The 72089-nt window shown below is 41.7% G+C and overlaps 2 protein-coding genes across 2 annotated transcripts; both read left to right on the plus strand.

Annotated features, from left to right (window-relative positions):
• Positions 1-5524: 5524 nt before the first annotated feature.
• Positions 5525-19500, plus strand: LOC132486582 (zinc finger protein 709-like). Its single transcript, XM_060093977.1, is given in 5 exon segments — positions 5525-5623; positions 12206-12332; positions 12537-12597; positions 13007-15713; positions 16648-19500. Coding segments are annotated over 4 exon segments (2244 nt in total). The 5' UTR covers positions 5525-5620; the 3' UTR covers positions 15060-15713; positions 16648-19500.
• Positions 19501-31866: 12366 nt separating this feature from the next.
• Positions 31867-56653, plus strand: LOC132486928 (zinc finger protein 627-like). Its single transcript, XM_060094467.1, is given in 11 exon segments — positions 31867-31956; positions 41408-41503; positions 42547-42740; positions 53413-53469; positions 54059-54136; positions 54138-54184; positions 54392-54446; positions 54935-55218; positions 55221-55378; positions 55380-56073; positions 56430-56653. Coding segments are annotated over 11 exon segments (1977 nt in total).
• Positions 56654-72089: the final 15436 nt, after the last annotated feature.

Here is a 72089-nt window from a genome sequence, read left to right on the forward strand (position 1 = left end):
ACCACTAATGAAATATCACTTCATAGCCACTAGGATGGCTAGAATCAAAAAAGCTAGAATCATAAGAAATGTTGTTGAGGATATATGGAGAAACTGGAACCCTCATAACTGAGTGGTGCAAATAAAAAATGGTGCAGTCACTTTGGAAAACAGTCTGGCAGTTCCTCAAATATTAAACCTAGAATTACCATATAATCCATCAATTTCTCTCTACCTATATGCCCAAGTGAAATAACAACACATGTTCAAACAAAAACTTGTACATGAATTTTTTTAACATCTTTATTGGAGTATAATTGCTTTACAATGTTGTGTTAGTTTCTGCTGAATAACAAACTGAATCAGCTATACGTATACATATATCCCCATATCCCCTCCCTCTTGCGTCTCCCATGAATTTTATTTATTTATTTTTTTAAATAAATTTATTTATTTATTTTTGGCTGTGTTGGGTCTTCATTGCTGTGCACGGGCTTTCTCTAGTTGTGGTGAGTGAGGGGCTACTCTTCTTTGCGGTGTCCAGGCTTCTCATTGCAGTGGCTTCTCTTGTTGCGTAGCATGGGCTGTAGGCGCGTGGGCTTCAGTAGTTGTGGCTCGTGGGCTGTAGGAGTGCAGGCTCAGTAGTTGTGGCACACGGGCTTAGTTGCTCTGTGGCATGTGGGATCTTCCTGGACCAGGGCTGGAACCCGTGTCCCCTGCATTGGCAGGCGGATTCTTAACCACTGCACCACCAGGGAAGACCCTGTACATGAATTGTATAGCAGCATTATTCATAGTAGCCAAAGATAGAAAAATTCCAAATGTACATTAATGGATGAAAAGATAAATGCAATGGGTTTTATTCATCCACTGGAATATTCTTTGGCCATAAACACAAATGAAGTGTTGATACATGCTACAACATGGGAGTACCTTGAAAAAATCATGCTAAGTGAGTGAAGTCAATCGCAAAGACCATATGTTATATAATTCCATTCATTTGAAAGCCTTGAGTAGGGAAATCTATATAGATACAAAGATTAGTGGTTGTCTAGGCATGGGGACTGGAGGAAGAAATTGGGAACATTGGGAGTGATAGCTAAAGAGCAGAGGAGGTTTTTTTAATCTTTTTATTATCTTGTTTTTTTTTTTTTTTTTTTTTTTTTTTTTGCGGTACGCGGGCCTCTCACTGCCGTGGCCCCTCCCGTTGTGGAGCACAGGCTCCAGACACGCAGGCTCAGTGGCCATGGCTCACGGGCCCAGCCGCTCCACGGCATGTGGGATCTTCCCGGACTGGGGTACGAACCTGTGTCCCCTGCATCGGCAGGCGGACTCTCAACCACTGCGCCACCAGGGAAGCCCCTATTATCTTGTTTTTAATAACAAGGTGTTGGAGCTACAAGATTATGTTTTGTCAACATAGGAATATTTTGTGCATCATTGAGAGTAAAGCAACTCTCTGTAAAGTCTGTGGGCACCACAGATGTTAGCAGGTGAATTTTTAATGGTTTTTTGTTTTGTTTTGTTTGTTTGTTTGCTAAACAACACACAAAAAATGAGTGCCTCATTAGCATTTATTGTTTCTTCAAGGTCAAAAGGAGAACAGTCAACTCTAATTATAGCTATTGTGGACTAGAAGTAATGTGTTACCAAGGAACTAGTGTTCTCAATTACATTTTCATAGTTTTATTGGAAATTTTTAAAATACACATATCTCCAAAAGTATCAGATTTATAAAAATTTGAATGCAACCTTTAAAGAAAGATTCATTCACTTTAAAGAAAAGGTTTCATTCATTTAAAAAAATGAGAATACTTTTGTTTGTCATCAAAATGATTTTTACTGTGATTATTGTTCATGTTACTATTGAATTAGATTAAAATATTTTGTAGTAGATTTCAGGGAACTCATTCTTTCTCATGAGAGTTTTTTGTGTGTCAGGAACTGGAAATCCACTTTTTAAATGTTTGGGAAATATGTGGTTTAGTGTAGTTACGTATAGGGGTCTCTTAGAGAATTCCTTAGAGATCCAAGAAGATAAACAACCAATGATTATAAGGACAAGAACTAAAAGATCTCTAGAGATGAGTTAATCCTATACTCTTCTTTACTCTTTCCTCTCCTTTTCCTCATTCCCATCAATTCCTTTTTCCTTTTCCTTCATATTCTCTTATCTCTTTTCTTGTCTTCCTCCCGCCTCTCTCCTTCTTCACAGAGGTTTGTTTTTTTTTTAATTTATTTATTTAATTTATTTATTTTTGGCTGTATTGGGTCTTCATTGCTGTGCACGAACTTTCTCTAGTTGTGGTGAGTGGGGGCTACTCTTCGTTGTGGTGCGCAGGCTTCTCATTGCGGTGGCTTCTCTTGTTGGGAAGCACAGGCTGTAGGTGTGCGGGCTTTAGTGGTTGTGGCTTGCGGGCTCTAGAACACAGGCTCAGTAGTTGTGGCGCACGGGCTTAGTTGCTCCACAGCATGTGGGATCTTCCCGGACCAGGGCTCAAACCCGTGTCCCCTGCATTGGCAGATGGATTCTTAACCACTGCGCCACCAGGGAAGCGCTCTCTCTCCTTCTTAACTTCTATAATTCATACAAACACAATCTCTTAACCCCAATCTGAATTCCCATAGCTTCATTTTGCACATGATCTATAGTAGCTCCAGTCTGCATTCAGCTAACACTTTTTTGCACACTTGTCACTATTGAAGGGTTTAGTATAAATCAATGAAGCAAGAATAGATTTCTTTATTCATGCATCTTATATTCCAATGAAGAGAGACAGGCAATAAACAATAAACAATGAAGAATAAATTACACACTACATAAGGAAATCGTGAGCATTATGAAAAATACTAGAGAAGACTAGGGTGAATCAGAAATGGGTTTGGCAGTGAGTTGCAATTTTAAGTCAAGTGATCAGGGAAATTATATCTCATTGTCAACTTTTTTTGTGTGTCCCTTGAGCCCAGTTTCCAGAGTGAAAATGTGATTGATTTAACTCAGGTTACTATAAATTTCCATTTTACACTCAGTTGAGTAGTTTATGTGGCATTTTCTAAGTAGTCATGCTCTTCTATAAATCTGTGATTATGATTTATTTACCATAAAAATACTAAACCAGAAATGTCCTAATAAAAGTATTCTTGGGCTTCCCTGGTGGCGCAGTGGTTGAGAGTCCGCCTGCCGATGCAGGGGACAACGGGTTCGTGCCCCGGTCCGGGAAGATCCCACATGCTGCGGAGCAGCTGGGCCCGTGACCCATGGCCGCTGAGCCTGCGCGTCTGGAGCCTGTGCTCCGCAACGGGAGAGGCCACAACAGTAAGACGCCCGCATACCGCAAAAAAAAAAAAAAAAAAAAAAAAGTATTCTTTTGGTGAGGACTCTTCTCTATCAAAGGTTATTAGTCTATTTACCAAGAGCTCAGTTTTCAGTATATTTACAAGGAGATTACACTTGGTCACCTGCATTCTTTTTTCCCCAGAGACCCTTCCTGTATATAAATCACTGGATAGATAGCTGTTGAATTTGTTCCCACTAGGGAATAGAAGAGAGCAGAGGAGTTTCTTTTTAAGGTGAGGAAAATGTTCAGAAATTGGCTGTAGTGGTGATTATTGAATCTACCTGTGAATATACTGATGCTATGAACAAGGGCTCATGTGCCCACAGCGCAGAAAGCTCCGACAGTGGGTGTTTGCAGCAAAGTAAGGGTTTATTTGCAGGGTGCCAAGCAAGGGAGTGGGAGACAAGTCTCAGATCCACTCCAGCTTGGTCTTTGAGTTAAGGGTTTTTTTAAGGGGAAGAACAAAGAGGCTGGGATTAATCATCATCTTGTGACACTTCTGTGACATTTCTTAATGATAGTTTCAGGAGTCAGGATGTCTCTCGTTTATGATTCCCAGCCCAGGTGGTCCATGGCTTGGAGGTCTGTTAGCTTATCTTGCCCTGGAGAAACAACCTCTGTACGTTAATGATGATATCTGTAATAGCAATTTCAGTACATTAATGATGTTATCTACAACAGCAATTTGACTCTAGTTGATTAGGTCAGAGGGGACAAGAAAGGGAATAAAGTTTTGGATAAAGAGATTAATCATAAACTCAGTAAGGGAACTTTGTTTTAGGGGAATTCGGTTTCACTGAAAACCAGTGAGTTTTAGACATTAAAGGGTCCATTGTATAGTATGTGTGTTGTATCTCAATAAAGCGTTCATATAAGTGGATAGATGCATTAAGAGTTTTGCAATGCAAGCAATTCAGGCTCTTAGACATCTAAGAGTTTCCAGGTTATTTAACACATCCATCACCTCAAATTGTTATCGTGTGTGTGTGTGTGTGTGTGTGTGTGTGTGTGTTGAGAACTCTTAAGATCCACCCTTTTCGCAAATTTCATTTATACAATACAGTATAAGTATCTCAAATCATCGTATTGTCATCCTCAAATTAGACCATTTTATTAGTCAGTTGTACCTCAAAGTAGAGCTTGGAGGGGTAAAAAGAGTTTCCAGGTGCATCTCACATTTACGTTACGGTTTGTTATTGTTGTTTTTGTTATTTTAGTGAAAATAGGAATTCAATTGCCTTAGGGATCTTATAGCTTTTTACATTTCAAAATTCTCTAGGGACACAAGCTAACATTGATCTAAAATAAATTTCCTTCCAGTGTTAAGTGTGAATTTAATGAAACCTGATAGTTTAATGACACATCTCACACCCTCTGCTTAGAGAAGAGTCCCTTCCCCCACCCAGCTAGGACTGTGGGGTTCAAACTCCCCACCAGAGCCAAGCGCTCTGGGATTCTTCTCAAATGAGTGAGAGTGGGGAAGAGATGGGTAGAAGGCTCAAGGCTGTCAAATTTCAAAGATTAAAACGGAGCCTGAGGACTTCCCTGGTGGCGCAGTGGTTGAGAGTCCGCCTGCCGATGCAGGGGATATGGGTTCGTGCCCCGGTCTGGGAAGATCCCACATGCCGCAGAGCGGCTGGGCCCGTGAGCCATGGCTGCTGAGCCTGCGCGTCCGGAGCCTGTGCTCCGCAGCGGGAGAGGCCACAACAGTGAGAGGTCCCCGTACCGAAAAAAAAACAAAAAAACGGAGCGTGACTCTTTATTACAGATAGTGATGTCACACTGAAGTGGCTACGTTTCTAAACAAGGGTCACAGTTCCAGTTACACCAAGCCCTCTTGTTGCAGTTTGTCCTGGTCTGGGCGCCCTCTTGTCTATACTTGCTTCATCTTCAAACTGAATGAGGAATTCCCTGTACCTCGCGTCCCGACCAAGCTGCGGGAAGACTACAGAGTCAGCCTTAGGACAGGAATAAGCTCTGTTTAAATTCAAATATTCCCGCGGGGACAGGTTACCACCATCGGCTGAAGCCGGTTCGCCTGAGCCAAGCGTCCTCCCGCCCCGCTGTCACTCAGGCACGAGGGGGCGCGGCCTTTGGAACTGCCCAATCAGGGAGATCGCTGGGGCCTGTGGGTGGGGTGACGCCCCTCAACGGAAGGGCCGTAGCTAATCGCTCTGGCTTTGCTCCAAATTCTTATCTTCGCCTAGTGGTGTTTTTCTTCCGCCGCAGGCTCTGTTGTGTTGTGATCTATACGGGTCGTGGGAGTCGTAGGAAAGATTCAGGGAGACCCAGGAAACCTAGAAATGGTGAGTGTGCTTCCCTGAGTGTGGAGACGGAGAGGAGGGGCTGGTGGGAACCGGCCGGAAGCGGCCGTGGCGGGACCCGGGCCTCCCCGCGGTCAACTTCGGAGTCCGCTAGCCCGAGTCCACCCGGGGCGCCGCTCGGACCTCAGTCCGCTCCGGCTCGCAGCGTGGGGGCGGGGCGGGGCCGGCAGCCGGGACCCCGGGCGTCCTGTCCCGTCCCTTGGTGCGCGGCGACGTCGGTCCTGACCCCGGAGCCTCTCTGCGCAGCTCTGCGCCCGCAACCCCGCGTCTCCCCCAGGTTGTGCGGTGACCGCGGGAGGGTCGTTAGACTCGGGGTCTGGGCTTTATGCGTGGGAGGAGCTGTGGTGTGTGAGGTCCCCATTCCCTCCTTTCTCCCCAGCGCGACACGTTTTCTCTTGAGTTTTTCAAATTTGGGGGGAGCGGGGTCTCAAATCCACAACCCCGTTTTACCAGCGTAGCTCTTCCTAGGGTTGGCGATAAATCCCTAAATTTACAAATCCCTTTCGCATTCCCAAACGCCAGCTTCCTCTCTCTGATTCACAGCATATTCTACTGTTTGTCCGCCGTGGTACATTTCAAATAGCCTCAATATTTTAATTGTTTATCCTTCTTAAGTAGAGCCACGGATGGGCTGTTTTTGAAAGCTTTATTTTTTTGTATGTATTTTACATGAGAGGAAAGCCGAGAATGACCGCCTGGAGTTATGTTGTATGAAATCCTTGTGCCTCTCGTCCCAGGATCTTTCCTGGGCCCAGACATCCTACGGAAAATCCTTTGGTTGGAGGTTCCTTTTTGAAACTTTCCTGGGAGATCTGTTCTGTCAGCCTTGTCCCTCCCTGCTTTTTTTTTTTTTTTTTTTTTTTTTTTGCGGTACGAGGGCCTCTCACTGTTGTGGCCCCTCCCGTTGCGGAGCACAGGCTCCAGCCGCGCAGGCTCAGCGGCCACGGCCCACGGGCCCAGCCGCTCCGCGGCATGTGGGATCCTCCCGGACCGGGGCACGAACCCGTGTCCCCCGCATCGGCAGGCGGACTCTCAACCACTGCGCCACCAGGGAAGCCCCCTCCCTGCTTTTGTTGACCTGAAAAGATTTATTGCTTTATTTAAGTGTCCATTTTCAGTAGGAGTAAATACATTTTTATTTAATCAGTAGGCTCGAAAGATAGCATAAAACATTTCCAAAGAGGCAAAAAAAAGAGGTGAATTTCAGGGGTGAAAAGAAAGTTTCCAGTATTGCATTTCACTTAAGATACTGGTTTCACTCCCTCTTACCCTGACTATAGTTGTTTCAGGGGGCTGTTCATTACTTTTGGATGATTTCGAATGAAATTCCAGGGTTTAGACTTGCAGACCAGAAGTGTTCAAGTATGATTAATTAATTACAAAACAAGTCTTGCCATGAAATAATAATTAACTGACATCTTCTTTGCTGAAAGGAATATATATTGGGGATTTTCTGGTTGAACTAGTAAAGTGCGTTCCAGTTTTCTTTCCTCCTTTCCACATAAACACTGAGTCTGAGTGAATTTGCTGGATTGGTCAGTGTGTTTGTGTCATTAAAATGTAACAGTGGTGTCAAGTAACTCCAGTGTTGAGTATGGCCTGTGGTGGGTGAGCCAAACCAAGGCCCTCTCTGAGCGTGCACAGAGAAGTGGAAGTGAAGACCAATTGGTTCTTCCTGGGGAACCTCTCCTTGTAGGTTTTCTCACCTGCTCACACCCACTACAGAAGGAGTCTTTAGGTACAGAGCCCTGGAAAGATGGGGGTTCAGGTGCACCTGGGGAGGTGGAGGAGATTCGGTGATTTCTTTCTGCAGTTGTAATAGTGGTTTTTCCAGGTGCAGATGTATGCCTAAGTGTTGCATCCATAATGTTGGCGCATTCAGTGTAATTTGTGCACAGGAAAGTCTATGGAGGTTGGTGTTCTGTCTCCTTGACAAAGGGTTTATGAAGTTGGGAGTTCATTTGGGTTGGAACCTGCTGAGAAATTCCTCACTTGTGAGGATGGAAGCCTGGGGGAGGAAAGGCTCGCACGTGGCCAGGCAAGAGAAGAGTATGTGCAGCTGCCAGAGTTTATTTTGGGTCCCTACCCTTCTTCACCAGGGACTGACTCATTTCTAGGGGTTCTATCTCAGTTGGGAATGTCTGGACCACAATTTTAAGAATGTATTTAACTTTCTGAATGTGGATTTTCATTTTGAACGGTAGGGAAGCAATGTGCTTATCTCAGCTGATTCAAATATTTGCTTTTCTTTCCTTTGGATTCTTTATCTCTTGAATATTGTGGTCCTGTAATTCTTTTCCTTAGTAGTTCCCACATAACCCCTCTGCATCCACACAGTTTGCACTGTTTTATACATCTTGTATTACCACAATACATTTATAACAATTACTGAACCAATAGTGATGCATTAAAGTCCACAGTTTTTATTATCAATGACTCTTTGTGTTATAGGATCTATGGGGTTTGGTAAATGTTTATTGAAAAGTATCCATCATTTCTCTATCCTATAGAGTAGTTTCAGTTCCCTCAAAGTCCCTTATGCTTCATCTATTCATTCATCTCTCCCTTCAACCCCCAAATCCTTCAGAACCAAAGATCTTTTTCTGGCTCATAATAATGTCTTTTCCAGAATGTCATATACTTGGAATCTTGTGTTGCCTTGTCAGATTGGCTTCTTTCACTTAGCAATGTACTTTTAAGATTCCTTCATGTGTTTCCATGGCTTGATACCTCATTTCATTTTTTCACTGAACAATATTTCATCTTATTACAGTGGGAATGACACTGATTGTTTATCCATTCGACTCTTGAAGGACATCATGCTTAACTCTAACTCTTGCCCATTATGAATAAAACACCTAGAAACATTCATGTGTAGGCTTTTGTGTGTACTTAAGGTTTCCACTAATTTAGGTCTCTACCAAGGAATGTGATTGCTGGATCTTACTATATGTATAAGAGTATATTAAGTATTGATGGAAAATTCTTATCTTCCAATGTAGGCATACCAAATTTCATTCCCACCACCAAGGAATGAGGATTACCAGCAGCTTCACATCTTCACTAATATCTGGTGTTCTGAGTGTTTTGAATTTAGCCATTTAATAAGTGTGTAGTGACATATCATTGTTTTTTTTTGTAATTTCCCAAAGACATTCGTTGAGCATGTTTTCATATTGCTTATTTCCCATCTGTATATCTTGTTCAGTGTGGTGTCTGTTCAGATCTTTTTCCAATTTTTAATTGAGTTGTTTGTCTTCTTACTGTTGAGTTTTAAGAATTATATATATTTTTTGTTTTGGGGTTTTTAAAAAATTATTTATTTGGTTGCACTGGGTCTTAGTTGCAGCTTGTGGGCTCCTTAGTTGCGGCACATGGGCTACTTAGTTGTGGCTCCAGGGCTTCTTAGTTGTGGCTCCAGGGCTCCTTAGTTGCAGTACATGGGCTCCTTAGTTGTGGCATGTGAACTCTTAGTTGTGGCATGCATTTGGGATCTAGTGCCCTGACCAGGGATTGAACTCGGGCCCCCTGCATTGGGAGCACAGAGTCTTATCCACTGCACCACTAGGGAAGTCCCCAAGAATTCTATGTATATTCTGGATACCAAGTCATTTAGCAGATATGTGTGTTACAAAGACATTCTCCTAGTCTGTGACTTGTCTTTTCATTCACTTAACACTTTCCTAGCACAGGAATTTCCCTTTTAATAAAGTGAGACTTATCATTTTTTCCTTTCATGGTTTGTTTGTTTTTTTGTTTTTGGTGTTGTATCTAAGTATGATGTTAGCTGCAGTTGTCCTGTAGATATTTTTCTCAAGAACAGAGAGTTCCATTCTATTATTAGTTTGTTACCATAAATGGATGTTGAATTGTATCACATCTTTTTATGTTCATTTCCCCCCTCCTTTCATTTATTTAAATATTTCACTCTACTCTCTTCCTGCTTGCATGGTTTCTGAAAAGAAGTCTGATTTAATTCTAATCTTTTTTCTCTATAAGTAAGGTGGGTTCCCCCTCTGGCTTTTTTTCACTATATTCTCTTTCTCTTTGATTTTTCTCTAGTTAGAATATGATATACTTGGTATGTATTTTTCACATTTAGTGTTCTTTAAGCTTTTTGGATCTACAGAATGCCATTTATGATTAATTTTAGGAAAATCTGAATGATTATTACTTCATTTTTTCTGTTCCTTTCTGTGTATCTTTTTTTTTTTTTTAGATATTCCCATTTTGTGTATTTTAAACCTGTCATTGCTGTACAGTTCATGGATATTGTGTTCTGTCTTGTTTGTTTTGTTTTTGTTTTTTTGGCTTTGTGTTAGCCTCTGGTGAAATGTATTGTTTTCAGTACAGGCCTTGTTAAGAACAGAGTATTTGGTGTTTTTTATTATTATTATTACTTTTTTTTGATGTGGACATTTTTTAAAGTCTTTATTGAATTTTGTTACGATATTATTTCTGTTTTTATGTTTTGGTTTTTTGGCCGCTAGGCATATGGGATCTTAGCTCCCCAACTAGGGATCAAACCTGCACCCCCTACATTGGAAGGCAAAGTCTTAACCACTGGACCACCAGGGAAGTCCCTGGTGCTTATTTTTACATGCCATCTTTATTTCTTCTTTCCCAGTTTTAGAGAGAGTGTTTTGCCTGTGACCTCATGCTCTGATGGGTCTAAGAAGACTTGTTCAAGTTTTTTTCATTTTTTTTCTTTGAGGCCAGGAATGGTGACTTCTAAGTTCCTTAAATGCCAGATTAGAACCTGTAAGTCTCTGTCTTCAGTTTTTGATTATTGATTGCTGACTGCTTTAAAACCTTATTCATCCTCTTTATACTTTTACCCACATCTATACAAAGTGATCAGAAAGCCTTAGTCCTTCTTCCATTGGCAGTGGCAAGAGATTCAATCCTCTTAAGATCCTGCTCTTGTGTGTGAACCCTCATCCTAACCCAGCCCCTAACTTCAGTTTTTAAAAAGTCCAATTACCTTTCCTTGCTTGTGAAGGCATTCCTTGAAAGCTCTGGAGAGGCCTGCCTTACTTTCCTCAGATACCTCAATTATTTAGGTAATAAAACCTTTCATACACTATTGGCAATGTGTGCTGTCATCAGTAAAGGGATTCCTATCCCCAGGGGGTCAAGCTGTCATGTTCCTGTAAACCTTGTGGGAACTTGGAAATTAGAGAAGTCGGTAGGGCAGCCTCTAGAGTGGCTGGTCAGGAAATAACTTCCTCTGCAATTTGAAAATGGAGATTTTATGTTCTTTAGGAGGAAACCACTGTTGAATCCTTTGTGTATTTCATACTTATGGGCAGATTCACCATCAAACCCTTGTGATTTTCAGTGAATGCACTTGCAATCTACATCTCTTAATCTGTTCCTCAAGGTTAGAAAGACACAGGGCACTGTGTTCTAGATCTGCCATAAAGAGCTCCTCTGGCATATTGTCTCACTCTGTGTGCCTATGTATGCCTCTAAGCAGCCCTGAGGCACATGAGTATAGGAATTTTGTGGTCTGTGTTTTCATGCTATCTTCCTACTGTCTGCGCCAATTAACTGTAAGCGCCAATTAACTTTCTAGTGCATCAGATCAAACAAAGAGAAAGGAAAAACTGAATCTGTGGTAAATATTACACAAATTAACAGCACTATTTCCCCACAAGAATATTCTTTTTCTGTCATCTACATCTGACTACTTATAAAGGCCTGGATTACTTTATGGCCAAATTGGCCAGCTGGATCCTATTAAAAGTTTTACAGTTTTCTTAGACTCTTGTTCGGTGATTGGAATAGAAGAAAAAGCTTCCAGTTCAGCACTATGTTCTTATTCATAAAAGTTTGTGCAGATTTGACCCTCTGCCTCATAAGTGCTATAAATGGTATGTGAAAAGGAAGGAGATGAAAGAGTTTTTCCTCACAAGGTATTGATGGTCTTAAAATGGTAACATTCATTTCATTTATATATCATGTCTGTCATTTCCCAACATGTTCTGGACCCCGCTGTTAGTGAGAAATGAGATGTAATGTGATCAGAGTAAATATTTCCATGTTCATTATGCTGCTAAATTTGTGAGAAAGTAGAGACAGAGTAAGTTCCTGATGATCAAGTCATAGAATAAATGTTTGGATACAACAGAATAATACATAACCTTCATATAAATAGTGTATAGGGCTTCCCTGATGGCACAGCAGTTAAGAAACTGCCTGCCAATGCAGGGGACATGGGTTCAATCACTGGCCCAGGAAGATCCCACGTGCCACGGAGCAACTAAGCCCCTGTGCCACAACTACTGAGCCTGCGCTCTAGATCCCGCGTGCCACAACTACTGAAGCCCACGAGCCTAGAGCCTGTGCTCTGCAACAAGAGAAGCCACCACAATGGGAAGCCTGCGTGCTGCAATGAAGAGTAGCCCCTGCTTGCTGCAACTAGAGAAAGCTCACGCGCAGCAACGAAGACCCAACGCAGCCAAAAATAAACACAAAACAAAACAAAACAAAAATGGTGTATAGATGTCTAGTCCTGTCAGTGTCATGCATCCTGCTATACACATATTTGGGGTATTTTAGGACTCAGTAGCCATTGAAGATGTGGCTGTGAATTTCACCCTGGAGGAGTGGGCTTTACTGAATCCTTCACAGAAGAAACTCTACAGAGATGTGATGCGGGAAACCTTCAGAAACCTGGCCTCAATAGGTAAGGGTGACAGCTTTCCTTTACTTTGTCAATTAGGGAACAAATATTTCTTGCTCATTGATGGTCTTCCAAGATGTCCTATGTGGAAGGGAGGATGTTGGTATATAAACTAGGCCTGGTCACAACCAACAATGAATATAGAATCTAATAATTGTTCTATAATTTCTAATATTTTGGAATCGTTTTTCTGCATCTGCAATTTAGGGAAAAAATGGGAGGATCATGACATTGAAGATCAGCACAAAAACCAGGGGAGAAAGCTAAGGTAAGTCACACTCACAACAGAAAGTAGTGCCTTATATGAGGGTCCTGGTATGTGATGAAATTTTAAAAGAAGGGACCTAAACACATAATGCCTTTTCACATTTATTTATTCTCAGAAAAAGTTTCCCCCAAATACTTTCTAATATGTGACATAGATATTTAGTGTTTGGAAAATAGTTCTCTTGGAAACAGTATTAACATGCCCTATATGTGAATATCAGTGTTTTGATAATTCCAAGAGTGAAGTCTTCTTGCAGGGCATTTCTTATATTCAATCAAAAACAATTCAGACAAGGGAGATAACCTACACTTTTGCTATAGATCATAAAAATGTAGTTCAAATATCCTACTAATAAATATTAAATTGTTGGTAAAGAAATCATTACTAACATGATTCTCATTTTTTACAGAAGTCATGTTGTAGAGAGACTCTGTGAAAGTATAGAGGGTAGTCAATGTGCAGGAAACTTCAGCCTTATTCCAAAACTCAGTCTGAACAAGAAAACTACTGGAGTGAAACTACATGAATGCAGTGCATGTGGAAAAGTCTTTATGCATCATTCATCCCTTAATAGGCATATCAACTGTCATAGTGGGCACAAACTGTATGAGTGTCAGAAATATGAAGAGAAGCCATATAAATGTAAGGAATGTGGTAAATCCTTCAGTTATCTTCAGTGTTTTGAAAAACATGAAAGAAAACACAGTGGACAGGAGAACTATAAATGTAAGGAATGTGGGAAAGCTTTTCGTCTTCGCACATCCTTTCAAACACATAAAAGGATTCATACAGGAGAAAAGCCCTATGAATGTAAAGAATGTGGGAAATCCTTTATGTGGCTCACAACCTTTCAAAAACACATGATAATGCACACTGGAGATACTCCTTATAAATGTAAGGAATGTGGGAAACCCTTTAAGTGGCTCACAACCTTTCGGAGACACATGATAACACACACTGGAGATGCTCCCTATAAATGTAAGGAATGTGGGAAAGTTTTTACTTTTTTAAGTGCACTACAAATACATGAAAAAACCCACATGGGAGAGAAACCCTATCAATGTAAACAATGTGGAAAAGCCTTTAGATATCGTCGAACTTTTCAAACACATGAAAGGACTCACACAGGAGAGAAACCCTATGAATGTAAGCAATGTGGTAAGGCTTTTATTTCCCGTGTAGGATTACAAAACCATGAAAGAAATCACAATGGAAAGAAATTCTATGAATGTAAAAAATGTAGTAAAGCATTCAGTTATTCCAGTTCTCTTCGAAAACATGAAAGAAATCATAATGGAGAGAAACCCTATGAATGTAAGGAATGTGGAAAAGGTTTTATTTTTCTCTCAAGCCTTCGGGCACACATGGTAAGTCACTCTGGAGACGGACCTTATAAATGTAAGGAATGTGAGAAAGCATTCATTACTCCCAGTTCATTTCAAATACATGTAAGGACTCACACAGGAGAGAAGCCTTATAAATGTAAACAATGTGGGAAAACTTTCAGTTGGCCCACTTCCATTCGCAGACATGAAAAAATTCATAGTGGAGAGAAACCCTATGAGTGTAGGCAATGTGGTAAAGCCTTCAGTTGTCCCAGATCCTTTCAAAGCCATGAAAGGAGACACAGTGAAGAAAAGCCCTATGAATGTAAAAAATGTGGTAAAGCCTTCAGTTGTCCAAATTCCTGTTGAAAACATGAAAGAAGTCATGGTGGAGAGAAACCTTATGAATGTAAAGAATGTGGGAAAGCCTTCAGTTCTCTCATCAAATTTCAAAGACACGTGATGAAGCACACTGGAGATGGACCTTATAAATGTAAGGAGTGTGGGAAAGTCTTTGATTGTCCCAATTACTTTCGAAGTCATGAAAGGATTCACAGTGTAGAAAAGCCCTATGAATGTAAGGAATGTTGTAAAGCCTTCAGTACTCCTAGGTCCCTTCGAAGACATGAAAGAACTCATACTGGAGAGAAACCTCATGCATGTAAGGAATGTGGTAAAGCCTTCAGTTATCCCAGTTTCCTTCAAAAACATGAAAGAAGTCATACTGGGGAGAAACCCTATCAATGTAAACAATGTGGTAAAGCCGTCAGTTATCTCAGTTCCCTTTGAACTCATGAAAGAACTCATAGTGGAGAGAAACCCTATGAATGTAAGGAATGTGGGAAAGCATTCATTTTTCTCTCAAAACTTCGTTTACATATGATAAAGCACACTGGAGTTGGACCTTATACATGTAAGAAATGTGGGAAAGCCTTCGATTGTCCCAGTTCATTACGAAACCATGAAAGAACTCACACTAGAGAGAAACCGTATGAATGTAAGAATTGTAGTAAAGCCTTCAGTCATCTCCGTTCTTTACGAAACCATGAAAGAACTCATATTGGTGAGTAGCGCTATGAATGTAAGAAAGTGGGAAAGCCTTCAACTCTATCACTAAATTTTCAAGACATGTGGTGAAGCACACTGGAGATGGACCTAATAGTGTAAGGAATGTGGGAAGGCCTTCGATTTTTTCAGTTCATTATGAAATCATGAAAGAACTCACACTGGAGAGAAACCACACAAATGTGAAAATTATAGGAAAGGCTTCGATTGTCCCAGTTCTGTTCAAAACCATGAAAACACTCATAATGGAAAGTAGGCCTATGAATGTCAGGAGTGTAGGAGAACCTTCAGTTGTCCCAGTTCATTCTGAATACAAGAAAAGAATTTACACTGGAGAGAAATGTGAATGCAAACTATATGGTAAAGCCCTCAGCAATTCCTATCATATTCAAATATGTGAAAGAACTCTTACCAGAAACTGAACATAAGGAATATTGGAAAGCCTTTATCACAACATTTTAAGAACACAAGATGGTGCACACCATGTAAGTGTGAGGAGTTGGGGAAGTCTTCAGTCCCATTTTCTTGGGAAAGAACTCACTCTAGAGAGAATTCTGTTAAATGTAAACAATATATGAAAACCTTCATTTGCCCTACATCCTTACAAAACCATATGAGAATGTACACTGGATAGATACCATGTAACTGAAAAGTAAAACAAACTATTCAGTTGAAACAAATATTTTTATAGTCGTGAAAACTGCACTGGAAAAAACTCATGTTAATGTAAGTAATATGGGTAAGCCTGGTACAAATTAATTCATGTAGAATACTCAAAGTTACAATATGGAAGAAGCGTTATAAACTTTAAACATATATTGTCCTTATCAGTGGCACATTCTTAAAGTTATTATCTGTAGTATGGAGTAGTACTTACTTTTGCAAGTAAATATTGAGGTAAGATAATTCTGTAGGTACTCTTTAGGCAATCGTTCCTAAGTTTAATAGGTAATTTTATCCTTTACTCAGTAAAATTTTTGTTTTTATTTTGAAGACTCTTTGATCCATGGGTGAATTGAAGTGCATTTCTAATATGTAAGTGGGTTTAATTTTTATATAATATTTTTCTGCAAATAAGGGAACACTGAAAAATGACACTTTGGTACTTGTTTGTTTATTGTACTGGCTTCCTGCGGCAAGTACTCAACATCCCTTATACATTATATACATATTCCACCTTTACTTCTTAAGAGAAAACTAACTTTTCATTGGCCTGAAGAGCTTTATTCCATTTCTTTGCTAACAGTGAGTTGGAATATATTTGTAAGTATGCAAAGTTCATCATATACTCTCATGTGAATTATTGTTTTCATCTTTTGTCCTTTGTTATTTGTCATTCCTCTGGCTGGGATTTGGGCTATGGAATTTGCATTAAGAGAGACCTGTGAGAGGACAATAAAATTTAGAGTTGGAGATGACCCTTTTTGACTGTTATGTCAATGTGAGTAATGTTGTGAACTACATTTTCTAGACTCTGTTGCTTTTATGGTCCCATGTTAGAATTCACCAAAGCCTAATTTACAGGTAACATGAAATGCAGATGTGGAATAGGATTAGGTAGATTTTGGAGCCACCTGTACGGAAAGAGACACACAAGAAGCATAGGGCCTTTGCAGACACTTGCTTCCAGCTCATTTTCCTTATTTTTTTGCTCTGCCAGTCAGGAATATCCTCAAAACTGAAGAGAGTCCAAGACAGTGGAGTAGGAAGACCTTGAGCTCACCTCCTCCCATGGGCACACCAAAATTACAACTGTTTACCAAGCAACTATTGATGAGAAAGACCTGAACACTCGCAGAAAAGATCTTCTACAAGTAAAGATAGGAAGAAGGACCCACAATGAGACCAGTAGGAAGTGTGGAGAAATGTTACAGTCAAGACCCATTACCCACAAACAGGAGGGTAATTACAATTGCAGAAGTTGTCCCAAGGAGCAAGGGGGTCCAAACCCCACATCTTGCTCCCCAGCCTAAGGGCCCTGCACTGGAAAGACAAGGCCCCAGAACATTTGACTTTGAAGACCAGCAGGGCTTACTTTCAGGATAGTCAGAGGGCTGTAGGAAATAGAGACTCCACTCCTCAGGGACGCACATAACATCTCATGTGCTCCAAAATCCAGGGCAAAAGCAGTAATTTGAAAGGAGCCTAGGTTTGACCCACCTGCTGATCTTAGAATCCTGGAGAAGCAAGAGGCAACTGATGTTTATTCTCGGGACATAGACACTGTGACAGCCCTTTTGGGGAGCTCATTCTACCACAGGGATACTGGTGCTGACACGTGTGGTTTTGGAATTGTCCTTCTAGCTTATTAGCACAAGAGACCTGCACTACCCACCAGCCTGTTGGCACCAGTATTGGGATACCTCAGGCCAAGCAGCTAGCCAGGTGGGGACGCAGCCCCACCCACCATATGGCAAGCTGCCTTAAGACACATTGAGCCCCCAGTTGCCCTGGCACTGGCCCTGGGACCCCTGAGGCCCCACAGCCAGCTGTTGGGGCCCAACCCCATATACCAGTGGGCCTATACCAGGATCCAGCCCCATTCACCAGTGGGCCAGTACCAGCTTTGGGACACCCCAGACCTTGTAGCCGTCTGTGACAGAAATAAGCCGTGCTCACCAGTGGGCTGACACCAACTCTGAGACCCCCAGCTTACTGCAGCCAAAGACCTCAGGATCTGGCTCCACCCACCAGTGAGCTGGCATTAACCCCAGGACTCCCTGGGCCTCAGCCCCACCTACCAGCTCTAAGACACCTTGGACCCTTCAGCCAGCCACCCTGGGATTTGGCCCCAGTCACCACCAGGCTGACAGTAGATTTGGGGGTCCTGGGCCCATGTCCTCCCACCCTGGAAACTAGCTCCACCCACCAGTGGGCCAGCACTGGCCCTCGGACCCCCTGGGGCTCTATAGCCAGCCACCTCATGTCCTGACCCTGCCTACCAACAGCAACCTCCCCACAAGGCAGGACCTGGCAACCAACTGGACCAAGGGCCAGCCACACCTAGTCAGCCCGCTACATGAGAAGGACCCACCTCGGGGGCACACCTAGAGCATATAGCTCTGGTGTCCAGAGGAGAGAGCACTGCTGTCACACATAGGACGTCTCCTACAAAAGGCCGCTTCTCCAAGGTCTGGAAACAAGCAATGTGCCAAATACATAGAAATTTAAAAAGCAAATTAGGCAAAGTGAGGTGACAGGAATATGTTCCGAACAAGGAACAAGATAAAACCCCAGAAGTAGAACTAAGGAGGCAGAAATAAGCAATCTACTTGTTCAAGGTAATGATCATAAAGATGCTCAAAGAACTTGGGAGAAGAATGGGTGAACAGAGTGAGAAATTAGTCATTTTTAACAAAAATTTTAAAAATACAAAGAACCAAACAGTTGAATACAATAAGTGATATTTTTAAATACACTAGAAAGAATCAGTAGTAGATTACATGATACAGAGGAATGAATCAGCAAACTGGAAGACAGAGTAGTGGAAATCACTCAATCTGAACAGAAAATAAGGAAAAAGAATTTTTTAAAATGACAGTTTAAGAGACTTCTGACACAACAAGCATACTAACATTCTCATTATAGGAGTCCCAGAAAGAAAGGAGAGAAAATGGGCAGAAAACATACTTGAAGACATAATAGCCAAGAACTTCTGTAACCTGGTAAGGAAACAGACATCCAGGTTCAGAAATTACAGTCCCAAAAGGACCAATCTAATCCATATATATATGTATATATTATTATATATATTTATAATATTATAATATATAATGGAATATTACTCAACCATAAAAAATGAAATTTTGCCATTTGCAACATTGTGGATGGGCCTAGAAGGTATTATCCTAAGTGAAATAAGTCTGACAGAGAAAGACAAATACTGTATAATTTCATTTACTTTTGGAATCTAAAAAAAATAATGAATAAACATAGCAAAACAGAAACAGAGTTACAGATACTGTGTCAAACAGGTAGTTGGCAGAGGGTGAAGAGGTAAGGGAGGAAAGAAATAGATGAGGGAGACTAAGAGGTGCAAACTTAGAGTTGCAAAATGAGTCACAGGTATGAAGTGTAAGGTGTGGGAAATATAGTCAATAATTATATCTTTGTATGGTGAGAGATTGTAACTAAACTTATATTAGTGATCATATTGAAATGTATAGGAATATCAAAACACCATGTTGTATAACAGGAACTAACATAGAGTTGTAGGTCATTTATATTTCAAAAACAAACTCATAAAGAGATCAGATTTGTGATTATGAGAGGCAAGGTGTGGGGGGAAGGGGAAATTGAAGAAGGCAGTCAAAAGGTACAAACTTTCTGTTATAAAATAATTAGTACTGGGGTGTAATGTACAACATGAGAAAGTTGTTAAAGAGTAAATCCTAAGAGTTCTCATCAAAAGGAAAATAATTTTTTCTATAAAATTTTGTATCTATATGAAATGAAGGATGTTCACTAACCTTATTGTGATAATCCTTTCATGATGTATATAAGTTAAATCATACTGTACACTTTAAACTTATACACTGCTGTATGTCAATTATTTCTCAATAAAACTGGAAAAAATATCCTCAGAACCACCACAGACTGTTTGACTTCCATTTGATCAGAGCTGTAGGCTTCCACAGTGTTTTCCAAAGTTCAACATGGAAGATTCAGCACAGTTTGGATTTTCCTGCAAGCCCGCTGTGTCCATCTGGCAAGAAATTTAGACTGTCGTGGTTGAGAATATCCTCTGAACACTGTTCTCTAGACTGTATTCATATAAGCTCTAATTTGTAATAACACCTTGGTCTGTTAATACTGCTGTTGACTTTGTGCTCCTGATTCCCCTTTGTGTTGCAGTCCAAAAGAACTACCTGTGAGTTTGTTCCTGTTCTTGACTGTGCAGTGACTGCTCAGACCCAGTCCTTCCATGTAGAATCACCTTCCTCATATCAGGCAGATTCTCAGTGTTTCCTTTTACTCAAATCTGAGTGTAATCCCTGAATATGTTTTCAGTTCTCTTTGGTTGTATATGATTCAAAGTATGTGCATTATTTTCTGTAATGAGTGCTTTTGTAGCTTTTTCTTAGAAATATTTTATTAGCTGTTTAACAAGCACTCATCTGCTAGGAAATACTGTGTTTTTCATTTCCTGAGAGGGTATATTAAATATCCCATTGTAATTATGGAATTTCAGATCAACTTGTAATTTTCTCCACCTAATTGTTATACATTGAGCCAATATTATTGTGCATACAAGGGCAGGTATTTTTACCTCAGGCACTTTTTATTTTTTATTCTTTTATACTTATAATTTCTGTCATGAGACTAGTTTCTTATTCATTCATAACACCAAGCACTTAAATCATGGTGTTTTCTGTCCCATTTTGCCAAGACCACCATGATCACGTCTGTTCTCGAGGAGGAGGGGGTGTAATGAGTTCTCATACTAGGAATGACCACAAAATGTGGGGTGTAACAGTGTACTTGAGGACTTCCTATTGGATTTTGACTTGTGTTAGATGATTTGATTGCTATTCAAGGAAGCAAGACGTTATTCTACATTGGATGCTGTGAGGAAGTGAGCTAAATTCTGTCATGGGTAATCATAATAGTTATTATCTGACAAGGCAGAAAGAATGGCATGATGCTGAAGTTAATTTTTTTTTTTTTTTGGTACGGGGGCCTCACTGTTGTGGCCTCTCCCATTGCGGAGCACAGGCTCCGGATGCGCAGGCTCAGCGGCCATGGCTCACGGGCCCAGCCGCTCCGCGGCATGTGGGATCTTCCCGGAACAGGGCACGAACCCGTGTCCCCTGCATTGGCAGGCAGACTCTCAACCACTGCACCACCAGGGAAGCCCTGAAGTTAATTTTTAAGAAGTACCAATCATTAGTGAGAAGAGGGGAATTTTGGTGATTTAAAATCTTTAGGAAATTCCCTGGCAGTCCAGTGGTTATGACTCTTCACTTTCACTGCCGAGGGCCCCGGTTCAGTCCGTGGTTGGGGAACTAAGATCCTGCAAGCTGCAACTAAGATGCTGTTTTTCTGGTGTGGCCAGGGAAAACAACAAAACAAAAACTTTAGAATCTGTTCTCTTTTATTATTTATAGAGATACGGTTATAGAATGTCTTTGTTTTCGTTTTGATCCATCATGGTCACAGAGTAGCTTTGTCTGATGATGGATGTGTGTCACATTTTTCTCTTCAACAGGATATATCTAGGCCTTTGGGGAGTGTGAGGCCAGCTCCCAGTCATCTGAAACAGGTTTTGCCTTTCTTGTCTAAATACTGAAGTATTTCCTGCAGTGCACTGGATGATTTTAAAAGAAGTACACACTTAAAATATATATTTGTAATGACAAACTCCTTAGCAAATTAGATTTTCTTTTGTTATTTCCTTTATGAGTCAAGGGAAGCTTACAAATTTTAAGAGGACACAAACCAAGCAAGGGAAAAAGTCAGGATACCTGGCCCAGTGAAACCTTCTTGCTCAGAGACTAATCTCTTGATGCTAATTTTTCAACATCCCTCATATGCCAGGCAGTGTAGACTGAAAACATATCCAGTTTAGCAAAACTTTTCCAGGCACTCTAGGCTCTGGATATGGAAGTATAAAAGAAGTTCTTGAACTTCTGGGTGCTTATGTTTTTGTGGGAAAAGAGAGATGGTTAAATAAGAAACCTTTGCTTTTATAAAAGAATATAAGTGTGTGAAAGGAAAGTAAAGGATGACAGGTGAGATGATAGGGAAGGCAGGGTATGTTGTGTATAGGGTAGAGAGAGGGTAGTGGCCTCAGTGAGTGAGGATGTCACCACTGATCAGTTTTCCACCATCTAACATCTTAAAATACCGAGGAACTGCTTCGATGTGGATGTAAACAATACTTCAGTCCTGCGTTCTTGGAATTAGCAGCAATGGTTGGTATAGACATGGTTCATCTTCATTTTAACCATGGTTAAAAGTTTTAGTGCACGTGCTGTTTGATCATGAATTTGGACATGGGTATCTGCGAGGTGAGTTTCCCCTTTGCTTTTGGCTATCAGTTTTCGTAGTATTTATGTTTCTGATTAGCATTTGAAGGGAATTGAAATTGCCTTTTGATTTGGCATTATCATTTTGCTGCTATTCAGACTGAAGGACACAGTTTGTACCCCATGAAACTTTCGAGTTCGTTTGGGTTTGAGTAAAGGTCATCTGCACAGCTTTAGCTCATCATGCGTTTTCCTATGAGTAGAGTGATATCTGTGCAAGTCCAATATGATTTCCTGGTTAAAACACCAAAAATAACTATGGCTGTTCAGAAGGCAATTATCCAGGGAGTAAATGAGGTAAGCTGCAATCAGAGGTATCATTTTGAGTAATATCTGAATAGAGTGGAAAAAGAGGTATATTTGACATCCTCAAACTAGGATATTTTCCATGCCTTCTTATAAGAGGAGTAGCTGGGAGGTTTATGCACAAAGCCCTCAAAGCTTATTTCTTTTCTGTTTTCAGGGATCATATCCGTGTTTACCTTTTCACATGTTATGGAAGGTAGGGTAAAAGGTGACAGTTCGGTTTCATTAGACAGCGGTGGAAGTTCAAACTTACTCCCCTTATTTTTCAGTACTAATTTATGCTTTCTTAGCAGTGTTGACACGTGACTTTACAATTATTAGTATCTCGTTTGATCTGTCCCCATCATTCCTCCCACATACAAATGAAGAAAGTTAAGCATGGGGTCTTACCTTAATTCATATAGCTGATACCAATGAAATCTCTCAGTTTTGAAAGCATAATGTGTGCCACTCTTCTGGGCAATGTCAAAAATTGCAAACTCAGAAGAACACAAAGTTTGTATCGATGTGCAGTTTTACAGAGTCAGATTTTCCATTAGGACTCAAGGCAATATGCTGGTCCATTTGTATGACATTCTGGAAGAGGCAAAGGTATAGGAAGCTAAAACAGATCAGTGGTTAAGGGTGGGAAGGGTTCAGTACAAACAGGAGAGTTCTTTTGGGGTGACAGTGCCCTCTATCTTGATGGTGGTATAACTATACATTTGTGAAAAGTAACAACTACACTTAACAGTATATATATTGTTAGGAGGGGGAAATTTCTCCCTCTACCTGTGTTGAGTTCTTGTGGCTAAACTAATAATAAAATTGATAACAGACAGATTAACATGAGAAAAGAAAACATTTTAATTCATGCACATGGAAGTCCCATAGAAATGGGACCTAAGAAGCAGCCAAAGCAGGCAGCTTTTATACTTTTTAGACAAATAATAAACTTGTGTGGAATTGACAGGACAAAGAAACTTAGGTTTTGGGTGCCCAATTAGTGAAGAATCTAAACAGAGTTTGGGCTTGGGGTAGTGAATTAAAGAAGTAACAGGGTTCATTTCTATAGGCTTCTTCACCAGAATTCTCTATCTTGGGCCATAAGGGTATCCTGCTACCTCCATATGCAAGCAGTAGACCCTTCACGTAGGAGATTTCTTTCCTGCTTTCAGGAAGAGTCAGAGTATCCCTCTTGCGTTATCCATTTCTTTTTTCTTTTTTTAAAATTAATTTATTATTTATTTTTGGCTGCGTTGGGTCTTCGTTGCTGTGCGTGGGGGCCAGTTGTGCATGAGCGGGGGCTACTCTTCGTCGTGGTGTGCAGGCTTCTCATTGTGGTGGCTTCTCTTGTTGCAGAGCACGGGCTCTAGGCCTGCAGGCTCAGTAGTTGTGGCACACAGGCTTAGTTGCTCCGCAGCCTGCGAGATCTTCCCAGACCAGGGCTCGAACCCATGTCCCCGGCATTGGCAGACAGTTTCTTAACCACTGTGCCACCCGGGAAGCCCCTATCCATTTCTTAAGTAACTTTAATTCAAATTAGGACTTACCTGGTGGTCCAGTGGTTAAGACTCCCTGCTCCCAATGCAGGGGGCACATGTTCAATCCCTGGCTGGGGAAGATCCTCATGCCACATGGTGTGGCCAAAAAAAAAAAAAAAAAAAATCCAAATTAATCAATATAAAATTGAGGCACATTTTGGCCCCAACAGTATATACTACTTAATAACTAATAGAAAGCAACAAAAACGCTTTCACATGCTAGGAGAATGTTATAAACTCTCCGAAACCTTGATTTTTACATGTTCCACAATTTCTTCTACCCTCTGGGATCCTTCTTCAGAAGAATGAAAGGACTAGGAAAGGAATGGGCCACAACAGGACTTTTCTTGGTACCAAATCTGATTTAGGAAACACGCTCCAGGGCTACATCTGCTCTCGCTGTCACTCACATAACTGGTGAGAAAGTAATAGAGCTCTCGGAGTCCACCTCTGAGTTGACTCCAGGTTTCTCGGGTCATATCTTGGCAATGCTGTGGCCTGACACAAAGGTGCGTGTAACAGACCTCCCCAAGTGGAATATGGCTGGGTGTGTCCTAATCTAATCCTTGGGCATCAACATCACGTGTTCCCAGAGCCAGTCTTGAGACCATTTCCAGCTTATATTTCCCATCTCTAGCATACTCTGTGCCTGCTTACCAGTAAACACGTTTAAATGCAACACTGTCTCACTCTGGCAGTTTTCTTTGTTGTAACTCCAGGTGACTGTGAGGTGAAGCAGTGACAAAACCAAGAACCCATGTCATGAGGCTCAACGCCCTCAGACACAATATTCCCCATTGTCACATAAACAACAGCGTTACACCAACAAGCACAGTTCCACAATAGTCTCAAAACAATAATGTCAAAAAGGGACACCCTGCCTTGCCCTAACTCTAGTAATCACTCAGGCAGACCCCACTGTCAGCAAACCACCCTCCCTTTGTTCTCTGGCACATACTACCCCGTGCTTTCTGCAGCGTATGCACCGACCACGTGCGGCTTCCTCACCTCAGTATCTGCCTCCACAGAGAGTTGGCGCTCTGCTGCTGAGGCTGGTGTCTACCCTTTCCTGGTGCAGGAAAATCTCTGCAGAACTCCTGACCCGTGGCCTGTGGGAAATGGTGATCTCAGCCAGACCCTCCGCCGCTGGGGCCCCTTTGCTTCCCAAAACTCTAGAATGCAACGCGACACCGTCTCCAAATAAGACGCAGGAAACGCCCGGGATCCCTGAAGTGCACAGGCGCAGGAGGTGGTGCCTCCTCCTTAATCGGAGGACAAGCTCCGGGTTTCTCAAGAGGCAGAAATGGGCGGAGCCATGTCCCCACCTGCTCTTCCAACAGCTTTCAGTGCTTTCCAGGGTCCCAGAAAGTGCTCTCTCTGTGGCTGGGAAACCTGGGGTCCGAGGTCTGGAGGCCGCCTCTCTCCCATCAGTGGAAGTTCAAGTAGGGGACAGCGATCAAAGGGCTCGGTGGGGACGGCCTGTGAGGCGGACCGGAGCGACCTCAGTGCGCAGGTGAGACCTGGGGACTGATGGATACCGTACGGAGGAGACCTTCCAGAGGACTTGGAGGCCGAGTGAGAACACACAAACCTTTGTCGCCCTCACTGAGCTTCCGATGGGAAAGCAAAGTGAGGAAGGGTCACATTGTGACCGGTGCTTTTCTGGAAGTGATTATAGAAGCGTGAGTGCCCTACTAGTAGGTGCTGTGGTGAACAAAGCCAAAGAAATATCCCTGTGTGCTTAAAAGCTGACATTCTAATAGAGAAGAAAGAAGATATCTAAGTAAAATGATAACATATCTGATTGTGATTAGTCCTAAACCGAGAAAGAAAACTGGGGAGGAGTGCAGAGGGCTTGGGATCCATGTGTCTATGGGAGTGTCTGTGTGTCTGAGCCATTGACTGAGGATTTTGTGTCTCTGTCTGCGTGTGTCCTCCTGTATGTGCCATGACATCTGTATGATTTTGTGTGTCTGCCTGAGGAGTTACGTGTATATATCCTATGAAATCTGGAATTCTTTAATTTCATATTCTCGCCTAATTTCCCTGGTAGCACTTTCCTTACAATGTTAAATAGAACTGGTTAGAGCAGACATCTTTGTCTTGTTTCTGACCTTACAGAGAAGGTGTTCAGGCTCACTGTGAAGTATGTTGTTACCTCTGAGCTTTTTAATGATGCCTTATTTCAGGTTGAGGAAATTCTCTTCTAGTCATAGTTTATTGCATTTTCCTTGTCAAGGGGTACTGAACTTTGTCAATAGCTTTTTGCATCTAATGAGATGATCATTTAGATTTTGACGTTTATTCTATTAATAGTTTATTAATTTTAGTAAATTTTAGGATTATTTGTTCTAGTTCTGTGAAAAATGTCATGGGTATTTTGATAGGGATTGTGTTAAATTTGTAGATTGCTTGCCATAGTATGAACATGTTAACTATATTAATTCTTCCAATCCTTTAACATGTGGTATCTTTCCATTTATTTGTATTGTCTTCAATTTCCTTCATCAGTGTCTTATCATTTTCAAACTCTAGGTCTTTAATCTCCTTGGTTAATTTTATTCTCAAGTATTTTGTTCTTTTTGATGCAATTTTAAATTTATTGTTTTCTTAAATTCTCTTTCTGATATTTCATTATTAGTGTATGGAAATGCAACAAATTTCTGTATATTAATCTTGAATCCTGCAACTTTACAAATCTATTTCTTAGTTTTAATAGTTTTTTAGTGGAGACTTTAGGGTATTCTAGGTAAAGTATATCATCAGCAAATAGTAGCAGTTTTAACTTCTTCCCTTTCAGTGTGGATGCCTTTTATTTCTTTTTCTTTTCTGACTTTTGTGGCAAGGACTTCCAGTACTATGTTGAATAAAAGTAGTGAGAGTGAGCATCCTTGTCTTGTTCCTGATCTTAGAGGAAAAGGTTTCAGCTTTTCACCACTGTGTTTGATACTAGCTGTGAGTTTGTCATAAATGGCCTTCATTATGTTGAGATATTTCCTTCTATACCAACTCTGGTGAAAGTTTTTATCATGAATGGATGTTGAATTTTATTAAATGCTTTTTATGCTTCCATTGAGAGATCACGTGATTTTTATCCTTCCTTTTGTTAATGTGGTGTATCAGACTGATTGATTTGCAAATATTGAACCATCCTTGCATCCCTGGCATAAATTGCATTTAATCATGGTGTTTGATCCTTTTTATACATTGTTAAATTCAGTTGCTAATATTATGTTGAGGATTTTTGTGTCTATATTCATCAGTGATATTGACCTGTAAATTTTTTTGTAATGTCTTTTTCTGATTTTGGTATCAGGGTAATGGTGCCCTCACAGAATGAATTTGGGAGTGTTCCCACCTCTTCAGTTTTTTGGAATAGTTTGAGAAGGATAGTTATTAGCTTTTCTTCATATGTTTGGTAGAATTTCCCTTTAAAGCTGTGCAGTCCTGGACTTTTGTTTAGGGGAGTTTTTTAAATTACTAATTCAATTTCACAATTAGTGATCAGTCTGTTCAGATTGTCTATTTCTTCCTGATTCAGTCTTGGAAGATTGCAAGTTTCTAGAAATTTATCCATATCTTCTGTGTTGCCCAATTTTTTGGCATATAACTGTTTGTAGTGTTCTCTTATGATATTTTTGTGTCTCTGTGATACCAGTTGTAATTTCTCTTCTTTTATTACTTAATTTTTTAAATAAATTTATTTATTTTTGGCTGTGTTGTGTCTTTGTTGCTGCACATGACTTTCTTTAGTTGCAACGAGCAGGGGCTACTCTTCGGTGTGGTGTGTGGGCTTCTCATTGTGGTGGCTTCTCTTGTTGCAGTGCACAGGCTCTAGGCATGTGGGCTTCAGTAGTTGTGACACGTGGGCTCAGTAGTTGTGGTTCATGGGCTCTAGAATGCAGGCTCAGTAGTTGTGGCACATGGGCTCAGTTGCTCTGCGGCATGTGGGATCTTCCCAGACCAGGGATTGAACCCGTGTCCCCTGCATTGGCAGGCAGATTCTCTACCACTGTGCCACCAGGGAAGCCCTATTACTTATTTTTTTGGGGTCCCCTTTCTTTTCTTCTTGATGAGCCTGGCTAAAGGCTTATCAATTTATATTTTCAAAAAATCATCTCTTGGCTTCATTGATTTTTTTCTATTGTTCTTTTTTGTGTGTGTGTGGTACGCGGGCCTCTCACTACTGTGGCCCCTCCCACTGCAGAGCACAGGCTCCAGACATGCAGGCTCAGCAGCCATGGCTCACAGGCCTAGCCGCTTCGTGGCATGTGGGATCCTCCCAGACCGGGGCACAAACCCACGTCCCCTGCATCGGCAGGCGGACTCTCAACCACTGCGCAACCAGGGAAGCCCTCTGTTGTTTTTTCTCTCTGTTTTATGTATTTCCTCTTTGATCTTTATCATTTCTCTCCTCCTGCTGACTTTGGGGGTTTTTTTTTCTAAGTCCTTTAGATGGTAGGTTAGGTTTTTTATTTGAGATTTTTCTTGTTTCTGGAGGTAAGCCTATATAACTATAAATTTCCCTCTTAAAACTGTTCTTGCTGCTCCCATAGATTTTGGAAAGTTGTCTTTTTATATGTGTGTGTGTGCCACACCACATGGCTTGTGGGATCTTAGTTCCCCAACCAGGGATCGAACCCGTGCCCCCTGCAGTGAAAGCACGGAGTCCTAACCACTGGACCGCCAGGGAATTCCCAAGTTGTCTTTTTATTTTCATTTGTCTTGAGGTATTTTCTGATTTCCTCTTGGATTTCTTCATTGATTCATTGTTTTTTTAGTAGCATGTTGTTTAGTCTCCATGTGTTTGTGTTTTTCCCATTTTTCTTCCTGTAATTTCTAGTTTCATACCATGTGGTCAGGAAAAAATGCTTGGTATAATTTCTGTTCTCTTAAATTTGTTGAGATCTGTTTTGTGGCCTAGCATGTGATCTGTCCTGGAGTACATTCCATGTGCACTTAAAAGAATGTGTAGTGTCCTGTAGATATCTATTAAGTTCAATTGGTCTAATGTGTCATTTAAGACCACTGTTTCCATATTAATTTCCTCTCTGGAAGATCTGTCCATTGATGTAACTGGGGTGTTAAAGTCCCCTACTATTATTGTATGACTGTAAATTTTTCCTTTTTTGACTGTTGAGATTTGCTTTATTTATTTAGGTGCTCCTATATTAGGTGCATATATGTTAACCAGTGTTATATCCTCTTCTTGTATCGAACCCTTTATCATTATATAATGCCTTCCTTTGTCTTTTGTTATAGACTTTGTTTTCAGGTCTATTTTGTCTGATATGAGTATTGCTACCCCAGCTCTCTTGTTGTCTCCATTTGCATGAAATATCTTTCTGTCCCTTCACTTTCAGTCCTGTGTGTCTTTTGATCTTAAGTGAGTCTCTTGTAAGCATCATATAGATGGGTCTTGGTTTTTTATCCAATCAGATAACATGTCTTCTGACTGAAGCCTCAGTCCATTGACATTTAAATCATTATTTTTTTAAATGATTATTGATTAGTATGTACTTATTGGCATTTGTTTCTTGTTTTCTGGTTGTTTTTGTACTTCTTCTCTGTTCTTTTCTTCTTCTTTTGGTTTGATGATTTTCTTTAGTGGTATACTTGTGTTCCTGTCTCTTTAGCTTTTGTGTTTTGTAGGTTTTGGGTTTGTGGTTACCATGGGGTTTATATATGTTGACTGCTAACTAGATCTACTTGTTTTAAATGGATAGTCATTTAAGTTCTTTTAATCTTCATACTAGCTTATTTAAGTGGTTGATCCACAGCCTTTACTGTATATTTGTTTTTACTGCAGAGATTTTTCCTTTTCTATGAATTCTTACTTCTTATATCAGCCTTCTGTTTTCCACTTAGAGGAGACCTTTTAACATTTCTTTTAGAATCAGTCTAATATTGATGAATCTTTTAGTTTTTGCTTGTCTGAGTTCTTTATCTCTCCTTTCATTTTCAATAATAATCTTGCTGGGTAGAGTATTCTAGGTTGTAGGTTTTTTTCCTTTCAGTACTTTAAATGTATCATGCTACTCCATTCTAGCCTGCAAAGTTACTGAAGAAAAATCAGCTGATAGCATTGCAGGGGTTCCCTTTTACGTGACTCTTTGTTTCTCTCTCTCTCTCTCTTTGGCCATGCTGTGTGGCATGTAGGATCCTAGTTCCCTGACGTGGGTTTGCACCCACACCCCTTTCAGTGGAAGCATGGAGTCTTAACCACTGGACTTCCAGGGAAGTCCCCTCTTTGTTTTTCTCTTGCTGCCTTTAGAATTCTCTCCTTATCTTTAACTTTTGCCATTTTAATTATGATATGTCTTTGTGCGGGTCTGTTTGGGTTCAACTTATTTGAGACTCTTTGTGCTTCCTGTACCTGGGTATCTGTTTCCTTCTTCAGGTTCAGGATATTTTCAACCATAATTTTATCAAATACATATTTGGCCAGTTTCTCCCTCTTTTCTCCTTCTCCTATAGTGAAAATTTTATTACGCTTGTTGTTGTCTCAGAGGTCCCTTTTACTGTTCTTATTTTTTAAATTTGTTTTTCTTTTTGCTATTCTGGATTATTTCCATTATTCTATCTTCCAGATCCCTTATCCATTCTTCTATATCACCTGGTCTGCTGTTAATTCCTTCTAGTGTATTTTTCATTTTTGTTATTGTATTCTTTGGCTCTGACTGCTTCTTTTTTATATTTCCTAGCTCCTTATTAAAATTGTCACTGTGTCTATCTGTCCATCTATTCTTTTTCCTTGTTCAGTTAGCATTCTTTTTTTTTTTTTCTGGTTGTGCTGGGTCTTATTTGTGGCAAGTGGGCTCCTTAGTTGCGGCTTACAGGCTCCTTAGTTGTGGCATGAGAACCTTAGATGTGGCATGCATGTGGGGTCTAGTTCCCTGACCAGGGATTGAACCTGGGCCCCTGTATTGGGAGCATGGAGTCTTATCCACTGTACCACCAGGGAAGTCCCCAGTTAGCATTCTTATTACTAATGCTTTGAACTCTTTAACTGGTACATTATTCATCTCTGTTTCATTAGTTGTTTTTTCAGGGGTTTCTTTTTTGTTGTTGTTGTTCTTTTGTTTGAAACAAATTCCTCTGTCTTTTCATTTTGCTTAACTTTCTCTGTCTCTATGAAATTAGGTGAAACAGTTACTTATCCCAAGGTTAAATGTGTGTCTTGTATGGGAAGGTTCCTATACATTCTTGTGTGCCCAGTGGCTTTGGTTTGAGAGCTGGACCTGAAGTGACCACTAGTTTTATCTCATCATGTCACCTCAGGGTGTGCTGACAGCTATCACCTTGGTGGTCAATGGGGCTAGAGACGGAGCTGAAACCAGAGCTGGGTGTGAGCCAGGGCTTCTCCTATGCTGAGTAGCCAACACTGCCCTATCAGGGTGGGATCAGGTCCAAAGGTGCTGGAGCAGAAACCCTCAGGGTCCAGTTCAAGTTGGTTCCATTCCCTCTAAGTGTGTGCTCTCCCTCCTCTCAATCTTGGCACTTTTGCCCCAAAGGGGAGCAGTGCTGGAGCAAAAATGGGGGGAAAAATAGGTAGTTTGGACTTCATCAAATCAATGACTTTTGGGGTGTGGCGAAGATGGCAGAGTAGGAAGACCCTGAATTCACCTCCTCCCATGGGCACACCAAAATTACAAGTATTTACAGAGAAACCATTGATGAGAACAACCTGAAGACTAGCAAAAAAGATCTTCTAGGGCTTCCCTGGTGGCACAGTGGTTGAGAGTCCACCTGCTGATGCAGGGGACACAGGTTTGTGCCCCGGTCTGGGAAGATCCCACATGCCGCGGAGCGGCTGGGCCCGTGAGCCATGGGCACTGAGCCTGCACGTCCGGAGACTGTGCTCTGCAACGGGAGAGGCCACACAGTGAGAGGCCCGTGTACTGAAAAAAAAAAATCTTCTACAAACTAAAGATATAAAGAAGAAACCACAACGTGATGGGTAGGAAGAGCAGAGTTGCAGTATAGTCAAGACCCATGCCCATAGATAGATGACTCACAAACATGACGATAATTACAATTGCAGAGGTTCTTCCCAAGGAGCAAGAGTCCAATCCTCACATTGGGCTCCCCAGCCTGGGGGACCTGCACCAGGTAGAAGAGCCCCCAGAACATTTGTCTTTGAAAGTCATTGGGGCTTATTTGGGGAGAGCTAGAGGGTTGTGGGAAAGAGAGACTCCACTCTTAAAGGGCTTACACAAAATCTTACATGCTCCAAGACCCAGGGCAGACACAGTAATTTGAAAGGAACCTGGGTCAGGCCCACTTACTGATATTGGAGAGTCTCCCAGAGAGGCAGGAGGCAATTGGAACTCATGCTGGGGACAAGGCATTGGCAGCAGCCATTTTGGTGGGCTCATATTAGCATGAGGACACTGGTGTTGGCGAATACCATTTTGGAATCCTCCCTCTAGCTTATTAGTGCCAGGACCTGGCCCCACATACCAACTGGTTGGCACCAGTCCTGGCACACCCCAGGCCAAGCAGCTAGCCAAGCAGGGACACAGCCCCACCAACCAGCAGGCCAGGTGCTCTAAGACCCCCTGAGCCTCCAGCTGCCCTGAGACCTGACCCTGCCCACCAGAGGGTCCAAGACCCAGTCTCATGCACTGGTGAACTGGAAATAGTACCAGGATTCCTACAGGCTCACAGCCAGAGATTTCTGGACCTGGCTCCACCCACCAGTGGGCTGACACTAGCCCCAGGACCTGACTTCACACACTAGAGGGTGGGCACCAGCACTGGGAAACCCTGAGCCCTGGCCACACCCACCAATTGGCAGACACAAACCCCAGGACCACTGCAGCCAGCTGTGTGAAGACCTGGCCTACAATCAGAAGGCTAGTACCACTCTGGGTTTCCCTGAGCCATGGCCCCACTCACTGGAAGGCCAAGACCTGCTCTGGGACTCCCTGGACCACACAGCCAGCTGTTTCAGGAACCAGCACCAACCACTAGCAGGCTGACACCAGCCCCAGGACCCCTCCTCTGTGCCATAGCCCTATCCACCTTCAGGCTGACACTAGCTCCAAGAACCCTGGCACTGAAGCCAGGCACCCCAGGACATGGCTCCACAAGCCAGTGGGCCAGCACTGGCCCCCAGAACCCATGGGCTCCACAGCCAGCCTTGTCATGACCTGGCCCTGCCCACCAATGGGCTAGGACCAAGACTCCCTTGGATGTGCCATGACCTGGCCTCAACCGTCAGCAGCTGTCAACCTCTCTGCACAAGGCTTTCCTGGCAACCAACTAGACCATGGGCCAGCCATACCTACCAGCGCGCCCATAGTAGTCATCCAACTAAAACAGAAAGACCCACACAGCCCACATGGATAGCACCCCTAGAGCCTATAGCTCTAGTGACCAGAGGGGAGTGTGCTGCTGGGCAACACAGGATGTCTTCTACATAAGGCCACTTCTCCAAGATTGGGAAACATAAGCAACCTACCAAATACATTGATACAAAAAAAAATGAATTAGGCAAAATGCAGCAATGGAGGAAAATGTTCCAAATGAAGGAGCAAGATAAAACCCCAGAAGTAGAGCTAAGTGAAATTCATTTAAGCAATCTACCTGATAAAAAGTTCAAGGTAATAATCATAATGATGCTCAAAGAACTCCAGAGAAGAATAGGTGAACACAGTGAGAAGTTAGAACTTTCTAACAAAGGCAAAAAAATATAAAGAGTTAAAAAGAGCTGAAAATACAATAACTGGAAAAAAACACACTGGAAAGAAGGCACAGTAGTTTAGTTGACACAGAGGAACAAATCAGCAAACTGAAAGAGCAGTAGAGATTACTCAAGCTGAACAGAAAAACACACACAAAAAAATCTTTTAAAATAAGGACAGTATAAGATACAACATACAGCATACTAACATTCACATTATAGGGGTCCCAGAAGGAAAAGAGAGTGAAAATGGGGCAGAAATGTATTTAAAGACACAGTAGCTAAAAACATCCATAAACTGGGACAGGAAACAGACATACAAGTTCAAGAAGCACAGAGAGTCCCAAACAGGATTAACCTAAAAAGGATCACAAGACATATTGTAATTAAAATGGGAAAAGTTAAAGATAAAGAGAATATTAAAAGCAGTAAGGGCAAAGCTCTAAATTGCATACAAGGCAACTCCCATAAGGCTATCAGCTGACTTTTCAGCAGAATCTCTGCAGGACAGAAGGGAGTGCCACAATATATTTAAGGTGCTGAAGAGAAAAATCTACAACCAAGAATACTCTACCTGATAAGGCTTTCATTTAAATTTCATGGAGAGATCAAAAGTTTTGTAGAGAAGAAAAATCTAAAAGGGTTTAGCACCATGTTTTGCTGAAAGTTTTACTTTCATTTCAGGTTCATAGGATTCACTGGCAAATAACCACTCCACACTAAGTTAAGCAAAAATTTAAAGAGTTTATTGGATTAACACAAGAATACAGTATATCAATTAAGAAAAGAATATTTTAACTAATTAAGAAAGAATAATAGAGGTTTATACATCACCAAATTGGTGAAGCACCTACATCCAGATCCAAGCAGCGCTGGGAAGTCCCTGAAAGAGCAATCTGGAGTCCCATTTGGGAAAAAGCCCCAAGCAGTGCGTCCACCCCACAGGTGAGACTTCAGTTTGTTACTCAAAGGAGTCCTGCTTCTAGCACCAGGCTGAGGGTGATAACAATCGGCCTACGTGCAAATTTGCAGCTCTGGTTATTGTCATAAATGCCTTGGTCTTAACTCATAAAGTCTTGGAGTGTTCTCTGATCCCCTGGGGCTGGCCAGGCCCTCAGGGTTCAAGAAGCCCTCAGACTTACTCCCTATCTTATCTAATGATTTAAAAGGTGTGCTGGCACCACCCCTGCTGGCCTGCATGTAGCTCAGCAGTTTGGCACATAGCCAGTTTTTAGGCTTGTTGCCTGATCAGAGAGAGGCCCAGTGCCACCTCTGAAGCCTGAATAAGACTACTTTACTAGCTTCCCCAACACACCACCAAATCAGCTTTACAAGAAATGTTAAAGGGACTTCTCTAAGTGGAAAAGAAAACACCACAATTAGAAATATGAAAGTTACAAAAGGAAAAATCTCATTGGCAAAGGCAAATATACAGTAAAGATAATAGATGAACTACTTATAAAGCCAGTAGGAAGCGTAAAAGACAAAAGTAGTAAAATCATCTATATTCACAGTAAGTAGTTGAGGGATACACAAAACAAAAGATATAAAGTATGATGTCAAAAACAGTAAACATTGATGGGGATAGTAAAAATGCAGGGTTGTTAAAATGCATTTGAACTTAAGAGATCAGCAACTTAAAATAGTCTTATATGGCTACATATAAACCACATGGCAACCACAAACCAAAAATCTATAATAGATACACACACAAAAAGGATAAAGGAATTCAAACATAACACTAAAGATAGTCATCAAAGCACAAGGGGAGAAAGCAAAGGAAGAAGCAAGGAACAAAAAAGAACTACAAAAACAATCCAAAAATAAATAACAAAATGGCAATAGGTACATACCTATCAATTACTTTCAATGTAAATGGACTAAATTCTCCAATAAAAAGACATAGAATGGGTGAATGGATACAAAAACAAGACCCATATATATGCTGCTCCAAGAGACTCACTTCAGATCTAAATACACACATGAACTGAAAGAGAGGGGATGGAAAAGTATTACATGCAAATGGAAACAAACAAACAAAAAAGGGTAGCAATACTTATATCAGACAAAATAGACGTGAAAACAAAGACTGGACAAAAGACAAAGAAAGACTACATAACAATCAAGGGATCAATTCAAGAAGATATAACAATTGTAAATATATATGCACCTGACATAGAAGAACCTAAATATATTTTTAAAATATATTAACACATAAAAGGAGAAAGTGACAGAAACACAAACATAGTAGGAAACTTTAACACCCCACTTACGTCAATGAACAGATCATCCAAAAAGAAAATCAAGGGACTTCCTTGGTGGTCCAGTGAGTAAGACTCCACGCTCCCAATGCAGGGGGCCCAGGTTTGATCCCTGGGTGGGGAGCTAGATCCCACGTGCATGCCGCAACTAAGACTTTGCATGTTGCAACTAAGAAGTCCGCATGTCACAACTAAAAAAAATCCCACATGCCATAACTAAAGATCCCATATACTGCAACAAAGATCCCATGTGCTGCAACTAAGGCCCAGCACAGCCAAAATAAATATTTTTAAAAGAAAAAAAAGAAAATCAATAAGGAAACTTTGGCCTTTAATGACACATTGGAGCAGATGAACTTAATAGCTATATCTAGAACGTTCTATCCAAAAGCCACAGAGGAACGTGTATACGTTCCTTTCAAGTGCACATGGAACATTCCCCAGGACATATGACAGGCTAGGCCACAAAACAAGTCTCAGTAAATTTAACAAGACTGAGATCATAGCAAGCATATTTTCCAACCACAAAGCTATGAGACTTGAAATCAACTACAAGTAAAATAATGCAAACAACACAAACATGTGGAGGCTAAACAACATGTGGAAGCTAAACAACATGTGGGTCACTGAAGAAATCAAAGAGGAAAACAAAAAATACCTGTAGAGAAGTAAAAATGAAAACACAGAGATCCAAAATCTATGGGATGCAGCAAAAGAAGTTCTGAGAGGGAAGTTTATAGTGATAGAGGCCTACCTCAGGAAACAAGAAAAATCTCAACTAAACAACCTAACCTTACACCTAAAGGAACTAGAAAAAGAAGAACAAACAGAACCCAAAGTTAGTAGAAGGAAAAGAATCATAAAGACCAGAGCAGAAATAAATGAAATAGAGACTAAAATAGCAATGGAAAAGGTCAATGAAACTAAGAGCTGGTTTTTTGAAAAGATAAAAAGTTAGTAAACCTTTAGGAAGACTCATAAAGAAAAAAAGAGAGGGACTTCCCTGGTGGCACAGTGGTTAAGAATCTACCTGCCAGTGCAGGGGACACGGGTTCGATCCCTGGCCCAGGAAGATCCCACATGCCATGGAGCAACTAAGCCCATGCACCACAACTACTGAGCCTGCTCTCTAGATCCCCTGAGCCACAACTGCTGAGCCCACACACCACAACTGCTGAGCCCATGTGCCACAGCTATTGAAGCCTGCACGCCCTAGAGCCTGGGCACCACAACTACTGAGCTCATGTACCACAACTACTGAGCCCAAGTGCCACAACTACTGAAGCCCACACGCCAAGAGCCCATACTCTGCAACAAGAAAAACCACTAAAATGAGAAGACTGTGCACCACAACAAAGAGTAGCACCCGCTTGCCACAACTAGAGAAAGCCCGTGTGCAACAATGAAGACCCAACACAGCCAAAAATAAATTTTAAAAAAGAAAGAAAGAAAAAAAGAGAGAGGGCTCAAATCAATAAAATCAGAAATGAAAAAGAAGTTATAACCAACACAACAGAAAAAAAGGAAGTATCCTAAGAGATTACTATGAACAATTATAAGCTAATTGTTAAAAGAAATGGACAAATTCCTAGAAATGTACATTCTCCTAAGACTGAATCAAGAATGTATGAACAGGGCTTCCCTGGTGGCGCGGTGGTTGAGAGTCCGCCTGCCGATGCAGGGCACGCGGGTTCGTGCCCCAGTCCGGGAGGATCCCACATGCCGCAGAGTGTCTGGGCCCGTGAGCCATGGCTGCTGAGCCTGCGCGTCCAGAGCCTGTGCGTCCGGAGCCTGTGCTCCGCAATGGGAGAGGCCACAACAGTGAGACGCCCGCGTACTGAAAAAAAAAAAAAAAAGAATGTATGAACAGACCCATTACCAGTAATAAAACTGAATCAGTGATTTTTAAAAATCCTGACAAACGAAAATCCAGGACCAGACAGCTTCACAGGTGAAGAGTTAATACCTAACCTTCTTAAACTATTTCTAAAAATTTCAGAAGAATGAATGCTTCCAAACTCATTCTATGGGGCCAGCACCACCCTGATACCAAAACCAGATCAAAGATGTCACAAAAAAGAAAATTACATGGCAATATCATTGAGGAACACAGATGCAAAAGTCCTCAATAAAATATTAGCAAACAGAATTCAACAATACATTAAAAAGATAATATACCATGATCGAGTGAGATTTATCCCAGGGATTCAAGGATGGTTCAATATCCATAAATCAATCAATGTGATACACCACATTAACAAATTGAAGAATAAAAACCATATGATCATCTCATCAAATGCAGAAAAGGCTTTTGACAAAATTCAACATCCATTTATGATAGAAACTCTCTGCAAAGGAGGTATAGATGGAACATACCTCAACATAATAAAGGCCATATATGACAAGCCCACAGCTAATATTAAATACTTAACAGTAAAAAGCTGAAAGCTTCCTCTAAGATCAAGAACAGAGAAAGATGCCCACTCTCACCCCTTTTATTCAACATAGTATTGGAAGTTCTAGCCACATCAATCAGACAGGAAAAAGAAACAGAAGTAATCCAAACTGGAAAGGAAGAAATAAAACTGTCCCTGTTTGCAGATGACATAATACTACACATAGGAAACCCTAGTGATACCACCAAAAGACTACTAGAACTCATCAATAAATGCATAAATTTGCAGGCTACAAAATTAATATACAGAAATCTGTTGCATTTCTATGCACTAACAACAAAGTATCCAAAAGAGAATTTAAGAAAACAATCCCACTTACAACTGAATCAAAAACCTCGGAATAAATCTAACTAAGGAGGTAAAAGCCCTGACTCAGGTCTATAAGACACTGATGAAAGAAACTGAAGATATACTGTGCTCATGGAATGGAAAAATTAATAGTGTTTAAATGACCATACCACTGAAGGCATTCTACAGATTCAATGTAATTCCGATCAAAATACCAATGGCATTTGTTTCACAGAACTAGAACAAATGATTCTAAAATTTGCATAGAAACACAAAAGGTTCTGAAGAGCCAAAACAATCTTTAAAAAAAGAACAAAGCTGGAGGTATTACGCTCTTGATTTCAAACTATACTATAAAGCTACAGTAATCAAAACAGTATGGTACTGCCAGAAAAACGGACACATAGATCAATGGGTCAGAATAGAGAGCCCAGAGGTGGACCTATGCTTACATAGGCAAATAAGCTATGACAAAGGAGGAAAGAATATATAATAGGGGAATAAAAATGGTGTTGGGGAAACTGGACAGCTACATGCAAAAGAATCATAGTGGACTACTTTCTCACACCATATACATAGATAAACTCAGAATGGATTAAAGACTTAAATGTAAGACCTGAAAAGATAAAACTTCTAGGTGAAAATATAGTCATTATGACCTTTTACATTGGTCTTAGCAATATATATATATATATATATATATATATATATATATTTTTTTTTTTTTTTTTTTGCGGTATGCGGGCCTCTCACTGTTGTGGCCTCTCCTGTTGCAGAGCACAGGCTCTGGATGCGCAGGCTCAGCGGCCATGGCTCACGGGCCCAGCCGCTCCGCGGCATGTGGAATCTTCCCGGACCGGGGCACGAACCTGTGTCCCCTACATCGGCAGGCGGACTCTCAACCACTGCACCACCAGGGGAGCCCAATATTTTTTTTTTGATACATCTCCTCTGGCAAGGAAAACAAAAGCAAAAATAATCAAATAGGACCACATCAAACTAAAAAGCTTTTGCACAGTGAAGGAAACTATCCACTAAACATAAAGGCCACCTAAAGAATGAAAGAGGTTATTCGCAAATGATATATTCAATAAGGGATTAATATCCAGAATATAAAAATAAATCAATCAACTCAACATAAAAAAAATTAAAAAGTGGGCAGAGGATCTGAATAGACCTTTTTCCAAAGAAGACATACAGATGGCCAGCAGGCACATGAAATGATGCTCCACATCACTAATCATCATGGAAATGCAAATCAAAGCCACAGTGAGATATCACCACACACCTCTCAGAAGGACTATTTTCAAAAAGACAAATAACAAGTGTTGGTGATAACGTGGAGAAAAGGGAACTGTTGTGTGCTGTTGGTGGGAGTGTAAATTGGTGTAGCTGCTATGGAAAACAGTATGAAGATTCCTCAAAAAATTAAAAATAGAATTACCATACAATGCAGCAACTCCATTCCTGGGTATTTATCCAAAGAAAGTGAAAATACTAATTTGAAAAGATATTTGCACCCATATGTTCATTGCAGCATTATTTACAATAGCCAATATATGAAAGCAACCTAAGTGCTTATCAATAGATTAATGGATAAAGAAGACTGTATATATGTAAAATGAAATAATACTCAGCCAAAAAGGGAATTAAATCTTGTCATTTGAGACAACATGGATGGACCTAGAGGGTACTATGCTAAGTGAAATTAGTCAGACACAGAAAGACAAATACTCTGATTTCACTTATATGTGAAATCTAAAAAACAAGTGAACAAACATAACTAAACAAAAACAGAGTCATAGATACAGAGTACTAACAGGTGATTGCCAGAGGGGAGGGAAGTGAGGGGAGGAGAGAAATAGGTGAGGGAGATTAAGAGGTACAAACTTTAAGTTACAAAATAAATGTCACTGGTATGGGGACTTCCCTGGCATTCCAGTGGTTGGGACTTCGCCTTGCAATGCAGGGGGTGCAGTTTCGATCCCTGATTGGGGAGCTAGGACATGCCTTTCAGCCAAAAAACCAAAACAGAAAACAGAAGCAGTATTGTAACAAATTCAATAAAGACTTAAAAAAAATAGTCCACATCACAAAAGAAAAATCTTTAAAAAAAAAGGAGGGAGATAATTTTAAAAATAGTAATAATAAATGTCACTGGTATGAAATGTACAGCCAATAATTATGTAAAATCTTTGCATGGTGACAGTTGGTAATTAGACTTACAGAGATCATTTTGAAACGTATAGAACTATCTATCAGTATGTTGCATAACAGGAACTAATATAGTGTTGTAGGTAAATTATACTTCAAAAACAAACAAACTCACAGAAAAATAGATCAGATTTGTGGTTACCATAGGCGGGGGATTCAAGGGTGTGGGGATGGGGGAGGGGTCATTGGACGAAGGTAGTCAAAAGGTATAAACTTCCAGTTATAAGTAATTACTAGGAATGTAATATACAATAGATAAATATTTGATATATATGATGAAAGTTGTTAAGAGAGTAAATCCAAGAGTTCTCATCACAAGGAAAAAATTTTATTTCTTTAATTTTGTATCTACATGTAGTGATTGATGTTTACCAAACTTATTGTGATAATCGTTTCATGATGAATGTAAGTCAAATCATTATGCTGTACACCTTAAACTTACACAGTGCTGTATATCAATTATATCTCAATGAAACTGGAAGAAAAAAATTAATGACTTTTGTGCTTCAAAGATAACCATCCAGAAAGTGAAAACACCCTTCAGAACCCTTGTGCACTGTTACTGGGAATATAAAATCTTGTTGATGGTATGAAAAACAACAAAGCGATTCCTCAAAAAATTTCAATTGAGTTACCATCTGGCAAAATTACTTCAGGGAATTGAAATAGAATTGAAAGCAGTGACTCGAATTGAAAGATACATATCCAATTGTGTTCATATCAGCATTATTCCCAATAACCAAAAGGTGGAGGTAACTCAAGCATCCATCAACGGTTGAATGGATCAAAGAAATGAGGCACATATACACATCAGAGTGTTGTTAGGCTTTTAAAAGAAAGCAAATCTGACACCTGCTGCAACATGGATGAACCTCGAGGACATTATGCTAAGTGTAATCAGCCTGTCAAAAAAGTTGAAACAGTATGATTCCACTTGTATGAGTTACCTGGCATAGTCAAATTCATAAAGACAAAAAGTAGAATGGTTTTTGGCCAGGGGCTGGGTGACGGGGAGAATGAGGAGTTGTTGTCTAGTGGGTATGGAGTTGTGGTTTTGGAAGACGAAAATAGTTCCGGAGATTGGTTTCACAATGTTAATGTATTTCACAATATTTACCGATATACTTTAAAAATAATGACAACGTAAATTTTTATTGCATGTATATTACCACAATCAAAAGTAGCCCAGAGCAGATAAAAGTTAGGTTTAAAATCAAATGTGCCTGCACTTCCCTGGTGGTCCAGTGGTTAAGAATCCACCTTCCAATGCAGGGGACGCGGGTTCCATCCCTGGTCCGGGAACTAAGATCCCACATGCTGCGCAGCAACTGAGCCTGCATGCCACAGCTAGAGAGCCCGTGCTTCAACTACAGAGCCCAGACGCTCTGGAGCCCCCGCACCACAACTAGAGAGAAGCCCGCACGCCGCAGCACAGAGCCCACGCAGCTGCAATGAAAGATCCCGCATGCCACAACGGAAGATCCCGCATGCGGCAACTAAGACCCCGGGCAGCCAAATAAAAATAAAATAAAATAAAATAAAATGTGCCAGGTGGAAACAGGCTCTCCCCACAGGCCACAGAGGATTCTGCAGAGCAAAGATTTCTCCAAGGGGCGCGGCATACGTCTGTCCAATCAGGGGCGCCGGTGGGGCAGGTGGGTGGTGGTACACAGCTTCCCGACTTGGTGGTATCCCCTCGCTTTGGCCCACCCCAGGGTCGACTCTTATGTGCCCTTCACCGTTGCTAGTTCCTTTGCCACAGTCTCGTCGCGCTGTGATCTGCACTGGTCGTTAGGAGGGACCCAGGAAACATAGAAATGGTGAGTGTGCTGCCCCCTGGCGTGCGGAGACGGAGAGGAGAGGCTGGTTGGAACCGGCCGTGGCGGGACCCAGGCCTCCCCGCGGTCAATTGAGTCTGCGGACCGAGTTCACCCTCGCGGCGCCGCTCGGACATCATTCCCGCCGGCTCGCAGCGTGGGGGCGGGGCCGGTAGCGGGGCGTCCGCGCATCGTGTCCCGTCACTGCGCGCGACGACTGGGGCCCTGACCCCGGGGCCTCTCTGGGCAGCTCTGTGCCCGCAGCCCCGCGTATCCCTCAGATTGTGCGGTGACCACGAGAAGGGTCATCAGGGGACAGTACTGACTAGGTCTCCAGGGATTCGTGCGTGGAAGGATCTGTGGTCTGTGGGTTCCCAGCCTCTACTTTTTTTTTTTTTTTTTTTTTGCGGTACACGGGCCTCTCACTGTTGTGGCCTCTCCCGTTGCGGAGCACAGGCTCCGGACGCTCAGGCTCAGCGGCCATGGCTCACGGGCCCAGCCGCTCCGCGGCATGTGGGACCTTCCCGGACCGGAGCACGAACCCGTTGTCCCCTGCATCGGCAGGCGGACTCTCAACCACTGCGCCACCAGGGAAGCCCCCAGCCTCTCCTTTTTGACACAGGGGGACCACTTTCCTTCTGAGTTTTCGAACTGTTTGGGAAGCAAGATTTCAAATCCACGATGCTGTCCCCCCAGAGTAGCTGGCAACAAATGCCTAAATTTCCAGATCGCTCCCCGCATTCCCAAAACACTCTTCCCCACACTGATTCACAACAGCATTACCAATTATCCATTTTCGGGGTTCATTTCAAAGAGGTCCAGTATCTTAACTGTATATCCTTTAACACTGAGCCATGGTTGGCTTTTTTTTTTTTTTTTTTTTTTTTTTTTTTTTTTTTTTGTCTGTGGGTATTTTACGTGAGAGGAAAGCAGAGAATAACCACCTGGAATTTGTTGTATGAAATCTTTTCTCCAAGTTTATTTTCTAGGGATAGACATCCTATGGGAAATCCTTTGATGAGGTTCTTCTTTGGAACTTTCCTGGGCGAACTGTCCTGTAAAAACTACCCCCTCTGGGTTTGTCACCTTGAAAAGATTTATTCACTTATTTAAGTCTCTCTTTTTCAATAGAGCTGAAATGTATCTAATTTATAGAGCTTGAAAGACAATGTAAGAGATTTTCGAAGAGGCAAGAAAGAGGTGAATTTAAGCCAAAAGAAAATATTCCAGGATTACATTCCATTTGTTAAGAATTGTGGTTTCACTAAAGTGGGAAGGGGGAGAGTGTTTGCCTCCACTGCCCCACCTTCACCCTCCCCTTAGACTCTCTGCCTTTTGAAAGCAGATCGTTTTCACTGAGATGTTGGACACTACAGGTGTCTGCCCTGGGCCAGCAGGGACCTCTGAAGCCTTCTTCATGGCCTGGCTTTTTTTTTTTTTTTTTTTTTTTCATCCTGTGGTTTTTCTAATGGATATTCAGGATTTTTGTAATCTCATAGCTATCCAAGCTCCACTTGTAAATTTTAAGAACTTTAATTGAAAGTTAAATTGAAGTTGCTGTTTGTAGACACTTAACAACCATGAAACCCCAGCCATCATGACAAATCCTTGAGTGTTGTCTTAAGAAAATGATGTTGGGCATCACAGCTTCAGCATCTCTTGTTTTTTGATGCTCATCTCCCCCTGCTGATCTCAGATTTTCCTGGCTTCGCCTTCCCCCCTCTCACCCCTTTGCTGTCTGGTGTAGCGATTTGGTGAGAGAAATTGCTGCCTACTCCTCCACCCCTATCCCCACCCCCTACACTACATATGAGTTTCAAGTTTTATTATTGCAATAAAAGCGCTTTATGCTTTCTTTTCTCAAAAAAGGAAAGGATTGTGGTTTCACTTTTTTCTTCCCCTGAGAACGGGTAGTAAGTTTCTGAGGTGCATACTTTCTTTTTGGATGATTTCAATAGGAATTCCAGGGCTTAGACTTGAAAATCAGAAGTGTTCAAGTGTGGTTAATTATTTACAAAACAATGTATTACCATGAAAATGATAATTAACTGACATCTTCTTTTACAAATAAATAGATATTTGGGTTTTCTGGTTGAACTAGTAAAAGTGCCTTATGATTTTCTTCCTTCCTTTCTGCAAAAATACTGGGTTTGAATGATTTTGCTGGATTGTTCAAACACTGGGCTTGTGTCATTTAAAATATAAAAGTAGGTTCCAAACAACTCCAGTGGGGTGTAGAAGACTGTTGTCAGCGACCCAAGTTAATGCCTCCTTAAGGCTGCAAAGGGAAGTACTTGAAGGTCCAGTTGGTTCTTCTTGGGGAGCCTACCTCCTACCTGGTCACACCCACCATGGAAGGAGTGAAACTACAGAGCCCTGGAAAGCTGAGAAAGCAAGTGCACATGGGGGCGAGGGGGTTGTAGTTGTGGTTCCTTTAGACCTAGACATTTTTAGACATTTTTTTGAGTGTTGCATCCATAATGTCGGTGCATTCAGTGTAATTTGTGCACAGGGTAGTCTGTGGAGGTTGGTGTTCTGTCTCCTTATCAAAGTGTTTAGGAATTTGGGAGTTCATTTGGGTCGGAACCTGCTGAGAAATTCCTCACTTGTGAGAATGGAAGCCTGGGGGAGGAAGGGCTTGCATACCGCCAGGCAAGAGAAGAGTATGTGCAGCTGCCAGAGTTTTATTTTTGGGTCCCTACCCTTCTTCACCAGGGACAGACTCACTTCTAGGGGTTCTATCTCAGTCAGGAGTGTCTGGACCACAATTTTAAGAACATGTTTAACTTTCTGAATGTGGGTTTTTGTTTTGAACTGTAGGGAAGTGGTGTGCTTATCTCAGCTGATTCAAATATTTGCTTTTCTTTCCTTTGGATTCCTTTATCTATTGAATATTGTGGTCCTGTAATTCTTCTTTTCCTTAGTAGAAAAATAACCCCTCTGCATCCACACAGTTTGCACTACTTTTTACATCTTGTATTACTACAGTACATTTGTTACAATTACTGAACCCATATTCGTGTGTTAAAAGTCCACAGTTTACATTATTCTTGACCATCTGTGTTATATGCTCTCTGGGGTTGCAAACGTTTAATGGCATATATCCATCATTTCTGTAGTTTATAGAGTAGTTTCATTTCCGTCAAATCCCTTAAGCTCCGCCTGTTGGTTCATCCGTTCCTCCCTCCAACCCCCAAGTCCTTATCAACCAAAAATCTTTTTACTAGCTTGTCATTTTGTCTTTTTCAGAATGTCTTACATTCGAAATCATACAGTATATAGCCTTGTCAGATTGGTTTCATTCACTTAGCAATATGCTTTTGTGTTTCCTCCATGTGTTTTCATGGCTTGATACCTCATTTCTTTTTTTTTTTACTGAACAATATTTTATCGTATGGATATGCCACTGATTGTTTATCCATTCGACTCTTGAAGGATATCTTGCTTACCTCTAACTCTTGCAATTATGAATAAAGTACATACAAACTCATATGTAGGTTTTTTGTGAATATAATGTTTCAGCTCATTTAGGTCAATACCAAGGTGTGATTGCTGGATCTTACTATATAAGAGTATAATTAGTTTTGACATAAAATTCCTATCTTCAAACGTAGGCATACCAAATTCTGTTCCCACCAGCAGTGAATGAGGATTACCTGCAGCTTCACGTCTTGGCTGTATCTGGTGTTCTGAGTCTTTTCATTTTAGCCATGTATAAGTGTGTAGGGACATCTCTTTCTCTCTCTTTTTTGGTAATTCTCCAAGAACATATGTTGAGCATGTTTTCATACTGCTTATTTCCCATCTGTATATTTTCTTTAGTGAGGTGTCTGTTCTGATCTTTAGCCCATTTTTAACTGGGTTGTTGGTGTTTTTACTGTTGAGTTTGAGTTCTTTGTATATTTTGGATACCAGTCATTTATCAGATATTTACAAAGATTTTAGCCTTGTCTGTGACCTGTCTTAACACTTTCCCAGGACACAAGGTTTTCATATTAAAGAAGTAAAACATTTTTTTTCTTTGTGGATTTTTTGTTTTTTTGGTGTTGTATCTGAAAAGTCATCACTACAGACAAGGTCACCTAGATTTTCTCTTATGTTATATCTAGGAGTTTTTACTTTTGCATTTCACATTTAGATCTCTGATCTATTTTGAGTTAATTTTTGTGAAAGGCTTGTGTTTACCTTCCTTTTGTGTGTACATATGTGAGTGTGTGCTTTGTATGTGGCTATCCGTTATTTCCATCACTAATTTTTTAAGGTTTTCTTGTGTCCGTTGAATTGCCTTTACTTCTTTGTCAAAGATCAGTTGAATACATTTTTTGTGTGTTTACAGGAAAGCAATTGATATTTATATTCTTCAGCCTTGCTGTACACTTTTATTAATTCCCAGAGTTATGTCTGTTTGTTGTGGATGCTATCATATGTTTTACATAGAAAATCATGTCATATAGAACAAAGACAGTCTTATTTCTTGCTTACCAGTCTATGTACCTTTTATTTTCTTTTCCTGTCTTACTGCATTGGCCAGAGCTTCCAGTACAATGTTGGATAGATGCTTCCTTGCCCTGTTCTTATATTCCCTGTGAAGCATCCAGTTTCTTACCATTAAGTACAATATTAACTACAAGTGTTGTGTAGATTTTTTTTTTAAGAACAGAGAGTTCCCTTCTATTATTAGTTTATTATCATAGTGGATGTTAGATTGTATCAAATCTTTTTTCATTTTTTATTTCCCTCTCCTTTCATTTTTGATATTAATAATTTCTGTCTTCCCTCTTTGCCTGGTAATCTTGACTAGATGTTTATCAATTTTATTAAATTAATCTTTCAAAGAACCAGCTTTTGGTTTTGTTAATTTTCTCTATTGCTTTCCCATAATTACACTGATTCCTCTTTTAACTTTTAATGTTTCTTTTCTTCTGCTTACTCCCATTTAAATTTGCTGTTATTTTTATTGCTTCCTCAGTTAGATGATTATGTTATTGAATATAGATCTTTGGGTTTTTCTAGTGTGTTTATTTGATAACCTAAACTTCCCTCTTTACATTAGTTATGCTGCATCCCACTACCTTTAATAAGGTGTATTTTCATTTCCTTTAGTCACAAAATAGTCTCTCTTAAGACTTCTGTGATCCCACGTAATATTAGACTTCTGTTATTGAATTGCCATGTATGTTAGGGGTTTCCAGCTATCTTCCCGTCATTTATCTCTAGAATATGTCAATGTGGACTCAGATCATATTTCATATGGTTTCTTTTCTTTCAGTTTGTTAAGGTGTGTTCTGTTACAAAATGTAGTCTGTCTTGGTGAACGTTCCATGTGAACTTATAAAGAATGTATATTCTGCTGTTATTACATTAAATATTCCATAGATCACAGTTAAATCCAGTTGTTTTATTGTGCTGATCAGTTTAACTGTCCTGATTTTCTCCTGCTGGAATTTATAATTCATGGTAAGGGGGCATTGAAGTCTTCCACTATGGAAGTGGATTCATCTGTTTCTCCTTGCATCCTATCAGCTCCTTTCTCCTTGCATTCTAATGCCCCTCTGTTGTTATGCAGGTACACATGAAGGATTGCTATGTCTTCATGGAGAATGGGCCCCTTTGTCTTTATGTAATGCCCTCTTCAACTGTTTTCCTTGGTCTGAAATCTGCATTGTCTGAAATTCATACGCCTACCCCAGCTTTCCTTCATTAGTGTTGGCATGGGACATTTTTCTCCATTCCTTTACCTTTCATCTGAGCCTTTATATATTTAAAGTGGGTTGCTTGGGCTTCCCTGGTGGCGCAGTGGTTAAGAATCTGCCTGCCAATGCAGAGGACACAGGTTCAAGCCCTGGTCCAGGAAGATCCCACATGCCATGGAGCAACTAAGCCCATGCACCACAACTACTGAGCCTGCGCTCTAGAGCCTGCAAGCCACAACTACTAAGCCCACATGCCACAATTACTGAAGCCCGCCTGCCTAGAGCCCACGCATTGCAAGGAAGAGCAGCCCCACTTGCCACAACTAGAGAAAGCCCGCACGCAGCAACGAAGACCCAATGCAGCCAAAAGTAAAAAATAAAACTTTTAAAAATAAAAAATAAATAAATAAAATTAAGTGGGTTTCTTTTTTTAAAATATTTATTTATTTATTTGGCTGCACCTGGTCTTAGTTACAGCACATGGGATCTTCATTGCAGCATGCGGGATCTTTAGTTGTGGGATGTGGGGTCTTTAGTTGCAACATGTGAGATTTTTTACTTGCGGCATGCGAAATCTTTTAGTTGCAGCATGTGGAATCTTTAGTTGCGGCCTGCAGACTCTTAGTTGCAGCACGTTGGATCTAGTTCCCTGACCAGGGATCGAACCCGGGCCCCCTGCATTGTGAGCATGGAGTCTTAGCCACTGGCCCACGAGGGAAATCCCTAAAGTGGGTTTCTTATAGGCAACATATAACTGTGATTTTTAAAATCTGATATTACTGCATCTGTCTTTCAACTGTATTGAGAACATTGATGATTAAAGTTGTTGATCAGGTCAGATGAATATTTACCACACCTGTTACTGTTTTCTCTTTCTTGCCCTTGTTTTTGTTTGTTTGTTTAATTTTTATTTATTTATTTATTTATGGCTGTGTTGGGTCTTCTGCACATGGGTTTCTCTAGTTGTGGCGAGTGGGGGCTACTCTTCATTGCGGTGTGCAGGCTTCTCATTGCAGTGGCTTCTCTTGTTGTGGAGCACCGGCTCTAGGCATGTGGGCTCTAGTAGTTGTGGCACACAGGCTCAGTAGTTGTGGCCCGCAGGCTCTAGAGCACAGGCTTAGTTGCTCCATAGCATGTGGGATCTTCCCGGACCAGGGCTCAAACCCGTGTCCCCTGCATTGGCAGGTGGATCCTTAACCAGTGTGCTACCAGGGAAGTCCCTTGTTCTTTGTTCTTTGTTTTTTGTTTCTGTCTTCCACCTTTTTCCTGCCTTCTCTGGCTTTAATTGAGCAATTTACATGATTCAATTTTTTTATCTGCTCTTAGCATATCAATAACACATTTAAAAAAAATATTTTTTGTGGTTGCCTTTGAGTTTGCAGTGTACATTTACAACTAAGCCACATCCTCTGTCAAGTGTAGACATACCTTATTTTACTGTGCTTTGCTTTGTTGCACTTTGCAGATATTGCGTTTGTGGCAACTCTATGGCAGGCAAGCTATTGGCACCATTTTTCTAACAGCATTATCTTTTTTTTTTTTTTTTTTTTTTTTGGCTGTGTTGGGTCTTCGTTTCTGTGTGAAGGTTTCTCTAGTTGTGGCAAGTGGGGGCCACTCTTCATCGCGCTGCGCGGGCCTCTCACTATCGCGGCCTCTCTTGTTGCGGAGCACAGGCTCCAGACGTGCAGGCTCAGTAGTTGTGGCTCACGGGCCTAGTTGCTCCGCGGCATGTGGGATCTTCACAGACCAGGGCTCAAACCCGTGTCCCCTGCATTAGCAGGCAGATTCTCAACAACTGCGCCACCAGGGAAGCCCTAACAGCATTATCTTTTAAATAAGGTATGTTCACTTTTTCTAGGCATAATGTTATTGCAACTTAACAGATTACAGTATAGTTTTTCATTTGTTTGTTTGTTTGGCTACACCATGCAGCTTGTGGGATCTTAGTTACCCAACCAGGGATTAAACCTGAGCCCTTGGCAGTGAAAGCACCAAGTCCTAACTACTGGACCACAGGGAATTCCCTACAGTATAGTGTTTATATAACTTTTCTATGCACTTGGAAACCAAAAACTCATGTTAGTGGCTTCACTGCAATATTAATTTTACCGCAGTGGTCTGGAACCACGCCCCAAATAACTTCAAGGTGTGTCTGTACCATTATGCCACTTCACTGGTTGTACAGGTTCCTCATACCACACTATTCCCAATTCCCCCTTCCCTGTCCCTTGTCATATTGCTGTCATTTATTTCACTTATCTATAAGCTTATTATTACCAAATACATTGTTGCTAATATTATTTTAAACAAAGTACCATCTGTTACATTAATGACAGTAAATATCAAAGATATTTTACCATCCTTTATTCCTTTTATAATCCTCCACTGTTGTCATTCACATTTTTTCTGATGAATTTTTGAACATTCATTCAAAGTAGGTGTACTAATGACAAAGTCCCTTTATCAGAAGGGTCCTTATTCTTTTTTGAAATATATTTATTTACTTGGCTATGTCAGTTCGTAGTTGCGGTACATGGGATCTTCATTGCAGCATACAGGATCTTTAGTTGTGGCATGCAGGATCTTTAGTTGCAGCATACAAACTCTTAGTTGCAGCATGTGGGATCTAGTTCCCTGACCAGGGATTGAACCCACACCCCCTGCATTGGGAGCATGGAATCTTAGCCACTGGACCACCAGGGAAGTCCCCTTATTTCTTCTTTATTTTTGAAGAATGATCTTGCTTGACACAATTCTACGAGAGTGGGCTTCCCTGGTGGCGCAGTGGTTAAGAATCCGCCTGCCAATGCAGCGGACACGGGTTCGAGCCCTGGTCCGGAAAGATCCCACATGCCATGGAGCAACTAAGCCAGTGTGCCACAGCTACTGAGCCTGCACTCTAGAGCCTGCGAGCCACAACTACTGAGCCTGCGTGCCACAACTACTGAAGCCCATGCACCTAGAGCTGTGCTCCGCAACAAGAGAAGCCACCACAATGAGAAGCCTGCACACCGCAACGAAGAGTAGCCCCTGCTCGCCGGAACTAGAGAAAGCCCACACACAGCAATGAAGACCCAACACGGCCAGAAATTAATTAATTAATTTTTAAAAATTTTAGGAGAGTGAATTTTTTAATTTCAAAACTTTAAATATTTTGTGCCATTCTGTTCCTGTTTGCACAATGTCTGAAAAGAAGTCCGATTAATCCAAATTTTTGTTTCTCTGTACCTAAGAAGTGTTTTCCCTTCTTTCAATACATTCTTTTTGTCTTTGATTTTTCACTAGTTTGAATATGACATATAGTCGTCCCTTGGTGCCCTTGAGGGATTGGTTCCAGAATCTGCCACGGATACTGAAATCCATGAATGCTCAAGTCCCATAGTTGGCCTTCCGTATTCATGGGATGCACATCCATAAGTATGGAGGGCTGACTGTATATTTATTGAAAAAATACACATATAGGTGGACCCATACAGTTCACACCCATGTTGTTCAAGGGTCAACTGTACTTGGGTGTGCACTTCTGATGTTTTCATATTTAGTGTTCCTATATCTACAGTTTGCAGTCTGTCATTAATTTTAGGAAATTTTGGTGGTGGTTTTTTTTTTCTGGGTTAATTAATTAATTATTTTGGGGGCTGCGTTGGGTCTTTGTTGCTGAGTGCGAGCTTTCTCTAGTTGCGGGGAGTGGGGGCTACTCTTTGTTGCGGTGCATGGACTTCTCATTGCGGTGGCTTCTCTTGTGGAGCATGGGCTCTAGGCCCCCGGGCTTCAGTAGTTGTGGCATGCAGGCTCAGTAGTTGTGGTTCGCGGGCTCTAGAGCACAGGCTCGGTAGTTGTGGTGCACTGGCTTAGTTGCTCCATTGAATGTGGGATCTTCCCGGACCAGGGCTCAAACCCGTGTCCCCTGCGCTGGCAGGCAGTTTCTTAACCACTGCACCAACAGGGCAGTCCAAAATTTTGGTGTTTATTAGTTCACTTATTTTTTCTGTTTCTTTCCGTTTTTTTCTTTCAGGTATTAGCATTATGTGTATTTTAAACATCTGTTCAAGAACATTGTCCTGGGGTTCATGGATGTTGTATTCTGTCTTTTTTGTTCTTTTTTGTCTTTGTATTAGATTCTGATCTAATAAATAAATAGACTTTTTTGTCAGTATAGGCTTTATTAGGAACAGAATATTTGGGGCACCTTTCAAAATTCCATCTTCCTTTTCTCTTTCCCAATTTTGGAGACACTGGCTTGCCCTTTGACCTCAATGCACTCATGGATCTAAGAAGGGTTGTTCATTTCAAGGTCTTTCATTTTCTTCTAGTGACTCCGAGAATGACATATTCTAAGTTCCCTAAATTCCAGACTGGAAGTTAGCAGGACACCATCAACATTGGCTGGTTGGGAATAGCTTCTTCCTGAAATTGGAGAATGGAGATTTTACATTCTTTTGGAGGAAAGCACTGCTGACATTTTTACATATTTTATAATTATGGGCTAATTTACCATCAAGCCATTGTGGACTTCAGTGAACTTGCAATCTGCAGCTCTTAACCTGTTCCTCAAGTGCAGCAAGGACCAGGATGCACCATTCAGGATTGACTGGAAAGAGATCTTTTTTTTTTTTTTTTTTTTTTTTGCTGTACACGGGCCTCTCACTGCTGTGGCCTCTCCCGTTGCGGAGCACAGGCTCCGGACACACAGGCTCCGCGGCCATGGCTCACGGGCCCAGCCGCTCCGCGGCATGTGGGATCTTCCGGGATCGGGGCACGAACCCGTGTCCCCTGCATCGGCAGGCGGACTCTCAACCACTGCGCCACCAGGGAAGCCCAAGAGATCTTTTGATACATCATCTCATTAGCTGTTCTAAAAAAATGCCTGGAAGCAGCCCCGGGGCACATGAGTTTAGGGATTCTTTCATTCTAAATTGTAATGCCTCTTCCTCATGTCTGAGCTCTAAGTTTCAAATAATACTTTAACCTATCAAATCAGGGGGAAAAGTGAAGAATTGTGTCTGTGACAAATATTACACAAGTTAAAAGCAACACTTCCCCCACAGGAATATTTACATTCAGGCAGCTGCCTCTGATTACTTCTAATGGCCTGGAGGACTTTAGGACAGTGTGACCAGCTGGGCTTTGTTACAAGTTTGATTTCTTCAGGCCTCCTGGACACTCATGTTGGGTAACGGGACTAGAAGAAAAAGCTTCCAGTTCTTCACTGTGTTTTTATTTATTGAAACCTCATGCAGATTTGACCCTTTGCCTCATGGAGTGCTGTGAATGGTGGGGTGATAAGGAAGAAGATGAAAGAATCTTTCTCACAAGGAGTTAGTGGTCTTAAAATGATAATATTTGTTTCATTCCTATAACATTACCCAACCATTTCTCAACATGCTGTGCACCATGCTGTTAGAGAGAAATGAGATGTAATGTGAGTACAGTAAAAATGTGTAAATAATTTGCATGTGTTCATGATGTCATTAAACTTAACAAAGGAGTGGGACTTCCCTGTTGGTCCAGTGGTTAGGCCTCTGCGCTTCCACTGCAGGGGGCCCAGGTTTGATCCCTGGTCGGGGAACCAAGATCCTGTTTGCCGCACAGCATGGTGGAAAAAAAAAACCCAAAAAACTTATGAAGGAGTAAGTGTGGACAGAGAGTAAGCTTTTGATGATCATAGTTAGATAAAAGTCATAGATAAATGTTTGGAGAAGACAGACTCATACGTAACCCTCCTATAGATGGAGTATAGACGTCTAGTGCTGTCATTGTCATGCATCTGACTGTACATTTATTTGGGATATTTTTAGGACTCAGTAGCTTTTGAGGATGTGGCTGTGAACTTCACCCTGGAAGAGTGGGCTTTACTGGATCCTTCACAGAAGAAACTACAGAGATGTGATGCGGGAAATCTTCTGGAACCTCGCCTCAGTAGGTAAGGACGACAACATTCCTTCACTTTGTCAGTTTGAGAATGAGTTTTCTCGCCCACCGATGTTGTTCCAAGATGTGGAACGTGGAAAAGGAAGAATGTTGGTAAGTAAACTGGACATGGTCACAGCTCTAGGCATGGACCTAGACTGTAATAGTTTTTCTGTAACTTTTAATACTTTGGAATTATTTTTCTGGGTCTACATTTTAGGAAAAACATGGGAAGAACATGTCACTGAAGATCAGTACAAAAACCAGGAGAGAAAACTAAGTTGAGTTGCACTCACAATGAGAAGCAGTATCTCATGTGAGCATCCTAGTATGTTATGAAATTTTAAAAAGAAGTAAACACAGAAACTAACACACCATTGTAAAGCAATACTCCAATAAAGATGTTAAATAAATAAATAAATAGAAGCAAACAACAAATAATCCCTGCTTTAAATGTATTTATTAGAAAAATTTCAAAAACAAAAACAAAAGAAAGAAAAATTTCCCCCAAAATACTGTCTGAAATGGACATAGTTGTTCAGTGTTTGCAAAATATTTCTCTTGGAAACAGGATTAGTAAACCCTACGTATGAATGTTACTGTTTAAATAGTCTCAAGGGTGAAGTCCTCTTGCAGAGCATTCAATATATTCAATTTCAAACAATTCAGGAGAGGGAGAAACTCTACACTATCCCTATAAATCATAATAAATATAATAAGTATAAAATCATTAATAAAGAAATAACAGTGTGCTTCTCATTATTTACAGAAGTCATATGATTGAGGCACTCTGTGAAAATAAAGAGGGTAGTCCATGTGGAGAAAACTTCAGCCTTATTCCAAATCTCAGTCTGAACAAGAAAACTACTGGAGTAAAACCACATGAATGTGGTGCATGTGAAAAAATCTTTACATGTCATTCATCCCTTAATAGACATATGAGATGTCACACTGAACACAAACCATATGAGTATCAGAAATATGGAGAGAAGACGTATAAATGTAAGGCATGTGGGAAAGCCTTTAGTTATCTGCAGTGTTTTAAAAAAACATGAAAAATCACAATGGAGAGAAAATGTATAAATGTAAAGACTGTGGGAAAGCTTTTATTATGTGTCTCAAAACCCTTCAAAGACACGTGATAATGCATACTGGAGATGCTCCTTATAAATGTAAGGAACATGGGAAAGCCCTCAGTTGTTCTAGTTACACTTCGAGTGCATGAAAGAACTCATACTGAAGAGAAACCCTATCAGTGTAAACACTCTGGAAGAGCCTATAGATATCAAACACATGACAGAACTGGCACAGTAGAGCAGTTCTATGAATGTCAGCAATGTGGTCAGGCTTATATTTCCCTTCGAGGTTTAAAAATACATGAAAGAAATCACACTGGAGAGAAACCCTACAAATGTAACAAATGTGGTAAAGCTTTCAATTCTCATCTAGGTTTCAAAGTACATGAAAGAAATCACAGTGGTGAGAAACCATACGAATGTAAAAAATGTACCAAAGCATTCAGCTGCCCCAGTTCTCTTCAAAGACATGGAAGAATTCATACTGGAGAGAAACCCTATCAATGTAAGGCATGTGGGAAAGCCTACAGATGCCAGAGTTCCTTACATATACACAAGAGGACTCACAAAGGAGAGAAACCCTATGAATGTAAGCAGTGTGGGAAAACCTTTCTTTCTCTTTCTAGCTTCCAAGCACACATGATCATTCACGCTGGAGATGGACCTTATAAATGTAAGGAATGTGAGAAAACATTCTTTTCTCCCAGTTCATTTCAAATACATGAAAGGAGACACACTGGACAGAAACCCTATGAATGTAAAATATGTGGTAAAGGCCTCAGTTGTTCCAGTTATGTGCAAGTACATGAAAGAATTCATTCTGGAGAGAAACCCTTTATTTTATTTATTTTTTTAAAACATTTTTATTCTTTTATTTTTGGCTGTATTGGGTCTTTGTTGCTGCGCATGGGCTTTCCCTAGTTGTGGCGAGCGGGGGCTACTCTTCATTGCAGTGTGTGGGTTTCTCATTGCAGTGGCTTCTCTTGTTGCGGAGCATGGGCTCTAGGTGTGTGGGCTTCAGTAGTTGTGGCTCGTGGGCTCTAGAGTGCAGGTTCAGTAGCTGTGTCACATGGGCTTAGTTGCTCCGCAGTAGGTGGGATCTTACTGGACCAAGGCTCAAACCTGTGTCCCCTGCATTGGCAGGTGGATTCTTAACCACTGTGCCACCAGGGAAGTCCTGAAAGAAACCCTTTAAATGTGATAAATGTGGGAAAGCCTTCATTTATCACACAAACTTTCAAAGACATATGATACTGCACACTGGAGAGAAACCATACAGATGTGAAGAATGTGGGAAAGACTTTAGTCGTCCCAGTTCATCCCAAAGGCATGAAAGGAGTCACTGGATACTCTTGAATGTAAACAACGTGGGAAAGACTTCATTTGACCCCATCCCTACATGTTAAAACTCTCATGGAAAAGAAAAAGAAATGTAGGTAACATTAGAAAACTTGCTGGAAATTAATCTATGTATAAAGCGTAAGAAAAATTTCAATATGAAAGAATTATAAAAATTTAAATATGTTTGCTAAGCCTCTTTCTTAAAGGACATCATTGGACTGTGGATTTTTACCAATTATTGCTTTTATTATTTTATTTTTATTTTTATTGAAGTATAGTTGCTGTACAATATTATATGTTACAGGCATACAATATAGTTATTCACAATTCTTAAAGGTTATACTCCATTTGTAGTTATTATAAAATATTGACTGTATTCCTTGTTTGTACCATATATCCTTGTAGCTTATTTTATACCTGCCTACCAATTACTTTTAGAAACGGTGATTGAGGTGAGGTAATTCTGTGAGTTGCCTTTCAATAGTAATACATAAGATTAATAGGTAGTTCTTTTTTGTTAATGAGCTAATGATATTTTCTCTTTGTATTTTGAAGCCTCTTGAACTGATGGGTAAATTGAAGTGTATTTCCAATATGCAGTTAGGTTTAATTTTTTTTTTTTTTTTTTCGGTATGCGGGCCTCTCACTGTTGTGGCCTCTCCCGTTGCGGAGCACAGGCTCCGGACGCGCAGGCCCAGCGGCCATGGCTCACGGGCCCAGCCGCTCCGCGGCATATGGGATCCTCCCAGACCGGGGCACGAACCCGTATCCCCTGCATCGGCAGGCGGACTCTCAACCACTGCGCCACCAGGGAGGCCCAGGTTTAATTTTTTAATAACATTTTATTTGTTCTGTGTTAAGTGGCCACTGAAAAATGACAGTGTGGTATTTGTTGGGATTTTCCTACTGGCCTTGTGAAAGTTCCTTGATGTCTCTAGTTTATTAGGTATAGTCTACCTTTCTTACTGAAAAGCTCCTTTTTTAGGGTGACAGGTATAAGAGTCTTTTTCCATTTTCCATACTAGTAAACAGTTGAATAAATATTTATGTATGCCTCATTTATGAAAGAATATAGTTTCCTGTGAATTATTATTTTCATATTTGGGCCTTTGCTTTATATCTTTCCTTCTGACTATAATTTGGTGAATAGACTTTGAATTAAGAAGAGTGGCCTGTGGGAATTCCCTGGTGCTCCAATGGTTAGGACTCGGCGCTTTCACCGAGTGAACCCAGGCATGGTCCTGGGTTCAATCCCTGGTCAGGGAACTGAGATCCTACAAGCCGTGCAGCATGGCAAAGAAAAAAAAAAGAGGGCCTGTGATGGGACAAAGAATCTGGAGTTGGAGATATCCAGAGTAATTTAAGGAACTAGATTTTCCAGAATCCATCCTCTTAATGGTTCCTTGTCAGAATTTCCCAATAGCCTTGCGTGAGATTTGGAAGGCAGAAGCAAAGAAGGCATTACTCAGACTTTGTATCCAGAATAGGGAGAGACAGATATATAGGAGCTTTGAGAAAGCAGTCTTCTAGCCCATTTTCCAGATTCTTTTTCCTTCCAGTGAAGAGTGTACTCAAAACGATGACCAGCTATTTCATTTCCATTTTCTTAGAGGTATAGCTTTCCACTGATGTCTTCACTAGTTCCACCTCAAAGATTCATGAGAGTTTGGATTTTTTTTGTAAGGCCTTATGTATCCACCAGGAAACTAATTCAGGCTTTCATGGTTGGGAGTATCTGCCCTGTCCTCTAGACTATATCTGTGGAAAGTCTAACTTGTATAGGAAACACCTTATGTTGTTAACAGTGCTAGTGAGTATGTTTTCCTGATTCACCATGACATTCACAATGGTGCAGCCAAAAAGAGCGACATGGGAGTTTGTTTCTCCGCTGCATTGTGCAGTGGCTGCCTTGACTCAGTCCTTCAGTGTGAGAATAAGCATCTTCCTCATATGGAGAAGACTGAGTGTTTTCTGTTACTTATAGCTAAATATAATCCCTTAATATGTTTTCAGTTGTGTTTGATTGTATGAGATTAAGAGTATGTACATTTTTTTGTTGAACAAATGCCAAACATATGTAAAATGAGATATATTAACATATCCTCTCAGGAAATGAAACTTTTCTAAACCATAGTATGCTAACAAATTTTCATTTCCTGAGAGGATATATTAATATATCTCATTTTAATTACAGGTTTTCAAATGATCTTTGCAGTTTTCTTCATTTAATCATTATACATTGAGTCAATATTATTGTTTACATATAAGTTCAGGTATTTTTTTCCCTCGGGCAAATTTTATTTTTTATTCTTTTATAGTTAATTTTATCATGAAACTAATTTCTCATTCATTCTTTTTTTTTTTCTTTTTTTTTTTTTTTTTTGCGGTATGCGGGCCTTTCACTGTTGTGGCCTCTCCCGTTGCGGAGCACAGGCTCCGGATGCGCAGGCCCAGCGGCCATGGCTCACGGGCCCAGCCGCTCCGCGGCATATGGGATCCTCCCAGACCGGGGCACGAACCCGTATCCCCTGCATCGGCAGGCGGACTCTTAACCACTGCGCCACCAGGGAGGCCCCTCATTCATTCTTAATACCAAAAACATAGATCATGGTTTTTTTTTGGTGTCATCCTTCCATTGATCCTCAGGATCATACTTAAAGTCAAAGAGCTGGGTGTAATGAATTCTAATAAGCAGAATGACCACAAGTACACATGACTGTGGGGTGTAACATAAAAGGTTGCTAGGACTTTTGAAGGATTTTGGCTCATATTGGATGATTCGATTGCTATTCAAGGTACCAAGATGTTTTTGTGTATTGAGTGCTATGAGGAGGTAAACTTATTTTGTCATTGGTAATCGTAAACCTTTCTAGAACACAAAAACAATGTTGTGGAACTAAACTTAATTCATGAGAAGCCCTAATTAATCATATTAGTAAGAAGAGGGATATATTGGTCATTTCTATAATTTGGAATTGTCACTTTTATCATTTTTAGAGACATGGTTACAAAACACCCTTATTCTTGTCTTGATTTGTCATGGTCACTGTGTACCTATCTCTTCAACAGGGTAAGACTGGACCTGGCAGTGAATGCAGGCCAACTCCTGGTCCTATGGAACAGCTTCTGCCTTTCCTACTTGTTATCTAAATATTGATGTGTTTCCCACAGTGTATTACACACCATTTACTATAAAGCACCTCAGTTAAAACACATGAATTCCCTTCTTAGTATACCACATAATATTTTTAATATCTCCTTTATGACTCAACTAAGACCTATAAGTTTAGTTAAATTGTGAGAGAACATAAACCTAGCAAGTGAGAAAGACAGGACCTCTGTTCCAATCACGTCTTTCTTTCTCAGAGAGTGTACTCTTTTTTTATTTTCCTATACTAAGGAAATTTTACTTTTTGAATTTATTTTATTGAAGTATAGTTAATTTACAATGTGTTAATTCCTGCTGTACTGGAAAGTTATTCGCATATATACATATATATGTATACACACACAGCCATTCTTTTTCATATTCTTTTCCATTATAGTTTATCACAGGTTATTGAATATAGTTCCCTGTGCTATACAGTAGGTCCTTGTTGTTTATCTATTCTATATATAATAGTTGGCATCTGCTAATCCCAAACTCCAATCCTGCCCTTCTCACTGACCCCCTCCCCCTTGGCAACCACAATCCTGTTCTCTGTATCTGTGAGTCTGTTTCTGTTTCGTAGACAAGTGCATTTGTCATATTTTAGATTCTACATATAAGTGATATCATATGGTATTTTTCTTTCAGAGACTATACTTTTTTTTTTTTTTTTTTTTTTTTTTTTTTTTTTCTTTTTGCGGTATGTGGGCCTCTCACTGTTGTGGCCTCTCCCGTTGCGGAGCACAGGCTCCGGATGCGCAGGCCCAGCGGCCATGGCTCACGGGCCCAGCCGCTCCGCGGCATATGGGATCCTCCCAGACCGGGGCACGAACCCGTATCCCCTGCATCGGCAGGCGGACTCTCAACCACTTGCGCCACCAGGGAGGCCCAGAGACTATACTTTTGATGCTAATGTTTCAACATCCCTCATTGCCATGCAGTTTAGAGTCAAGGTACCTCATTTAGCACAGGTAATCAAGGCACTGTATGATTTGGTTAAAGCTGTGTGAGACAAACAACTTCTTGCAGTCCTATTGCTTATATTTTTGTGGAAAAGAGAGATGGTTAACAAATGGTAAAGCTTTGGTTTATAAGATGGAAATAAGGGCTTTGAAGGAAAGTGAAAAATGACATGTGATATAAAAGGCTGAGATGTATACGTATCTCTTCTATCCTGGTAGGATGCTCAGTGAATGAAGATGTCATTACTAATCACTTATGTTTCTGCCGTGTAATACATATTAAACACTCTTCAGGAACTGCTTGAGTGTGGAAGTAGAGGGGGCAACGTAGAACATCCTGCTTTCCTTGACTAACATAAAGATTCCCCATAAAGATAAAGATATGGATGTGGTTCATTTTCATTTTTGCAGTCATTACAAATTTTGTTTGTATAATATGTGGTCATGAGTGTGGACATTGTTATCTGGGACTGAAGACTTCCTGTTGATTTGGGCACAGATATTTCCACCATTCAGTCTAGGTTAGGGTTAGGGTTAGGGTTGTGTTTAATATCATTTGAGAGGATTTTCTTTTTTTTTTTTTTTTTTTTTTGCGTTGCAGAGCACAGGCTCCGGACGCACAGGCTCAGCAGCCATGGCTCATGGGCCCAGCCGCTCTGTGGCATGTGGGATCCTCCCGGACCGGGACACGAACCCGTGTCCCCTGCATCCGCAGGCGGACTCTCAACCACTGCGCCACCAGGGAAGCCCTGAGAGGATTTTAATTTTTATATAAATATTCAAAATATTGTACTATTTGGCACTTTCATTTTACTGCTGTACAGACTAACACAGTGTATACCCCATTAAGCTGTGGAGTTCTTCTCAATTGGAGAAAGAGTTATATTTATCTACACCATTGTAGCCCATCCTGAGTTTATTCTATGAGTAGGTTTCCACTGTACTTCTCAGTGGAAACACCAAAAAGAGCTGTGCTTCTTTAGAGGAAATCATTCAAGGTATAATTGAAATGACCTGCAGAGAGAGAGAGCATATCATTTTAAGTAATACCCTAAATGAGTCTAAAAGGAGAAGTGGGAAATTTTCAATGTCTTTCCATTGCACGGGTGGCTCGGGTTCTTTTGTTTCAGTGATCCACAATCCATAGCCTGTTTTGCTGTTCACAGGTGGGAAACAACAGTAACAGCTTCGAGGTTTCAAACAGTGAAGGAAATTCAATCTTTTCCTTTTTTTAAAAAAAATGTTACCTTATGTATTGAAGGGGTTTCATTAAAATGGGTACCACAAGAGTGTTCTTTTTGGGGTGATGGATATTTTCCATCTTTTGATGACAGTATTACTATACATTTGTGAAAACTCAACAAGTATACTTAAAATTATATAACAAACGTTTTCATATGCTAGGAGAATGTTGAACTCTCCTGAACTTTGATTATGTGTTCAACTCTTTTTTTCCACCACTGTGGGATCTTTCTTAGGAAGAATTGAAGGACATGGGCCACAAGAGGCCTTTCTTACAACCCTGTCTTAATTGAAAAAACACCCTCTAGGGCTACACCTGCTGTCGCCTCATGCATATAACTAGGAGTGAAGTGGGAGGGTTCCCAGATCTCTTTTGAGTTTAAATCGGGTTCCTCGGACAGATCTATTGAAATACTGTGGTTCTGGAACATAAAGGTGTATCCCAAGTGGGATCTTCCTGGGGACATCCTCATTTGTGTGCATCAGCATCATTTCCTTCATGGCCATCCATAGACCATTTCCCCTGCTCAAGCCTACTCTGTGCTTACTTACGTGGAAACATCTTTAGAAATTCACACACGTCTCACTCTGGAATATTCTTCTGAGGCAACACCAGGGAGCTGTGAGTTGCAAGGGTGACAGAAGCAATTGGCAGAACCCATGTCACAGGCACATTCCATCAGCCACTGAGACCACAGGCATCACATGTTTATCAGATCTGCTTGCTTACTTATTCGTTCAACACTAAAAAGTAACTGGCCTCAAAGTGGGAAACAAGTAGCTGTAGTATTTTTCGAAATAACACTCAACATTATCTCCCCACATTGCTTTATTATAGAGGCTTTAGCAGCCTACTATTATGCATCCAAGAGTCTTTAAACCATCCATGGTGGACATAAGTTACCTAAGGCATTCTTATGCCAGAAACTATTCTTAGCTGTTACTGCACACAAATACAGACCCCTCTGCTGGCAGCTGAGAGTCTTTGTGTAATGGAGGACCTCCCAGGGCCTGAGCTGATGATCCCTTAAAGTCAGCTTCCCATTTGGCATTGGGTCATAAATGCAGGGCCCCTCAGGCTTTCTAACCAGAGGCCTTCTCTTTGAACATATATTGGTATGTACAGAATAGAGCCAAACATGGTACTGCTGGCATATCCCATCCAGAGGAGGAAGTGTGTTGCCCTGTTCTCTGATGGATGCCATCTGTTTTGAAGTAGGTCACTTCTTTTCTAGACACATTGGCCATTTGGGGAGTCACTTGGGATCACATTAGTGACCAGGTAGTTCACATACTTTATATAGAGTGTGCCGTCACCACACCTGACAGGGTCCACTGCAGAGATGCTGCATTTTGTCTCTAGGTCAAACAGGCCATCCGAGATGGAAGATTGGACCCAAGCATCAGATGGATTAGTCAAACTCCAGGCAATCATGCTAGCAGTAGAGAATTCCCTTGCCAAGAATCAAACTCATCTGCACATTGTTACAGATCCTTTGGCCATTGCCCATGATCCACCTGTTTGATTACACCAATAACAACTCCTTATCCAAGGTTTCCCCCTTTGGCATAAAGAACTCTGAGATTAACTTGCCTCACAAAATCCATGTACAAATCAGTACCATCCTTACTCTTCACATATTAAACCCTAATCTGCAGAGGCTCATTTCACTGTTCAGGGTAATAAATTTACTCAATTTTAAGACCACATACTTGTACCTGAGCTCTAATGGTATTAAATTTGACCTGTGAGTAAATGGTAATCTATAACCATTTAGCGGCCTCTAATCTTTTTTTTCTTTTTTGGCTGCATTGCACAGCATGCGAGATCTTAGTTCCCCAACCAGGAATCGAACCCGTGGCCCCTGCAGTGGAAGTGCAGAGTCTTAACCACTGGATCACCAGGGAAGTCCCAAGTGGCCTCTAATCTAAAGGTTAGGCAAAATTCAAGGGACTTCCCTCCTCTACCACGGCTAACTTAGTGACTGACCAATGCACCTGAGGTGAAAAACCATACTACTGGTAATATAACTGATGGACTTACTTTACAGAGCAAGGAAGGGGTCCCTACAGCTTTTGACAAACAGACTTTATAAGGCCCCTCATGCTCTCTGTTGGCTACTTGTTATGCTCTCGCCATGACCCAAGACACAAGGAGCCACCCAGACACACTAGAAATTATTGATATTATCAACTGAATTCTGGGACTACACAACACTGGGCTCTTGAAAAAGGCATTCAGAGGACCTCTCATAATGACCTCAGGTTTTAACACTCATAGTGGCCTAATGGCTTACTTATACCTTGCTTTCTTCTTTTTCTTTCTTTCTTTTTTTTTTTTTTTTTGCCACACTGCAGCATGTGGGATCTTAGTTCCCCGACCAGGGATGGAACCCGTGCCCCCTGCAGTGGAAGCATGGAGTCCTAACCACTGGACCGCCATGAAGTCCCACCTTTCTTTCTTTCTTTTTTAATTTTTGGCTGCGTTGGGTCTTCTTTGCCGCGTGTGGGCTTTCTCTAGTTGCGGCGAGCAGGGGCTACTCTTTGTTGCGGTGCGCAGGCTTCTCATTGCATTGGCCCTCTTGTTGCAGAGCACAGGCTCTAGGCGTGCGGGATCAGTAATTGTGGCACATGGGCTCAGTAGTTGTGGCTCGTGGGCTCTAGAGCGCAGGCTCAGTAGTTGTGGTGCACGGGCTTAGTAGCTCCGCAGCATGTGGGATCTTCCCAGACCAGGGCTTGAACCCATGTCCCCTGCATTGGCAGGCGGATTCTTAACCACTGTGCCACCAGGGAAGCCCCCACCTTGCTTTCTTATAGATAGGTCTTCCTCCTGTTGGAGCCATTAATTAGATTCAATCACCAGTCTTTGGAGCCTATTACTTTGTTCTGGTCATCAGGCTTACGGGCACCTTATAAGTAGAAGCCCTTCTATACTAGACATTTCTGTCAGAATGGTCACCTCTGCAGGTCTTTGGTTTATTGTCATAGTGCACTCTGGACACCACTGTTATATCCAACTCCCTGGTCCCCCTCCTACCATCACCCGTAGTCTGTGCAACCTGTGTGTCAATATTTCATTTTGGGCACCCTCCTTCAAAACCCTCCTGGCCCACCCAACACAAATGTGTTGTTTTTCTACCATTTGCACTCACATGCTCATTATCATAGGAGACACAGACACCGAACTGTGCACACATGATGTCATTCAACAAGCACATCATTAATGCCAATCATGAAATGTCCAAGACACTCAAAATACATGTAGCAGACAGCTAATGTCTTAGATGTTTTCCATGAAGAACAACTCCCTGGCAACCATGGTAGCTGATGTCCACATGGCTTTGGACTATTTATTAGCCAGCCAGGGAGAGTTCTGTTCCTGTAAAAGAGCTGTTTGCTGCACGTGGGTAGGCTACACTGTCAAGGTGCCACCTATTACATGACAAATGAGACAACAAATTAAAAAATGACATTTTGAAAATATATGAACATAATTCTGGGGTCATACTGACACATCCCTGTATCTCTACTACACCCTGCAATGACTAGATTCAATTTTTTTTTTTTGAGCCTTCGTCATCTTTTTTTTTTTTTTTCTAGCCACGCCACACGGCTTGTGGGATCTTAGTTCCCCAACCAGGAATCAAACCCAGGCTCTCAGCAGTGAGAGCACAGAGACCTAACCACTGGACCGCCAGGGAATTCCCAGGCTTTGTCCTCTTAATTGTAATATGTACTTGTGCCTTACACATGGCTTTTCAATTAATATTCTAGTTTATTTAAGTGAGATGTTTCATCATTCAGTCAATAAACCTCAGGAGTGAACTTTAATAAAAGACATTGGCCTCAACCTGATATTGGAGTCTTAATTGCTTCAGATACCTGCTCACCCTGCCTGGCTCACAGTGAGTTAAATATTTACAGAGGTTGACACAGGAGCCTTTTATTTTTGTGGCAGCAGGTAGGAGGGCCAAACACTGAAAACCTGCAGCTTCTACCCCTACATGCATTAAAGGGCCAGCCCATTCTCCTTTGCACAAGCCATCTGAACCCACTTACCCTTGCCCTACTCTCCTTTGAAAGTACTTGAGTAATAAACGTTTTTCTGTTTTCTGATGAATGTGACAACGTTACTAAGGACAAAAGATCCCAGTTCAGGTCGGGTGTTAATCCTGCCCCCAACTACTGCAGTGGTAACACAGAAAGTAACCAATGGATAATGTCTTTTTGGGTGACAAACGGGTGTTCAGTGTAGGGAATTTTTATAAGATGAGGAGAGAGGGCTTCCCTGGTTGCTCAGTGGTTGAGAGTCTGCCTGCCGATGCAGGGGACACGGGTTCGTGCCCCGGTCTGGGAAGATCCCACATGCCGCAGAGCGGCTGGGCCCGTGAGCCATGGCCGCTGAGCCTGCGCGTCCAGAGCCTGTGCTCCGCAACGGGAGAGGCCACAACAGTGAGAGGCCCGCGTACCGCAAAAAAAAAAAAAAAAAAAAAAAAAAAAAGATGAGAAGAGAAACCCAAATAGAAAGATCCCAGTGATAATGTTTTATCATTGGTCACAAAAGAAAAACTTTGAAACCACCCGCATGGGCACTAGCAGTAGAATCAATAAGTGAAAATGATTTAGGCTCAAAAGGGAAAAATATAGAGCAACAGAGGTGAGTAGATGGATTCTGTTCATCCTTCTCATTTTTAGAACAAAAAAATACTGAACAAACCAGAAATCCACACCCCTTCTTAGATCCATAAGGTTTTTTTTTTTTTTTTTGGTCTATGCCACATGGCATGTGGGGTCTTAGTTCCCTGACAGGGATCGAACCCATGCCCCCAGCAGTGGAAGCATGGAGTCCTAACCACTGGACCGCCAGGGAATTCCCTCCATAAGATACTTGAGGTTATATGGTAAACCAGTGCCCCCCAAACGAGAGTTGGACGAGTGTAGAGAATTACTGAAAGCGGAAGCCACTGGAGCCAGCAACTTCTAGGAACTCATAAAGTATAATAGAAGAATTGCTGGATACACAGTATAGACTAGCTTGAGAGTTAAAAGCTCTAAGAAGGGCTTCCCTGGTGACGCAGTGGTTGAGAGTCTGCCTGCTGATGCAGGGGACATGGGTTCATGCCCCGGTCTGGGAAGATCCCACATGCCGCGGAGTGGCTGGGCCCAGGAGCCGTGGCCGCTGAGCCTGCGCGTCCAGAGCCTGTGCTCCGCAACGGGAGAGGCCACAGCTTTAAAAAAAAAAAAAAAAAAAAAAAAAAGCTCTAAGAGGAGCCAGTCTTCTGGAGCCCAAAAAATTTCATTAGTTTTTCCTACAGTGGCCCAAGCAAGTTCTCAGTGGGAAGATTGGGAAAAATTGACTCATGCTCCATGCAGGAAATGGGGGGAAAACATTTTGATACACACACAAAGCATTCTGTTCTCTGTAACTGAGGTCTTCCCTCAAGGAAAACTAATTTGCCGAAGTCTTATCTGACTGGGGAAAGAGCAGCCAAACAACTTCCTGACCCTTCAGGTTTTTGATCTAACAAAAGGTGAGGAATAAAAGCCAAGAACCTCTCTGACATACATAGTCCAGGGATTCTCTTCCCCTAAAACATAACAGGTTTAATCATAACATGAGAACATTTTCCCATCACACACCTGACCACCATATCAACAGGGTTCCAGTATAAAAAGAGTAGATTAAAACAAATACCAGACATAGGCTCTATCTATAAATGAATTTCTAGGGATACCCAAACACAGTAGCAGAGAAAAATACAAGGATACTAGAGGATATTGAAGCCCTTGACACTTACCACTACAGCAAATATTAAACATAGTCTAATTCTGGAGTTCCCTGGTGGCCTAGTGGTTAGGACTCGGCGCTCTCACTGCCATGGCCTGGGTTCAATCCCTGGTTGGGGAACATCCTGCAAACAAACACACAAGCAAAAACACAAAACAGTCTAATTCGTAGTCAAGGAAACATGAAACATCACACTAAAGGCCTATTTACCTCAGCTCTTATTGTGAAAACTCATAATATTTGGAATTTATTTATTTATTTTTGGCTGCATTGGGTCTTCTTTGCTGCACGCAGGCCTTCTCTAGCTGCGGCGAGCGGGGGCTACTCTTTGTTGCGGTGCGCGGGCTTCTTATTGCGGTGGCTTCTCTTGTTGCAGAGCACAGGCTCTAGGTGCACAGGCTTCAGTAGTTGTGGCTTGCGGGCTCTAGAGTGCAGGGTCAGTAGCTGTGGCGCATGGGCTTAGTTGCTCTGTGGCATGTGGGATCTTCCCGGACCAGGGCTCGAACCCATGTCCCCTGCATTGGCAGGAGGATTCTTAACCACTGCACCACCAGGGAAGTCCTGGAATTTATATAACATATGTGCTTCCTGGTTTCACTTCTTGGCTAAAGTTGTTTTGGTTTAATTTTTCCATAAGCAAGCATTTTGAATATTTTCCATAGTCTCGTGGTCCCTGGTCAGGTATTAGCCAACAGGAATTTCAAGCAGAAAAGAGGTAAATGTTGGATTTGAGAGCAGGAGAGATAGATATCTTTCCATGTACATGCACATTTGAAGAGAACATAAAATAGGTTTTTTTTTTAATTGGAGTATAATTGCTTTACAATGTTGTGTTAACTTCTGCTGTACAATGAAGTGAATCAGCTATATGGATACCTATATCCCCTCCTTCTTGGACCTCCCTCCCCATCCCCATCCCACCCATCTAGGTCATCACGGGGCACGGAGCTGAGCTTCCTGTGCTTTATAGCTTGTTCCCACTAGCTATCTATTTTATTCATGGCAGTGTATATATGTCCATCCTAATCTCCCAGTTCATCCCACCCTCCCCTTCCCCACCATGTCCACATGTCCGTTCTCTATGTCTACGTCTCTATTCCTGCCCTCAAATAGGTTCACCTGTACCATTGTTCTAGATTCCACATATATGCGTTAATATGAGGTATTTGTTTTTCTCTTTCTGGCTTACTTCACTCTGTATGACAGACTCTACGTCCATCCACATCTCTACAAGTGACCCAATTTTGTTCCTTTTTATGGCTGAGTAATTGAAGAGAAAATAGGTTACTTTATGCTTCAAACACTGTAAACAGATAAACTGCAAAAACAATAAACATGGGTTGGAAGGTGGATCAAGGTGGTGGAGGAGCAGGATGTGGAGCTCACCTCCCTCCACAAACACATTAAAGATACATCTACGGGCTTCCCTGGTGGCGCAGTGGTTGAGAGTCTGCCTGCTGATGCAGGGAACACGGGTTCGTGCCCCAGTCCAGGAGGAACCCACATGCCGCGGAGCGGCTGGGCCCGTGAGCCATGGCTGCTGAGCCTGCGCGTCCGGAGCCTGTGCTCCGCAACGGGAGAGGCCACAGCAGTGGCCTTTTTTTGCGTACCGCAAAAAAAAAAAAAAAAAAAAATCTACATAAGGAACAGTTCTCACAAAACACCAAATGGAAATTGGCAGAAGAGCTCTTTTTTTTTTTTTTTGCTACACCGTGTGGCTTGCAGGATCTTAGTTCCCTGACCAGGGATCGAACCCGGCTCCTGCAGTGATAGCACCGAGTCCTAACCACTGCACTGCCAGGGAATTCCCCAGAAGATCTCATACAACTAAACCTGTAAAAAGATCCCCACATAGGGACTTTCCTGGCGTTCCAGTGCTTAAGATTCCTGGCTTCCATTGCAGGGGGCACAGGTTCTATCCCTCATCGGGGAACTAAGATCCCGCATGCCACGTGGCATGTACAAAAAAAAAGTCCCCACATAACCGAGTAGGAAGGGGAAAAAAATAGGCATCAGGATAGGACTGGCTCCCCTAGGAGGGAATCTGTGAAGGCGGGAGGGTCCGCACAGGCAGGACCTCACCATGTGAAACCCCATTGCCTGCTGGGAGGTCCACCGGCACAGAGAGAGGGGCTGGAGGAGCCTGAACCCTGCTCACAAGGCGTGTGCGTGCTGGCTTGCCAGCAATCAGAGTGGAGAGGTTGGCACTGAGGGCTGCACTTCCCAGCCCAAAACCCTTGCCGGTTGGCCTGCTAGTAAGCACGATGGCTGGGGGATGGGCCCTGGAAGAGGACTCCGTCTAGCTGCTCGGGGAACAGCGTGGAGGGCCAGGGGTGTGGTCTGGAGCCTGTTGTCAGCTTGCACATGGCAGGGGCGGGGCTGGCATAGGAGCCCATTATCAGCTGTCCAAGGCAGTGGTGGGTCTGGGAACTTCCTGGCGGTCCAGTGGGTAAGACTGGGGGCCCCGGGTTCGATCCCTGGTTGGGGAACTAAAATCCCACAAGCCGAGAGGGACACCCAAAAAAAAAAAAAAAAAAAAGGCAGTGGTGAGTCCAGCAGTAGCAGTAGAGGACTTTGTTGGCCGCACACCAGGTGGTGGGTGGCAGTGTCACAGAATCACATGTCTCCAGGAGGGAGCATTCTGGTTCCACCCACCTTACACCACAGCTTGGAGCTGCATCTGGGGCAGACAGGTCCTGGGAGAGCCCTACCACAGAAGCAGCCCAGGTCCCAGGTGGCAGCACAACCACTTCCTGAAGCCACAGCACCCTGGTCCCAAGCACCAGCCTAGCACTAGGTCCGGGACAGACAATGGAGAAAGGGATGTGATGTTGGGCTGCTTCTGGGCAGAACTGCAGAGGCGTTCATGGGTGATGCATAGGTTCTCTGTGACCACACGGGCCTCACTTGCTTTAGTGTTCATCTCCTCGGGAACAGAGCACACATTTAAGGGCAACAGAGCCTTATTGAACCCAACCCTTACGGCTTCTACTCCAACAACTGCTAAGCAGACCCCACCCCCAACAGGGCTTTGACAGCACTTAGCAAAGAGGAGGCCCAACCCAACATCCAGTGCAGGTGCTGGTCGCCACAACACCTGTCACACCCCCTAACAAGGGGATAACCGTCAGCACACTCTGAGGAAAGACATGACTGGCATCCGTACCAAAAACAGCCCTCAAACCAAAAATATTGGACTCACACAATCTACACGGGGACTCTCCCACATAAAATCAGTTCTTTGAGACCACAGTAGGTAACTGTTTCTCCTAAATTCATAGAAGCAGAGAAAGGTAAGTAAAATGAAAAAGCAGAGGAACTACTCCCAATTAAAAGAACAAGAGAGGGCTTCCCTGCTGGCGCAGTGTTTGAGAATCCGCCTGCTAATGCAGGGGACACGGGTTCGAGCCCTGGTCTGGGAAGATCCCACATGCCACGGAGCAAATAAGCCCGTGCCGCACAACTACTGGGCCTGCGCTCTAGAGCCTGCGAGCCACAACTACTGAAGCCCGCGTGACTAGAGCCCATGCTCCGCAACAAGAGAAGCCACCGCAGTGAGAAGCCCACGCACCGCAACAAAGAGTAGCCCCTGCTCGCCACAACTAGAGAAAGCCCATGCGCAGCAACAAAGACCCAACACAGCCAAAAATAAATAAATAAAATAAATTTATTTAAAAAAAAGAACAAGAGAAATCCCCTAAAAGAACAAATAATGGGGCTTCCCTGGTGGCGTAGTGGTTGAGAGTCTGCCTGCCGATGCAGGGGACGCCAGTTCGTGCCCCAGTCCGGGAGGATCCCACATGCCACAGAGTGGCTGGGCCCGTGCACCATGGCCGCTGGGCCTGCGCGTCCGGAGCCTGTGCTCCGCAACGGGAGAGGCCACAACAGTGAGAGGCCCGCATACCGCAAAAAAAAAAAAAAAAAAAAAAAAAAGGAGGTAATAAAAATGCTAAAGGAATTAAGAAAGATTATTTATAGAAATGCAGATAACTGTAGCAAGGAACTAGAAACTGTAGAGGAAACAGTCAAAATTAGACAACTCAATTGCTGAGATAAAAACCAATCTGGAAGCAAAGAATAGCAGACTAAATAACACAGTAGAACGAATAAGTGATCTGGAAGGTGGAATAATGGAAATCACCCAATCATAACAGCAGACAGAAAGACAAATTTCTAAAAATGAAAGCAACATATGAGATCTATGGGATAATATAAAGCATGCCAACCTGTGCATAATAGGGGTTCCAGAAGAAAAAGAGAGGGGATTGAAAAATGTATTTGAAGAAATTATGGCTGCAAACTTCCCAAACCTAAAGAAGGAAATAGATGTCCAGGTGTAGGAAGCACAGAGGGTCCTAAAC

Source organism: Mesoplodon densirostris, chromosome 3 (assembly GCF_025265405.1).
Source record: "Mesoplodon densirostris isolate mMesDen1 chromosome 3, mMesDen1 primary haplotype, whole genome shotgun sequence".
NCBI lineage: Eukaryota > Metazoa > Chordata > Mammalia > Artiodactyla > Ziphiidae > Mesoplodon > Mesoplodon densirostris.